Consider the following 72089-nt stretch of genomic DNA (forward strand, 5'->3'; position numbering starts at 1 on the left):
AATTTAGAATCAATAGTGTACTGTGACACAGCCTGAAGACAATTGATTGGCATATTTTAAAACTCTTGATGCTTTTTTCAATGCAAATAAATAATTTGGTGTTGGTAAAAACCAAGCAATTGAAAAGGCCATTGACTGAAGTCTTCAATTCATCTTTGGACCCTGTTGCAGACTGGACTTGTACTCAATGCTCTATCAATAAACCTGAAGTCCACAGAAATAGGTCACTCTTTAATGTGATTAGACATCTAATTCTTTATGATTTTGTTTATTTTACAGAGCTAACGCAAGTGGGGAAAAGACCTCCAGCAGTGCAGAACTAGGCAAACATGTAACGGTTTTATGATGGTCATTCACAAGAAACTGAACCCACTCTAGAACACCTGGCCCCATCCCTCTGAATGCTGGAAGAGGTACTGATGGTAGATGGAGGTTTGTGATGGTAGTTCACAAGAAACTGAAACCATTCAACTTCCCCATCCCTTTATTTTTCTCAGCATTATTATAAGTATTCTCATTACTAACATAAGTCATATCCTTACACTTTATAAATAAAAACATAAGCATATTTCTTACCTTATAAAATATTATGTCTAAGTTTCCCTTGCATGATTCTAAGCTTGTCCACTTTTGTTGTTCTGTGGAAACCTTAGAGGTTGTCTGAAAAAAGAAAGTTGCAATATTGTGGGGTTCTGAGCAATTTGAAGATTTCTTTTCCCTTCTTTTTCTTGACTTTCCAAGAACTACTAAAATAAAATTGGATGTTCTCTTTGATAAAGCATAACATAATCAAGATGTTGTCTACAATTAGAAAAAATGATCAAATATGACCTAATTCCATAAAATTATTTAACCCCATTTAAAACATTTTTGAATTTTTTAAAGTCTGTTAAAACAACTGACCTGTTATTTGTGAAACTGATACTTTACTTAACCACATCATGTCGCGTCTGTTGCTTGTGTTCCTCATTTGATTTTAAGTATAGTATTTTAATGTGTATACTTCATATTTCTGTGATATATGTGTCAGAAAAAGACAAATAAATCCTTGTAGACCATTTCAGCTTTCTGGTCACTGATCTATCATGTACAATCCCTGGCTATCAAATGCTTCCTTTTGTTCTCTTTCTGGCAGGCTTTTGTAAAATTGGAGAGTTCCCATTCTCATCTACTCATTTCTTTAGTGTCATAACAATCCCATTTTATATTGAAAATTGGTCTTCTCTGAGGCTTAAATATTGTTTTATACTCTTTATGGTTCCTATATTCCAAATGAAAACTAAGATTTATGATGCCCTAGAGGGATCACTTGGTTTCAGTCCTTCCAAGAGCAATGTTACATTTAAAGACAGTGGTGGTATCCCTGCAGTGTATCAAGAATTTATTATGAAATATAAACTGCACAAGGAAAGAGAGATAACAGTGAACATGGGTGAGGAACTGACACGGTGTATTTATTTCTTGTTTTAATGTGGTCATGAATATTTACTGCATTTTTGAAAAATTCAATTTGTTGGTGTAAGACTGTGTTCAACGGTTGAGCTACTTTAGGCAAAGACTAACTCTCCCATTCATGTCAAAGCACTTGTGGTATATCACTGAACAGAAAGTTGTTAAACATCCTCCAGAGTGCTCATATGCTGCCTTGTAAAAGAAAGATTTGTTTTTTTATTTTTAAAACTATAAAGCCTTAATAAATTCCACTTTAAAAATACTGTACAATTTTAGCACTATTCTAAGACTCTGAATATTTTCCGTGGGCTGATACTGTGCAATTTATCCTTCACCATTAATGACAGCTGCTCACAAAGCATTCTTTGGTTTACATTGGAAACCTCTGATAGAACTGTCTGCTCTGGTATCCAGATCTATGTAGCTGGAATTTTGTCTCATTGTTTGAGGCTCAAATCTGGGCTTTCTGCACTGCAGCTGATGGGAGTCAACAGGTGCACAAATGAAAAACGTCAACATAGCAATTAGGCAAGATCAAGTTATCAAGAGCAGTTGAAAAATAACATGTTAAACTTTAGTGAACAAGACTGTTAGGCATCCATACAATGGCAATACAGTGAAGAACTGGACACCACAGCACAACATTTTGGAAAGATTCAGTATGTCATGATTCTGGCACAGCTCCCTGGCAGCTGATGAATGCTGGGAAACATAGTCCAAAAAAACACCTGACTCACAAGAAAGGGCCAATCTCTTTCACTTGTAATGCTGAGAGATAAACAGGTATATAACTAGGAAGATAACTTTCACCAGATTAATAAATGTAATTTTAATAGTAGAGGAATAGCTCATGAAGAATTTGGAATTGAGGTGCTATCTGCTGATGGCCAATATTACACTTGATAAAAAAAAATGCATAGCTGAAAAGCTCTCTTCAAAATAATACTGTTAATTTCCTGTGTTCCCTTTGCCAGCTACAAAGTGGTGGATTGACTCTAATTTGGCGCTGTCTGGTTTTTAAAACTCCCTTAATGGTGCTAGCCCTGGTTTTTCTAAATTGCTGTATTTGAAGCTCAAACCAAGGGATATCTGCACTGACACACCATCTGCACTTTCCGGAACCCCACCACTACATCCTAAGTCATCAGACAATTTCATTGTCATTGTGGCGAGCCCTTGGATGTACACATCACCTCCCTGCTCACTACTGCTGAAGGGTTAATATATATATTTGGCAGGAATTTGCTACACCACAGAGATATGCATAAGGATTAATTGAGGTTAAATGGTGACTTTGATGTAACAAAGCATGAATAACACAATCTGACATAACATGTCTAAACGTTTCTGTCTGTTTCAGGTTTTTAATTTTTCTACCCTGAATTGTGGCTTCTCTGTAGAATTGTAACATAACATTAACTATTAGCAAGAAATTATTTTGGGTACTAGACTTCTGCAGGTAATTTGGAATAAAATGATATATCTGACAATTCTCTCAGTCATTATGATATGGAGATAAAATGATAATGATGAATTAGGACCTGATTCTGGAATTGTTGCCATATTCAGCAGACTCTTGGGTCTGCATGGAGCCTCACTGAAGTCAGAGGACCTCTTGGTTGGTGGACTTCACTGGGGCTTTGTGTGGAGGCAGTGGCCACTTTGTGCTATGTGAATTGTAGGATCGGGGCCTGGTGAAGTAGGGAATTCTAGGCAAATGGTTAATCATACTACAGGATCTTGTTCTTCTCTAAAGAGAATAACACTTTTTTTTTTTCTGAATGGGGCTCTTCTGATGGTGACTTTGGAAATGCTTACCATAAATTGTGTGGTTCCACTGCTTTTAGTTAGAGTTTAAAAGTGCCTTAGATGAAAAATTCACATAAAGTCTTTAGTGAAACAATGCCAAGCTAACAGAAAAATATCTTTATGAGGTCCATTACTGTAAAGGACTTGGAACAGTTTATTTCTACCATGCTGCCAAGGTCTATGATATTTCACTCCTTGGTCTCACATTGACTTTCATAGCAAACTTTCATAGAGTCCTATTTTCTGTTACTATACAAATCTAAACAATTATTCTCATTGTGTCAGCAGGAGTTCTGAGCCTAGAGAGCCTGCAGGGGCAGACCCAGTGTTAGAATTTGTACAGCTATTTGTTTAATATTAGACAACATGCAATACCTCAAAGGCTTGGATTGTCCTTTTCCCTCACCACCAGATTAGTCACACAGAGGGGTCCCTGGACTTGATATGGTGGGGTGGCCAGCCAACTTTACTGCACTGTTCTCCCTGCATATTTTATGGTCTGTAGCATCCAAGTGCCTACCCACTTAGGGATTATGTGGGGGGTAAGGAGGGGGCGGGGGTGTGGATCATGCACATTGTCCTCCCTCCAAGCCCTGCAGGAAATCCAGCAACAATAGAATGTATCCCAAGGTTCTGTGTGGCCTGTTCCACCGTCTGGAACCTCCTTTCATGTGAATTCTGAGGACGGGTACTTGCAGATCCTAATAATGCATCTCCATTAGAGTTGTGCTGTCAAATAGCTGAAGGGCACAGGACCTACAGAGCTGATTAGGACAGAAGCACCAACTATAGGGACAAAACCTTTTGCTTATTTAGTAGGGATAAGAGGATAATAGAATGGGTTTGAAATAACTCTAAGCAGAGAAACTCATGGAGCTTTCTCTCAACTGGACCTCTGTATCATGCTTTTTCCCCCCAAAGGAGGAATTAAACCACTCCCCATTTCATATATGCCATATCACTGTATTCTTAGTGCCAGGGCCTGATTCTCCATTGCCCTCTACCTTTATACTCATTTGAACCAGTGCAAAATGAGTGTAAATGGGGTGGAAAATGCTAACATTCTTAACTGTCATTGTTTCACCCCCACTTGGTGCTGGTGTAAGGGCTACACAACACAGAATCAGGCTCCGAATCTTTTGTATGTGTATGTTACTGCCATTAAAAAAATAATTTGAAGGGTAAATAATGGCAACAGTACTGTACAATGAGAAGTGCGGTTCCACAAGGGAAGGACTGAGAAATAGGAGACTGGGAAACTCTTCACCATCAGTGCCCTGCAGCAGCACAGCGGGCTGCTCAAGAAACTACCAGGCACAAGGCCCTCTGTCACTGTGCACAGTGCATACCATCCAAAAGGCAGAGGGCAGCAGTCTGCCAGGTTGCAGTCTCTCCCACTGGATGTATCAACTAGTGTCAGAGGCACACCACTGACCTACACAATAGTAGTTGACTAGGTACTAGTGAGAATCATATGGTTATATTTACTGTGTGCAAAAATTATGGCATCAACCACTAACATGTCAATTTGGAACACTGAAAGGGTCAGTTGTCTACAGGTGAAAGCAGTTCTCGGCATAATTTACTGCAAACATAAATTTAAAGGAGGTGAGAACCTCGGAATTGTTCAAAGATCCCCAAGACATCATGAGTGCACAATCATCCAGAGAAGTTATGCTAGAAAAAAAAACATCCTGGTTAAAAGGAGATGTGAAAGTGGAGATAAAACGTCGAAAAAAATAAATATATAAAATTAATATATAAAAAATGGGGGGGGGAAATGGAAGTAAATGACAATAAATATAAGTTACACATTTAAAAACAATAAGTAACTGACTCATTTGGCTTTCCTTGTCAATGAAATATCAAATGGCTAACAGAGTTAAAGAAAATAAGAAGGCATTTTGAAACATACTAAAAACAAAACAAAAACAAACAATCAATCAAAAACCCAAAATGGGGACTAGGTCCACTGGCCATGGTGATACTTTCTGACCTTGTAGTCCATGAATCTCCAGTCCTTCCCTTCATGGGCCCTGGAGAGAATAGGAAGCTCTTTTTTGGCTCAACATGCTCATAACACTTGCAACTCTTCATTAAAACAATGAATATAATCCAATGTCTTGCTTCAGAGCTTCAGTGAATCACCTGCAAGGGTCAGGAAGGATTTTTCCCCCAATGGCCAGATGTATTTTGAGGGTTTTATTTCACTTTCCTATGAAACATTAGTGATTGGCCACAGATGGAGACAGGACATTAAATTGGGTGGACTGGTGCTCTGAGATGGTACAGAGAATCCTCTGTCTTAGGTTCTTATAGATTCATAAAAAGAAAAGGAGTACTTGTGGTACCTTAGAGACTAACCAATTTATTTGAGCATAAGCTTTCGTGAGCTACAGCTCACTTCATCAGATGCATAAAGTGAGCTGTAGCTCATGAAAGCTTATGCTCAAATAAATTGGTTAGTCTCTAAGGTGCCACAAGTACTCCTTTTCTTGTTGTGAATACAGACTAACACGGCTGCTACTCTGAAACCTGTCATATAGATTAATAGATATTAAGGTCAGAAGGGACCATTATGATCATCTAGTCTGACATCCTGTACAACACAGGCTACGGAAACTCACCCACCCACTCCTGCAATAAAACTCTCACCTATGTCTGAGCTACTGAAGTCCTCAAATCGTGGTTTAAAGACTTCTTGACTGGTGTGTCTCACTCACATGCTCAGGGACATAATAATTGCCAGATATGGAGTCAGAAAGCAGATCTGGGGACAGGCTAGTTTAGCATAGACTTTGGTTTGTTTTTGTTTTGCCTTCCTCTGCAGCGTGGGGTGTGGATCACTTTCCAAGATCCTCTGGGCATATCACTTCTAATCAATTCCCTGCTATAGCTGCTGCCTTGGGCACTGATGGCACCTATGTCTCTCCTGTTCTATGAGACTACAGTTTAATCTTCTTGTGACTGAAATGCTTTAGCTATTGGGCTCAATTCAGTAATGATGATTCAGTAATGTGATGATCTGTTGTACACAGGAGGTCAGATTAGATGATCTAATAGTCCCTTCTGGCCTTAAACTGTGTGAAACTTTTCTTTCCTGCCTTGAGCAATCCTTAACTGAGCTGACAGGATGGCTACTGCATCTCATTACTATGAGAGTGCTACTACCAGTAGAATTAGAGTGGTTTCCCCTCTGCTTCCACCCAATTACAGTTTAGACTTTCACCCCAAATCAGAATGAAATAGCTACACTATTCACTATAGTCAATACGTACCATATTATTTTCTATTTTATTTTGAATGTCTATCATATTTATATTGAATATCTTCATTTTGAATAATTTCACTATATGTTTAAATTCAGATACTATGGCGAAAATGCCATTTGACCATTATAGGTTACTCATATAGCCATTCAAACGTTTTAGATGATGCTATCATATAAGACTTGATAGCATCATCACATGACTCAATGCTGTCTTAAAAGCAGTTACAGGAATTTTCTTTTGATGAAGAAACACAGGCTATATTTCTTTTATTTGACTAAATTGTTGCCTATTACTTGTTGTGCTCTCTTGGCGGTAATAAATTTCATCATGGTTCCTAGCTTTCAGATCAACTGTTACACTATCTAGACGTAACACTGAATCAATAATGGATGATATGTATGTCAGCTCTAATAGCAGGAATGCAGTTTTGCCTTTAGGTGTCTCATTCAATAATCATTGTAATATTTATTGAAAAAGGAGTGAAATGCTACGATTTCAATAATAAATTGGTATGAATATATGAGGACATTTTCATAAATGCACAAAATAGACCTGTGAGGAGAACAGGTACAGTTAGTTTCGTATTTGGATAAAGGTTCTTAATCTTTGAAAAATTGCCTAATTAAGATACCATATCACATATTTTGCATTCACAGCTTTCTTGAGACACTTTAATTTTTCAAATTATCATACACAACTGGAGTACAGTCTAGTGAAATATTTCATAACTATAAGTCTATGCATTTCTCTTTTCAGTAGATTTAGATTGTTCACAGTTTGCTTTAGAAAATTCGTTACTATGATAGAATTATATAAATGTAGAGCTGGAAGGAACCTTGAGAGGTCATCTAGACCAAGTATACCTAGACAATCCCTGACAGGTGTTTGTCTAACCCAGTGGTCTCCAACCTTTTAATGCACGAGATCATTTTTTGAATTTAAGGACAACCCAGGATCTACCCCACCCCTTCCCTGAAGCCCTGCCCCTTCCCCAAAGCCCCGCCCTGCTCACTCCATCCCACCTCTCTCCATCGCTCACTGTCCCCCACCCTCACTCACTTTCACCGGGCTGGGGTAGGGGGTTGGGGTTCAGGAGGGGTGCAGGCTCTGGGCTGGGGCTGAGGGGTTTGCAGTGTGGGAGGGGGCTCTGGACTGAGCCTAGGGCAGGGGTTGGGGTGCAGGAGGGGGTGAGGGGTGCAAGCTCTGGGAGGGAGTTTGGGTGCAGGAGAAGGCTCCGGGCTGGGCCAGAGTGTTGAGGTGCAGAAGGAGGTATGGGATGCAGGCTCTAGGAGGGGGGTCAGGGCTGGGGTTTGGGGTGCAGGAAGGGGTATGGGATGCTGGCTCCGGGAGGGGACCCAGGGCTGGGGGTTGGATGTAGGAGGGGGGATGGGCTGCTGGCTTTGGGAGGGGGCTCAGGGCTGGGGGTTGGGGCGAGGCCTCCCACCAGGCAGCACTTACCTCCAGCAGCTCTGGGTTGGTGGTGCAGCATGGCTGCCTCTAAGGAAGGCTCCCTGCCTACCCCGGCCCCACGCCATTTCCGGAAGGGGCCACCGTATCCCTGCGGCCCCTGGTTGGGACAAGGGGCATGTGGATCCATGCGCTGCCCTTCTCTGCGAGCACCACCCCTGCAGCTCCCATTGGTCACAGCTCCCCGTTCCCAGCCAATGGAAGCTGCAGGGGTGTTGCCTGCATGCAGGAGCAGCACGTGGAGGGAGAATCCTCCTCCCCCACCCCCGGGGCCACACTGGCCACTTCCGGGAGTGGCGTGGGCCAGGGCAGGCAGGGAGCCTGTCTTAGCAGCAGCCACACTACACCACCAGAGATTGCAATCAACTGGGAGATCCTCTAGGATCGACCATCAATTGCGATCGACTGGTTGGTGACCATTGGTCTAACCTGTTCTTAGAAACCTCCACTGATGGGATTTCCTGGAAAGTCTGTTTCCATGCTTAATTATCTTTAGAGTTAGAATTATTTTCTGAATAGCTAAACTAAATCTTTACAACAGATTTAGCCAGTTACTTCTTGTCCTACCTTCAGTGGACGTAGAGAAAAATTGATCAATTTCCTCTTTATAAACAGCCCTTTACATATTTGAAGATTGTTAGCAGGTCCCTCCTGAGTCTTCTTTTCTCAAGACTAAACATGCCCAGTTTTTTTCTACCTTTCCTCATAGGTCACCTTTTATCTTTTTCTTTGTTGTCCTCTGTATCTTACCAGTTTTTCCACATCTTTCCTAGAATGTGGCACCCAGATCTGGACACAAAACTCCAGCTGAGGCCCCACCAATGCCAAGTAAGATGCATTTCATCAGGCCCTGCAGAATTATCTAACTTAGCTAATATTCTTTAACCTCTTCTTTCCCCACTTTGACATCTGTTCCTTCCTCCTTGTTGTTAACATTAACGGTGTAAAGTATCTGGCTACAATTTACCTTTTTAGTGAAGACTGAAGCCAAATAGACTTTAAACACCTCAGGCTTCTTGATGTCATCTTCTATTAGCTTTCCTTTCTGCAAAATAGAAGACTTACCCTTTCTTTTGTCTTTCCCTTGTTCCTAATGTATTTATAGACCCTCTTCTTATTTTCTTTTAAGTGCTTTGCTCGGTGTAATCCATGTTGTGCCTTAGCTTTTCTGATTTTGTCCCTACATATTTGTGGTATTCTTTTGTATTCATCCTTTGTAATCTGTCCAGGTTTACACTTTCTATGGGATTCCTTTTTGATTTTCAGGTCATTAAAGAGTTCCTAATTGAATAATATTGGCCTTTTCCTATTTTTCTTCCCCTTCCATTGGGATAGATTTGCCTTTAATATTGTCTTCTTGAGAAACTGACTGCTTTTCCGAACTTCTTTATCCCTTAGATTTTCTTCCAATGGGAACCTAGTTACCAGTTCTGAGTTTGTTAAAGACTGCTTTTTTTAGTTCCATTGTCTTTATGCTGCTTCTCTCAGTCCCTCCTTTCTGCTACAACCAAATCTATTATTTCAGGATAACTTTCACCCAAATTGCCTTCAACCTTTAGATTCACAGCCAGTTGGTCCCTGTTAATCAGAATCAAGACTAAAAATGGGTATCTTCCTGGTTACTTCTTCCAGTTTCTGAAACAAAATATTGTCCCCTACACATTCCAAGAATTTATTGGACATTTTGTGTTTTGCAATATTACTCTTCCAACAGATGTCTGTGCAGTCAAATTCCCCCATTACTAAAGTCCCCACGTCTTTTGTTTTGGATATTTCTGTTATTTGTACCAGCAATGCCTCATCCACTTCCTCCTTGGTGGTCTATAGTAGACCATTACCATAACATCACCCGTGTTTTTCCCCTTTTTTCACTACCCAGAGAGTTTCAACTGGTCTGCCTCTCACCTCCTTCTGGACCTCAGAACAAGTGTATGCATTCTTGATGTAATACCACCTCCCTTTTTTCCCCTGCCTTTCCTTCCTAAACAAACTATACCCATCTATATATGAGAGTTTCTTAGTTATTAATTTTGAGAGTCTTTTCATAGGGAAACATAACCATTGAACCATAAACCTTGACATTATGGCCAGCATGGCAACACTAAAACCAAATATTGGTAGTGATGGAGTAAAATTAATAGTGCTTACCTGATCCTGTGATCCATGCACACCTCATATTAATAATTAGGTAACTGGGAGGATGAGGTTTACAAGGAATGCAGGATTGTAGCTTAGATAATTTATTTGAGGAAAATAACTATTAATAACAATTATTAACAATTGAGTATATAATACCCAACTCTTATACAGCAAATTCATCCTCAATTTAAAGTGGCCTTTTCAACTGATCCATATTATTGCACTTTCCATTCCATAAATTTTGCTGTAATAGCTAAACGTCCAACCTAAGAGACTTGATCTGAGAAGGTTCTTTTGCTAGAGATTTGATACTCAAATAGGCTTCTTTTTTCTTAATTAAGAAAAACCCACTAGATTGAAAAGAAAAGCTTTATTGCTTCAGTCGTTCTGCACTTGCTCACATTGTTAGGTGAGATCCAGATTTGGCAGCAAATTTGAAATCGGAAACTGTTTTTGTAAGCTGAATCCTTGCAGCAAGAAATGGGTTTAGAAACTCAAGGAATGAATTGTCACAATTTCCTGCCCTTTCTTTGCTTCCAGGGGAAAATAATTGTGTTACACCCCCTGACCAAATGCAGAACTTTTCCCCAGGGCTAGCTCAGCTGCCAAGGCTGATATGTTCTCCTCTCTTTTTCTGCCTACTCCCCACAACTCTCTAAGGAGACAAATGAAAGTACCATACTCACAGTCCCTGCTGTCCCATCATACCAGAGGCCAGGTCAGAGCCTACTGAAGTCAATGGAAATTGTTGATTGACCTCAATGGACTTTGGATCAGGATACCAGCACCTAGATACTGGGAGGCTGCAGGGACAGGGAAAAGATGTCACCACTCCTTCTGTCCCCAGTTGGGTCACAATCTGACCCTTATGAATGAAACCATGAAATTGAAACAAAGGACTTATTTTGGCTAAAGATACTTCAGAATATCCGGTGTAGTCTATAAATGAAACATTTTGTGGCTATGGAAGAATGGGAACAAATAAAAGAATCTGAGTTAGAATTCTCTTGGGAGATACTGAGAGAGATTTCTATAGCCAATATTCTTGGGGATATATTTCTATTTATTGTCTTTCCATTACTTTCTGAGGAGCAGTGCAGTTCACAGAAAGGAGGGATTGTTCTTGGTTGGGAGGTAAAAAATGGCCTTTGTTAGCACACTTCAACAGTAAGCAACAGTACCAGCTTTTGTCTGAAGTGAAGGTCTTGAAGCAATAATAGTTATCAAACGCTGGAATATAATATAGCAGAAAGTAAAATAGCATCTGTAATGAAAAGATGGTAGAAGAAAACTCCTGTTTAGAAAGAAGCTGATTATAATATAACTCAATTTATTTAAATGTGTCTGTTTAGAAATGTCTAATTTCACTAAGCTATATTAGAAACACAACATAGGTAAGATAATATTTTTATTGGACCAACTATATTGTGACAAGCTATATTATTTTATTTGGCAAGCTATATTAGTTCATTTTAACTTTGTTTTTTAATACTAACTTTTATATGCCACATTTATGGTTAAGATTATTCAGATTATTCCTTATATAGGTCCGGAATATTAAAATATGCAATTCAGAGAGACTGCTTGTAACTCACAAATTGTCAATTGATGACTGCATTCAAAATATTACACCCTCCAAAAAAGGTGTTATAAAGGTTTTATTTTATACCACAGTCTACTGGGATAACATGTCAGGATTTCCTTTTTTAATAAATAAGCTTCTTTCAACCATTACATTGAATGCTATATATCTTAACTGGGCAATGCAAGCCTGGAACGCCTATTCATACATGTCTGTCTTGCAAACAGTCTGAAAAGAATCTGGTTTTTGCAAGTCGTTTGGTTCATGATACAATGAACCAAATGGCTTGCTGGAAAATTGGATAAATTCCAGTTGAACAGCCACTATTCAAATTGATACTGACAGCTCATTCTGAAAAAAAATGTTATTTTCAAATGATTGATATGCACTCAAAAGGGTGTGAAGAACTATAGCATTCATATTGCTCAGGAGCTGTTGACAGTTTGGCACATCTCTAATGCTGATTAGAAACAAGCCAGGGCCCTGCAGTTTGCATTCACATTAAGCTCACAGACCACATTAAATGATTTGATTCACGTGAACATTCAATCTACAAAAGTGTGCCAAAATTTTCAAAACTGAATGTCTGTTTGCATTACCTCAGTACACATTGGAATGGTTCTGAACAATGAATAAACAAGACGGAAAATGTCGCAGGCATTAGGACCATTTAAGATGTAGTAGATACAGTGCTGAACTGGCTATTGCCCAACAGGGCTTAAAGAAGGCACTTAATCCTTTAATGGGGGAGACAGCTGCAGGTGAATGTTGGCAAATGCCTGCAGGCACTGCAGCGAGTAAGAAGGTTCCTGAGTCAGCAGGGGAATGACACCAGAGGGAAAAGCCAAATTCCAGGCGAGAAAGGCTATGGGGGCAGGAAGACAACTCTCAGAGAGGAGGGGCTGGACTTAAATTAAACTGGGATGAAGACTTCGTAAGATTGAATTTTCTTTTGAAAGACTCTGTATGGGACTTCCCAGAAGGGGGAATATTTTGACTATCTGGCTTGTGTGGAGAAACTGAGACAGGGTGCTGCTCCACTATGCTTGGCCAAAAGGATGTTGTAACCTTTGATTTATGTGTCTGCAATTAGTAATTTAAAAATAAGGAATAAAACCAAGCTGAATTATTTAAAGTCGGTTCCCCCAGGCAGTTACAGATTATTTAATTTAGTGGAGGACTGTGAATGACCCAATGAGTGATAACATTAAAAACTTTATTTAATATAAAATAGTTAAGCAAACAGGCATTAAAATATAACCATACACTGCATTCTAAGATGAAATGATGCATTTAGGGGTGATTAGTCCCTGCACGAGGAGAATGGTTATAATCCTTTTTCTAACAATATCTTAATCGTGGATGGCCATGTCTACCTAAAATTAGCATGCTACCCTTTTCATAATCAGTTATAATAATGTCCCTTAATTAATTAACATTAAATCCACCTTTTTAACCATATTTACATATTTTTTATTTTCTCATTGACTATTTAACATGAAGCTTTTCTTTAAAATACATTTGTGTAAATGCCAAACCAATAACTACCAATATAGATAGCGTTTTTCAAAACGTCAACTTTTTAATCTAAAACACTTGTAACAAACAGTTAGGACCAAAACCTGTTCACAATATGACCTGGGATTACACCCTAATTTACCTCTAACCTGCCCTGAATTATCTCATTTCACTTTACTCACATTTTACCAGGCCTTACTTGACTATTGTCAAACCTATTTTTAGGAAATAGTTTTCTGGGCCTACTCACATTTCTATATAAACATAAGCAAACATCATTTCTATAGGCTACAGGATGCTACAGGGCAGGCATGCCCTTTGACAGATATTAATTAAAACTGAAAAACAATTTAGAATGTTCTGTCCTCCAATGAACTGCAGAACTTTTTTAGAAACAAAAGTAGAGCCTCAAAAAAATTGTATGAGTATTGTGTGCTTGACCATTTAAATAAAAGGGTCTTAACTCTTTGGTGTAAACTTGGGATATATGCAAATCAATCATGCCGCTTTTCTATTATGTCACACTTTCCCTCATTTCCTTACTGTTTTCAAACTTTTGCTAGAAAACAGTTAAACAATGAAAAAAAAGTAGGTTCTCCCTCTCACTTTTTCATATTTTCTAACTGTTCCCTAATGCGGGGCGGGGATGGATGGTTGAGGAGGCCAAGTGTTATTTTATCTCTTTCTCTTATTTTCAAGAGTAAAGGTTTAAAAAGTGACAGAAAGGGTGTTACTTTTAAAAGTGAAAGTGTTACTTTATTTATTAAAAAGAAAAGGAGGACTTGTGGCACCTTAGTCTCTAAGATGCCACAAGTCCTCTTTTTCTTTTTGCGGATACAGACTAACACGGCTGTTACTCCGAAACCTTTATTTATTAAATGTTTTGTTTTACTTTTTTCACTTTTCTAATGAGGAAAGGGGGGAAAATGAGACGATGGGCACTTTTATCCAATCTCAAAATGAAAAAATCAAAAATACTCATTTTTCCCTTGAGTTTTTCACTTTTTTATTTTTCAATTTAAAATTAGATATTTCTGCAAAAATCATTTGTTTTTGACAATCTTATTTTTCTTGAAAAATAATTTTCTTTACAGAAATTTAAGGTATCTGTAACTTAGTGAATTTTGTCTTAAATTAGGTGTTAAGTTTTTCAGGGCATGAGCTATCTCTAACTTTGTGTTTGCACAGCACATAGCACCACGGGGCCCAAAATTTGATTAGATCAAATTATGATAAAGTGAGGATGAAGTTTGCACACATTTCAGTTCCTATTGCTGCGTATGAAATTAGCACAATTACAAATGCAAGATTTATTCATGTGTGTGGAGCTCAGACCAAGAAACATGAACAAACTTAGGCAGACTTAGGGCACTATTTTTGAAAATCTAGCTCATTTTCAGAATGATAAGGTGATAGATAATTTGTTTATGGAATATCTCTTGAGATAGATAGAAACACATAGAAAATGACTACATACAGCTGAAGGAAAGAGATGTTTACAACTTAGGGTTACTTTGTTTTTGGTGTGAGAGCTATGACTCCATTGTCAGAAATTTCTGCAATGTTTTTTTCAACCAGAAACTCAAGACTGAACATTTAGTTTTTAGTACAAGCCATAAATATTCTAGAAATACCCAGAACTTTCTGGAAAACACTATCTTTTAGCATTATAAGAGTGAACCTTTTAAGTCAATGTACTAAAACAAGTTCTTCTGTACTCATTGTACTTCCACAGATTTCGCTCCACTTTTCATGATTCACACATGATGGATCAGTGTGAGAACCATGTTTGGAGGACTTGGGCAACATGGAGGATATACTAGGGGTATTGTTATGGAGTTAGTTTCAGCTGCTACATGGTAGCATTTGTTGCTCACTTTGTCTTGATCTTGTGATGTGTTTTTAAATAACAGAAGGTACGTCTACACCTTTGGAACTTGAGCCTGCAGGCTTGTTGTTTGTAAGCCAGGCCTTGAGCATTCACACTGAATAATGGCCCCAGGTTTAGAATTTCTGGACCTGAGTCTCATACCCTCACTGAAGCATCTATACCACCCAGGTGTAGCCATTCTAGCCCTTTGTTCTTGGAGAACCGTGGGAAAACTAGACGGTCCATCCCACAGTGCTTTGCAGGAAGTTTTCACAACCTGCCAAAACATCCAGCCAAGCCATTTTCTGAGTCTGCACACTCCTGGCAACAGGAGCCCACAACATGGAGGAGTCACCATTAGAAGAACTTGCCTTACTTTTGCTCCTATTTCAGAAAATGGGCTGGGTATCCATGAGATGGTGGCCATTTTGGCTGTGATTCCTGACCTACCAAAGGCACCTGTCAAAGGAGGATACAGACATGGCAAACTCAGACTGGCTGATGCTGCTGTTAGAATAGATGCTGATGCCTCCAATGTAGACTTGTGCTTCTGGTGCACCTATATTACGGATTTACATGGACCAATGACTAGTATGTTTATGGATGTATTTGTACAGCAATTTTTATAGGAAATGGATTACTGTTGTATGCTATGAATGGCAGATGTTATTATCATGGATTTTTTAATTGTGGATGAGATGACTGCTCATACAATGTTGGGGGATGGTAGTTTGTATGACATTAATTCTGGATTTTCATTATGAGCTGATCTGAATAGATATATTGAGAAATTGTGTTTGGATACAACTTCCCAGTTATGCCTTATCTTGTCTTTGTATTTATTCCTTGAAATACTCATATTATTGTGATGCAGTGATGGTAATAAGCATTGCCGGGCAGGCCAGATGTTCCAAAACACCTGTAATAAAATAAAGTGCAAAACACAAACAATGAACAGTGCAAAACAGTGAAAAATCACTGCAAACAAATAAATTCCCTACTTGGACATGCACCTTCTCCCCCCATTTCCCCACCCCTAATTCTTCCTTCCCTTTCTAACAAGTTTTAGCACATACTTGACGCTGTTGTGGGAGACTGGAGGACTGCTGGAAGTACACTTGCCCTGTCCAATTAGTATTCAGTCCCAGTTGCATGGGCCACCCAAATATAGTATTGCCAATGCATTCCTGGTCTGAAGGACATGGTACCAGTGAGGGGACTTAGGACATGGGGTGAGTAGAGCAGGAGGCTGAATCTTGTGACCATTAGAACAAATAGCCTCTCAAGCAGACCTTTCCACTGCACTTCTGCCTTTTCTTCCCTCAAATGATGCTCCTGCTCTAAAATGTGCCGCAAGTCTTTCGTCACATACTGCAATTCTCTCCTTATGCTCTGCTGCCTGTTTGTGCCTATCCACTTGCCATTAATCCTGTCACCTGCTTTTTGGCCACCATAAAGTTAATCTCTGAAACACTTCCTCTTTGACCACTCTGAGACAGTTTGAAATCCCAGGCTCTTGCTGGAATGTAGCTCGGCTGGAAGGTCCTGAAAATGGACATCAAACAGAATATTGTCTTAAAAAGTACTTTACTAAATTACTTTAAAAAAAGGTTCAGTGCATCCTCAGCAAAAAGTGTCTGTGGAATCATAAGGCCAAAAAGCGATACATTGGAAAACTTAATTTCAGTATATTCTCATAGGAATACTGTGGTTCCCAGATGTTCTGTGGACACATCTGAGTTAAGCAGAGTGAAAAGTGTACATACAATGGTAAGGTGACACAAATGCTATATGTTTAAAAATTGCAGACCACTGTAGCCTGGGGCCAGAGAGTGCCATGGTTTACTAGCTAAAGTTTGTCAATTATTTCAAATATTCCACCTTTTGGAGGACATAACAATCCTGGAGATTTCTGAATGGCAAAGGGACATTTTATTCCAAGCAATTAATGTCAAGCCAACTTTGTGTATGCCACAGAGGTTTTGAAGATTATGGTGACTGAGCAACAGGAGCACCCACAGAAAAAAAATGGCAGAATGCGGGCTGGAGACATACAATTCTCCCCCAGGGAGTTCAGTCACAAATTTAATTAACACATTTTTTTTTTAACGAGCATTATCAGCATGGAAGCATGTCCTCTGGAATGGTGACTGAAGCATGAAGGGGCATATGAATGTTCAGCACATCTGGCACGTAAATACCATGCAATGCTGGCCTCAAAAGTCCCATGTGAACACCTGTTCTCACTTTCAGGTGACATTATAAATAAGAAGCAGGCAGCATTATCTCCCATAAATGAAAACAAACTTGTTTCTCTTAGCGATTAGCTGAACGAGAAGTAGAACTGAGTGGACTTGAAGGCTCTAAATTTTGCATTGTTTTGTTTTTGAGTGAAGTTATGTCACAAATAAAATTATATTTGTAAGTTGCATGTTCATGATAAAGAGATTGCACTACAGTACTTGTATGAGGTGAATTGAAAAATACTTTCTTTTGTTTATTATTTTTACAGTGCAAATATTTGTAATAAAAATAATAATATATAGTGAGCACTGTACATGTTGTATTTTGTGTTGTAATTGAAATCAATATATTTGAAAATGTAGAAAAACATCCAAAATATGTAACAAATTTCAGTTGGTATTCTATTATTTAACAATGTGATTAAAACTGCGATTCATCATGATTAATTTTTTTAATCACAATTTTTTTAGTTAATTCCGTGAGTTAACTGTGATTAATCGACAGCCCAAATTACAAACAATGAGCTTGTTATAACCTGTACTGTGTCACTATATTTTATGTACAGCAAAAACTTATTTTAAATATACTTTTATTAATGTAGTACTGCCCAGCATCTTGTCTAGTAACAAAAGGTAAAAAAAAGTACCAGTGGAATCTCAGTTTCCTCTGGCATTATAACACCAGAATCAAATTAGAAGCGGGAGGAGAATAAATCTTTGATTTAATAATTTAGGTGCTATACTTTCAAATGAAAATGTGAATTTGGTCACAGAATATGGTGCACCTTATGTTAAATTATTAGAACATTACAAGAGAAGAATCTGTAATAGAAGCACACTGTACAGAAAGAGAAATACAAGCAATTGCTTGAAATCCTATTGTGCATCAGTCTCTGAACATCAATTGCCATCAAGTAATTAATTATTGGAAGGAGGGGTTCCTACATATTCCACATATTTGAAAAGTATTTTGTCTTACTGGTAGAAAATATCACACCTTAATATTCATAAGTAAAAAAGTAAAAATGCCAATAAATAGATCTATGAAAAAGAGGAAAAGAAAATAGAGCAATAGAGTACAGATGAGTGCTTTGCTAAGTAAATTCAGCAATTCCATATTCTTATTATTCACAACAAGTAATTCCATTTAAAAAGTCAGTTTTGGTCAACAGCTACCACAGTGGGCCCTGTGAGACACCACTAATCTGAGTACAAGGAAATCATGTAGTACCATGATGTGGTAAAAGTTGATGTTTTAATCCTATACCTAAAACAAGATTTTAAAAATGAAAGAAAAAGATAAGATAATGTTGCTCAGATCCCATGGTTATGACTATGGTACAGACAGGAAAGTGAGACAGCTGTATTTCATTACTAAGTACAACCTAGTGCTGTTTGATGGCAAATTTTAAAGCATCTGTAACAAGCTCATTCGTGCATACATGCACCAAATGCTGTGGGTTTTTTGTGATTCAGTAAGAGCAGAAATGGATTAGTGCCCAAGTCTTGTAGGCACTGCCAGAACAACGAATTTTGGTGGTATAATGTGAGAATCCTTTAGGGAAAAATCTATTCCACTGAAAACATAATGGTATAACAATTTGGTATTATAACACATGACAATATAATGAGTGTTTAGTGAGTGTTTTTTAATGGATTTTTATCTAGCTCAATATTTACTTTTATAGCAGTATTTGTGTATTCCATATATTTAGAATGGGAATAACTCAAGCTGCAATAAATTTAACAACTGTTAGTAGTGAATGTTCAATTTTAATGGTCCTTATTGTGTACAATGACCCACACTTTCATGCATTGTTATTTATAACAGTATAGTGCCATAACAATACACAGTTTTTACACCCTGTAAAATATACTAAAAGCAAAACATAAACTTTGCCCTGAAGAACATGTCTGACTGCTCAGGATTTCACATGCATGAAAACTTGGTCAAAGAGACAAGTCTTGCATGTCTTTCTAATGTGGTCAAGTGGAAGCAACCCTGAAGTTCTCTCTCTCTTAAGAGAGTTGACTCTCTACCACATTTATTCTTCACCCTTGAGACAGTCATTTCTTTCATTCTGGATGAACATAGATCATATGATATGTCAGATTTGGATGGTGGTCTTGTAATTAGGTTGGAAGTCTAAGCTGTAAATGAAGGGGCTTTGTAGCTAGCAATGAGCATCTTTAAATTTAGCTCTCATGCTCAAATAAATTGGTTAGTCTCTAAGGTGCCACAAGTACTCCTTTTCTTTCTCCATCCATACAGGCTCTATTATGATGCCTTACTATGAGACCTGATCCACTACGCCATCAATTGACAACTAATGCCCAGAACATAAGACAGGTATAATATGTCCTTGCCAGCCTACTCCACTTGGAGGAGCAGCCAGCTACCATCAGCTCTGGCTGGAATCTCCCATTGCTTTGCAGAGGTAAACCAAAATGGAGTTAATATGCAAAACTAAAGATAACATGAGCCTGGCTGACTAAAGTAAGTTCTGCATCTGAAGATAGGGGACATGATGGTCTGGTATTTCTAGCCTTCGATAGAATCTTTGCCTCAGGGAGCACAATGATTAATAATCTGAGAAGATCACCAAACTGAAGACCACTTTGGTGCTGACTGAAAGACACAGTGAGTTGTTGGAATGATTATTCACTAAAGTAATGTAAGGCCATTACAATGCATTTGATATTTAGTATTTACAGTGTGTGGGGAAAACTAATTATGTAACTGGTAGAAATAGATTCAGATAAGATATGTAAAATGTTAAAAATTAAATTAAGCAAAATTTGAAACTAGTTATTTAGAACATCTTCCCTGAATTTTGGGTGTTAGATAAACCCATCCTGGCATCTAAAAGACCATTGTTTGGTTACAATTTTGAAAAACCAAAACCAGTTTTGATTCTCTTCACTCAAAGTACAAATAAGTAAGAATCAGAACCATTTGTCATCATCCTCCCAATGAAAAATTTTGCGTTTGTATCTTTGGATCTGGATAGAAAAAAAATGCAACTCTAAAGGAGGAGGGACTCCAAAATTAAAATCCCAAATGCTATCATCTCTCTGCCCTTTCAATACATTTCACGCTAGAAGCCCTCAAACACAAAGCCTCAGCAGCTGGAGGACACTCTCTTGCTGCTCTGAAAATATAAATAAATATTTAAGTATGCAGTGTCTTGTCTACACTGGACATTTCAAAATACATCAGAATATGTTAGTTAATGTGTTCTAACATCACACCTTTAATTCATAGTCTAGTCAAGGCCAGAGACAGATTCTCTCTCTCTCTGCCTCTCCTACTTTCCCCATTCTGGTATCTTCCCCTGTCCTGAAATCCTTTTCCTTCTCCTTTCAAAGATATAGATACTGTCATGGCAGAGCTAGCATTCACAAAGCAAAGGAAAATGAGAACTAAATAAAGATAGACATGTTTTAAAGATATGGGGTAGAAATTTTCAGATATACCAGAGGAGATTTTTATTTATTGTTAAATTTGTTAATAATAACAAATAACCATGTCTGTGTTATTATTTCTAACCAACCAAAAAAGGAAAATGTATTAATTTATTATGAACTGCTTAGTGACTTTAATAGCAAACATTTTAAAAAATAAATATAGGTTTACCCAAATAGTTGAACATATGGGTGATACTTCTTCAGACTCCATCAGAGTGCTCATGTTTTAGGATGACATTTGATTCAACTTTTACAAACTATTTACAAATAGTAAAAGACAATTACATTAACTAAAGTTCTTTGACAGCTATCCACATCAGCCTATACTCTTAGTTCACAATTTAAAAAGAAGAAAACATGTAAAAATACTCCAAAATTTTTCCTTTCTTTCAACGATTTCCATCAGGGGATCATAGGCAAAAAAATAAAAAGCTAAGAGTTACTGGGAATGTTATGGGGACAATAAATACAAGGAATATAAGAAGAGTGGTGATACAGTAGTTAGGAGCGCAGAGATTCTGTGAGCTCTGCTATGATGGATCGACTTTCTGAAAGGCTTTTTCCATTTGAAAAAACAAGGATGCTTTTTAGTTGAGACAGGCCAGATGGTTTAGCAGAACATCCATTAGTCAGCCTGATAGTAGACTGTGTAATTTACTGTCTGTAATGCAAACTAAGGTACTTGCATTTCAAAAATAAATGTGAATGATTGTTACACAAGTACTTGGCAGGTGCTGAATCCCAACAAGAGAGGAGGAGTAATTAGTCTTGAAAGTGCTAGTGTGTATCACCATATTCTAGTAGGCAATATCGGATTATGTCATGATGACATAGCTATGTGTCATATTTTTTTTTATCGTAGCAAACTTAACAGCAAGTTATAAATTAACAAACTACAACTTGAAAAAGCACATATTAAAATATGCTCTAAGAATAATTTGGGGGAAATTCTGTGTTACATATGGAGTAAGACCTGTGTTACACAGGAGTTTAGACAAGAAGATCACAATGGTCCTTTCTCATTTAGAAGCCCTTTTAGAACCAGTTGTTCCACGAGGGACAACCGTTTCTAAAAGGGCTTCTAAATTTAACTGGCCAAAAGTGGCACCGACTCCATGGGAGTTCCAGCCCTGGAGCACCCAAGGGGAAAATTTGGTGGGTGCAGAGCATCCACCGGCAGCTCCCACCCCACCCCCAGCTCACCTCCACTCCACCTCCTCCCCTGAACGCTCCGCCCCACCCTGCTTCTCTGCCCCTCCAGGCTTCCCGCGAATCAGCTGTTCACGTGGGAAGCCAGGGCAGGCTGAGAAGCAGGCCGCGGCTTCCCACTCAGGCCCAGGGAGACAGAGGTGAGCTGGGGGTGGGGGGCGAGGAGGGCGCCCACGCTGCAGCAGGTAACCGGGGTGGGGGGCGCGTAAGGGAACCACTCCTTGCCCCAGCTCACCTCCGCCACCCTCGGCCTGAGTGTGAAGCCGCCCCCTGCTTCTCAGTCCTCCCAGGCTTCCTGCCGAACAGCTGATTCGCGGGAAGTGGGGGAGTGGGGGTGTGGAGAAGCAGAGCGGGGCAGTGTGTTCAGTGGAGGAGGCGGAGCAGAGGTGAGGTGAGCTGGGGCCGGGCGTGGGGTGGGGAGCTGCCAGTGGCTGCTCTGCACCCACCAAATTTTCCCTGTGGGTGCTCCAGCCCCGGAGCAGCCAGGGAGTTGGCTCCTAAGGTGCCACTTTTGATGTGATCAGTGGGGGAGCGGCTGCTCCCCCTGCTCCCCCCCCAGCTACACTCCCCTGCCCCTAGGAGCCAGAGGGACCTCCCGGATGCTTCCTGGGAGCTTCCCCAGGTAAGCACAGCTGGCACTCCCCACCTTGCCCCCCGGCAGGTCCCTCTGGCTCTTAGGGGTGGGCACCCACTACGGTGGCCCATGAGACCCTCCTGCCCTGTTCTGGGGGCAGTCAGGGGACAGGGGAGGGGGGAGTTGATAGGGCAGGAGTCCCGGGGGGAGGGGTTGGGCAACGACCCCCTCATGGGGTGAGGAGGGAACCCGTTGTTAAGATTTTGGCAGCTCATCACTGACTGGAACACATGACTTATGAGGAGAGGCTGAGGGAAAGCAGCTGATAGCTGCTTTCAACTACCTGAAAGGGGGTTCCAAAGAGGATGGCTCTAGATTGTTCTCAGTGGTAGCAGATGACAGAACGAGGTGTAATGGTCTCAAGTTGCAGTGGGGGATGTTTAGGTTGGATATTAGGAAAAACTTTTTCACTAGCAAGGTGGTGAAACACTGGAATGCGTTACCTTGGGAGGTGGTGAAATCTCCTTCCATAGAAGTTTTTAAGGTCAGGCTTGACAAAGCACTGGCTAGGATGATTTAGTTGGGAATTGGTCCTGCTTTGAGCAGGAGGTTGGACTAGACGGCCTCCTGAGGTCCCTTCCAATCCTGATATTCTATGATTCTATGAATAAAGTAAGAAGAGAATGTTGGCATGATGAGTCATGTAAGTGGCATTCAAAAAGCAAATAAACATCCTCTAGATTTTGCATAAATTGAATGGAGGCTTATTAGTGTTTGTCAGTTTTTTCCTGTTCTAAGTTTTGGCTACACATTTGCACTCCAAATAGTTTCCATGACACAAATGGAAGGAGAATATGTCACTTTGCTGCTGATTTCTGTTTTTCATTCATAGCATGTGTTTTATTTATATTTTACTCTAGATGTTTCTGGTAGCACTTGCAATACTGTTAAAAGTTGTCTAAGAAAAAATAACAGCACATAAAGTACTTGGGAAGTGGGAAGAAGAATCCTCTGTGAGAGTGCTCATCCTTTGGTGAATCTGCAGGAAGGTCACAGAATTTCTCATATATCTGTATTATCTACCCGGCAGTTCTGAGGTAAATCCCATAGGACAACACATTCAAGAGATCTCCATTTTAGGGTGTCCTAAACAGAGTTAATTCTTGATTCAGTTTAGCTTTAATAGAATGTTTGTTTGATCTAAAATCTAAAGACATGCAAGCCCCTCACTGCCACAGAAGAAACTTTACAATGGCCCCACCAATCCTATAAATGCATTTCTAAAATCCAAATATATTACTTACTTGGTGTTCTCCCCATATCTCCTAATTTTATAACATGTGAAAAAAGCAATCAGGTTTGCCTGGGAATCTGTATGCTCTATTACTCAATGCTATTTATTGAACATACTTTTATTATTCTCTAGGATTCAGATTAATTTTCTATGGCCTTCAAGCTAACCAGTAGAGCCCACAAAGTGAGAGAAGAGTCACCCAGGTAAGCAAGCACATTAGAGCTGAAACTCTCCCTTCTCCCCACCCCAGCCCTCCTTTCCTCCCAAAGAAAAGGATTCAGGTCAGAGGGTGCATGATTGCTTCTCCACTACTAAGCCTCCCAGACCCTCCATGCACTGGAGGCCGGTTAGTCATCAGTTCCCAAACCCCTCTTTCTCCCTCATGGCTGCACCATGTTGCTACTGCAGTGCAAGAAAGAGAAAAGGGGCAAGATTCACTGAGTTTCCCTTGGAGGTTGGGCCCTTGTTTGCAGGAGCTTTCTTGTTTCCTCAGCTCCATGAAGCTTCCGTAGAGCTCCTCATTACCCCTTGCCCCACTGGGCCCACAATGTGAAGACATTTGGGCAGTTATGTGGTCCTGTGTTGTTTGAGCCCAGGCTGGTTTGTTGAATTTCCAGCTGGAGGATGAGAATTAGGTAATAACAGAGAGAATCTGTGCTGCTTGGTGTTACAAATAATAACAATCGAAGAGGAATTACGGTGTGTATATGTTTTGAAATATTCTACATCTTTGTAAAATTGGCAAATCATTGCAAAACACACAGCAAGTATATTTTACTAGTCATTGATATTAAAAGAGCACACAAAAGAAAAACTCCTTTTTATCCAGAGTTGACACAACTATTTTAAAAGAAAAAAGTCCTTGCAGTGAAAACTACTTATTATCCCACCTTTTTTATGTGGATTACTCCCATTGAAGTGAATGGGAGTCACACCCATGCAATTGATGGGGGTAATTAAGGTTCTGTATTTTCTTTCCTTGATCTTCTGATTAATCCTAAATTGAGTGTTCCATTAAATGTTGAGCCTCACACAATGTTTCAAAATCATACTGCAGTGAAATTTTTGGAGTCTTGAACATGAAATCGATAGGTCTGCTATCTTGTTCAAAGAATCAAGTTTCCCTTAGGCAAGACCTACACTGATCCCCAAAGTGAAGCTCATTATATTTCTGGTGGACTAAGACTTGACATGTTTTCTAATAAATTATTAATGTAACATGGTTACAAACACAAAAGAGTTTACTTAATAAAAGGAGAGTTCTTTGCCAGACTAGAATGCAGCTCCTAGGTAAATGTTAACATAGGACAATACAAGCCTTTTCTATTTAAAAATATTAGAAAGAACAGATTTCATAGTAGAAAATGACTTACAAGGAATATATTTAAAATCTTAAATGTGAACATGGTGGTATCAGATATGGAGGAAAAATATGAACAATTACAAGAAAGGCAAGAAAAATATAGACAGGGGGAATGATTCTTTTACTACATAATAGCCTAGTCCTAGAAACACTTACTCTTGAGTGTGGTGCTATGATCAGTAATATTTGAAGGATTGGGTCCTAAAACAGCAGATAATTAGTTCAAATTATGATTAAAACAGTATTATTGAAAGTCTATCTACTACTTTAAGTTTGAATTCAATTAAATTCCTGATTTTGACTGCCTTGCCCCCTCTCAACTTCACCGCAGTTTAAGTCCACCTGAAAATTTACTTATGAAAAGAGAGAATTTTTCTGGAAACTTATTTGAAGTAAATAAGAAAAGGCATTTGGGAGATATGTTGGAACTGGAGAGAGACAACCACACTGGCAGATGGGAAGATGGTCTGAGGAGAATGGGAAAAAAGGGGGTTGGGGACCAGGAGGAAAAGACCCAAAGAGGAAAAATGTCTCTTTGAAGGAAAGAGAAAAGAGACAGAGAAACATTGTGCATAGCGGGAACTGCTCTGGTGAGGAAATGGGTCTCATTTAGCAGCCTAAAGATGGATCCTCCTATAAATCTGCTAAATCGAGTTCTTATCTTCGCCTCTCCATGTAGGCCTTCATGATGGGGAAAGTGGAAAGCAGGGAGACACATAGCCACAGTGCACAAAGGTGGCTGAGGACCAGAAGGAAAGAAGAGAGATGGGGCAGTGCTGGGTGCTCTGGAGAACAACAGAATTTTATTTGTTACTACACAGCTACCAAGCACCACCAGAGTCACTGTGCAACCTGCAAGCAGTGTGGGATTTCCTGTCAGTGAACAGTTCTTAAACATATATTAAGTCAAGGAATTCTGAGGTAACATTTAGGGTAAATATTTTTATCATTTACTTAAGTGAAAAAAACTAATAAAAGAAGAGTGGTTTACTGAAAAAATGCACGTTAAAATGTCTGGAAACGTAAAATGAGGGTTACACTAAACAAGAAAGTCAATATGAGAGTATAAAAGGATCACTTCTTGTCACCCTACCAGCCTTAACTCTGCCCCTCAGTCTCCACTAATAGAACTACCATAAACCATGAGTCAGTTCTGTCCGGAAGCAGTGCAGTTCTTCATGGCATCAGTGACTTCAAAAACGAATAAGTAGTCACAGACTGACTGCATTTCAACAAAACTATTCCTGCTACTTTTGCAAACATAAGTAATTCTCAAAGAACAGAGGCTTTTAGATCCCACCACGTAAGGAAATCAGATTGAAGATAATTGCTCAGTACAATTCCTTTTTGATAGGGGATCTGTATCTCCCAAATGTAACAATGAATTGGAGTTTAGCAAGTCACACGTCTACCTAACCAAGCCTCAGCTAGTCAGCTGTGACCAGATTTCTGATAAAATAAGCCAGGATTATTTGGGCTACATAGAAACGAAACATCAAGTATGGGCCACTGTTGTGGGTAGGACACTGGATAAGCAGAAACAATGGTCTCTTGTGGTTTTGTGACCACTCCTCCCATCTTCGTCCAGTTGTCTATCTTTGTGCCTTGCTCTTTGGGCTAGTGATCATGCCTTCCAATATGTTGTATAACATGTGGCACTTTATGTGTCCTATAACTGTGCAAATAATAATTGAACCTCATCTTGAAAATATATATGCACATACCTAACTTCAATTACCTAAGTAATCTTATTTACTTTAGTGGGGCTATTTATGCTTAAAGTTAAGCACATGTGTGAATAGTCTGATTTAAGTAAATAGGATTACTTTTGTGCTTAAAATTAAGCACAGTCAAAATGATAACCATCTTTTGCAACTTTTGAGAAAGTTCATTGTACAATGTTCTCATAAATATTTTTCCCTGCGCAGAACACTGTCATCTTAAAACTCAACTTTGTAATAAATATTCCTGTATGTTACAAATAATACCTTTGAAAGCTCACAGTGAAATTAGTTTTCAAATTGGATTTTTCTTTCTACGGTGTTCTTTTCATATGCTATTTCTGTACAGATTAAGGGAGCTTGTGGGTATATCCTGGTACTTGCTGCTTATGTGCATTAGTATGGTAACATCACACCTCTGTGGAACCCACATGCAGTCTCTCCCCTAGGAAAAGACTGCAACTATAGCTATTGATCAAATGCATGAATATCAGCAAATCTTTAAGATTATTTCAATTGCAATAAAACAGTTGAAACAGGGAATGTGGGTTGTCAGCACCTTTGTGCCACTCAGGTATCATTAAAAAGCCATCATACAGACACAAATCACCAGCACAGAACTCCTTTGGCAAAGATGAACTCTCTGCTGGGGCATCTGTGCTCTTGCTGGTTCCTACATCACCTGGTGGGAGGGAGTGTGGTGAAGCTAAGCACGATAGTCCAGTGGTGCAATTTAGAGTTTCCCTTCAACTGCTTTATGTTGTTTGGGGGCTATCCTCAGAATCAGTAACCAGCTCCCCCCCTTCCCTTGATATGAGCACAGCTTCGGCAGAGGAGAAAATCTGAGATCTCTTGTTTTCTTTATTTTAATGGGTTCTAGTGTCACTGCTTAGATACCAAGATGATATATGCCTTTAAAATACCTCAGAAAGATATCCCCTACCAACCAGCAACACCATCTGCCTTTAATATCCTATGGGGAGTTCCCAGCATGGGTGCTAATATTCCTTCTTCCTGGTGAGGCGTATCTCATCTTTCTCCTCCTCCATCCAGCAGAGAGGATGTAGGGGGTTGCTTCCTAGTCTTATGGGCTCCTGCCCACCATTGGCAGCCCAATGGAACCAGGCAAGAGAGTCCTGAATTGTGCTTAGAGCTGCTGTTTATCTTTCCCAAGGAAAACATTTCTGCAACAGATTATGCCCATCATCATAACCCACTGGTGTGAAGCACCCTGATGTAGTGGGGAAGGGAACTCTGTCACTGGCCGACCTGTGCATTCTAGTGCGGACTCATCCTTCAGGCACACATTCCTCTTCAATATTTGTGTTTTGGTTACATACACTACAAAGGGAGGATTTGGGGAGGGGGTGAGAAAAAAAGTAATGTTTTCACTGGGATTTATTTAAAATAAATACATGGAAACTTTTATTTTATTAAAAAGTTTTAGGAGGGCAAGTCTTTCCAAAGGCTGATTTGGGGGCTTTTTTCAAGTTGGCAATATCCCTTTATACATTTGACAGCTGTTTACAGCCTTTACTTTGACTTAACAATGTGATTTGCCTGGGATTGTACCTAGACTCTGATTAGGATTCTACAGGGTCAATAGTACCATGTTACTAACTAAACGATATTTCATAATCTCAGCCAACAATCCAACAAAAGACTTCAGACAGAATTGAGCTGTTCCATTTGATCTTTATTTTTTAATTTTTTTAGTCAATACATTAATTTAGTCTTCTCAAAAAAGGCATCTTCTAATATTGTGTCATCTTTAATTAGCTTTGAAAGCATATTTTAATGGAATTTGCTCAGATAACCTTTACCAGTTTAAACAGGTTAATTTTTAATGTCATTTATGTTGGAAAGGTGCTCAAAATATTATACTATTAAATATTTAATAACATCATTACATAAAAATTAGGCATTTCATCCTCAGACTCTCGAGGAAAGGAGTATTGTTGTACAGTAGTGCTTGAAACATGAAACTGATCCATTGAGACGTGCTTTTTTCATAATTTAATAATGTGGTTTAAGTTGTTGCTAACTTTGCAAAATATAGCATTTTTGCACAGATGTGACTGTTAATTAAAAAGTCTCTTGTGAGAGCAAATGGATTTCAAGGTCATGTTTCTGTTCACGTTATCATTTGGGAAATTCAAAGTATACAAGTGTATGTGAACTAGTAAACCTAACGTACATAAGACTGCAGTCATTCCTAAATATTTCACAGAACTACAAGAAAATCACATTTAAGTTTAAATGCCTTCATTGGCTTATATCTACCATATTGCTGTAAGGATTTATCTTTGATTTTTCACAATCAAGTTATGGAGTAAAAACATTTGTACTATAAATCCACTGGAGCGCTTATTCTTGTGAGATGTCTGCAGACTGTGATTATCAAGTGTTCTGCAGGAACGGAATCACAGAAGAAATTTTATTTTAGAAGTAATTTGAAAATGCTTCAAGGAAATCTTTGTTTCAGTGGGAAGATATTGGCAGGCCATTATCAGAAATCCGAAGAAATACACAAATACATTGCAGTAACAGCTTCCTTCATTTCCATATGGGGTAAAGAAATGCTCCAGTGCTGATTTCATAAATTAAATTCTCCTATGAGCATAAGGAAACACGTTCAAAGTTATTTTTCACTCAAGTAACAGTGAATATACTTGAATAAAAAATACAAGTTAGATATTATTACAATAGAGGTGAAAGGAGGTGGCCTAAGTTTCTTCCCGGAGCACAATACATCTTTCTAAAATTTTCTAAATTTCTTTATACTTCAAACAAAGAACAATCCATTCTCTAGTTCTCATGCAAATGTGTTAAAAAATAAATCAAAAGTAACAGTTTTAATGGCTTAGGCACATTGCTGTTAACTCCTTTTAGACTGCTCCCTTTTAAATTTACATGGGAAAGGACCATAGTGATGATGTACTGTATGGTTTTATCTAGGTAGGTTCCACTATTTATTGTTTTTTTTAGGTGGTGATATACATGATTCTTTTTCCATAATTATAAACCACATCAAACCCATACATAGTATCTCACCACTAGTCAGGGGAAGTATTAAAATAACATAGTGAAAGCTACTTAAAAGAGAAATAAATAAGGTATGGGACTAGTAAGCTCATAGTTGATTTGCAAGCATGGTCCCCTGGAGCTTCCCCCGCCTCTCCCCATACAGGTGAACCTGGGATTTTTTAGCACACTAAATATCTTGTATTTGTTTCTTTTGATTCTGATAGAAAATGTGCATGTCTGGGATTGGTATACTAGGATTTGGCAAATGTAAGACAGGAGCTTAAACATTCTCTGAAAAGTGAATATATACTTGAGAAACTGTCGAAGACAGAAACATTGTCTGAAATAGCATCCCAAATATGGATGCAATGAATGAACAGAAAGAAATGTAGAGCTATGTAGCCTTTCTTCCGGCAACTCACAGAAGTTACTAGATCGCATGCCCTGGTTCCCATGGGAGACTTCAATCACCCTGATATCTGCTGGGAGAGCAATACAGCGGTGCACAGACAATCCAGGAAGTTTTTGGAAAATGTAGGGGACAATTTCCTGGTGCAAGTGCTGGAGAAACCAACTAGGGGCAGAGCTCTTCTTGACCTGCTGCTCACAAACCGGGAAGAATTAGTAGGGGAAGCAAAAGTGGATGGGAACCTGGGAGGCAGTGACCATGAGATGGTCGAGTTCAGGATCCTGACACAAGGAAGAAAGGAAAGCAGCAGAATACAGACCCTGGACTTCAGAAAAGCAGACTTTGACTCCCTCAGGGAACTGATGTGTAAGATCCCCTGGGAGAATATCATGAGGGGGAAAGGAGTCCACGAGAGTCCGCCAACTCCTTTAGCACTCTCGGATGCAGCGCATCCCGCCCCATGGACTTGTGCTCATCCAGATTTTCTAAATAGTCCTGAACTACTTCTTTCTTCACAGAGTGCTGGTCACCTTCTCCCCAGGCTGTGCTGCCCCGTGCAGCAGTCTGGGAGCTGACCTTGTTCTTGAAGACAGAGGCAAAAAAAGCATTGAGTACATTAGCTTTTTCCACATCCTCTGTCACTAGGTTGCCTCCCTCATTCAGTAAGGGGCCCACACTTTCCTTGACTTTCTTCTTGTTGCTAACATACCTGAAGAAACCCTTCTTGTTATTCTTAACATCTCTTGCTAGCTGCACCTCCAGGTGTGATTTGGCCTTCCTGATTTGACTCCTGCATGCCCGAGCAATATTTTTATATTCTTCCCTGGTCATTTGTCCAATCTTCCACTTCTTGTAAGCTTCTTTTTTGTTTTTAAGATCATCAAGGATTTTACTGTTAAGCCAAGCTGGTCGCCTGCCATATTTACTATTCTTTCTACACATCGGGATGGTTTGTCCCTGTAACCTCTGTAACCCTTCTGCCCGTCAGAGCTGGCAGCAACAAGGGCCGGGTTCAATATCTAGGGGATCCATTCCAATAACACAATGCAAACCAGCTCGAGCCCCCACCCAGTGACCTGGGACAAATATATACCACCCCCGCTGGGCGCCTCCAGGAGTCAATACTTCCCCTCTCGCAAGCACATAGTCTGAGTGTAGCAAAAAGCCTTTTAATAACAGAGAGAAACAATGTGGCATTATGTTGGGGAAACACCACCAACAGGATTCATAACACAACCCATGAGCAAAAAAAACCCACCCCAAGCAAATTGGGGCACGGCCCTTTCCCTTTGGTTCTTGAGTCCAGCAACCCCAAATTACTCAAAGTCCCAAAAGTCCAATGACCCAAAAGTCTCTGTCCCTGGTCAGGGCAGCCCCAGAGTTCGAAAGTTTATCTGCGGAGCTTCACCTCCCAACCTGGGTGGAGATGGGACGGGGGTAAGAGGCACCTTACATGATCTGAAGCTGACCGCGCCACAGCTCCATAGGCCTTTGCTCCACTCTGCCAGCCGCCCCACGAACTCCTTCGCTCAGCTCTGCGGCCCACAAGCAGCTCCCACCGTCCCACAAACTGCTCCGCGTCCTACCAGCAGCTCCCGCCATCCTACAAACTGCTCCACCAGCCTGTCCACAAGCACTCCAGCCATCCCACAAACTGCTCCACAATATATCTTCAGGCTCCCCCACTACTTAACACAACGCTCAGTGATTTCAGCTCTTAGTCAGTTCAGCTCTTTGGTGAATTCAGCTTGTAGTAGGGGAGCCCCAGTGCTGGTGCACTGTCAGCCCAAAGTGAGCTCAGCAGCCTGTAACTAGATTTCTAATGAAATCAAAATTAGCTCTGATATTCCACAGTGGAGAGAGGAGGCAGTGTAATTAGCATGTAAGGCACTCACCAAGGGGCCCATGCCACCAAGTATTAATACTTGTCCCCAGCCTCTCTCAATTCACAGAGTTTTGGAACCTATGACCCTTGCCTAGCGAGTGCCACTTAGTTGACTGTGAGTCCCTCCATCATAACAAAAGGCCAAGTACAGTTCCAAGCACAGTTCCCATAATCAGGGTAATAACAATTTATTCTTCCTGCCCCAATAACAGAGACACTGGGGATCCCACAGCAGCCAAAGTGACCATTTGGGCAGCTATGGCCTCATTCTAGGCGGGGTGGGTGTGCCTATGCAAATGAGATCGGCCCCTGAAGTTCTTTTCCACAACTTGCCACACCTCACCACCAGATGTCAGGGTGGAGCTCATCCTGACACTGCTTACACCTCAATAAGGATTCTTTAAAATACAGCCAGCTCTCCTGGACTCCTTTCCCCCTCATGTTATTCTCATTAACAATATAATAAGTAAAGCTGAGTTACATTTTAACCATTATTTCAACAGTTTTATGCAACTCTCCATTTACCATAATTATTTCTCCAAAATAATGCAAGTTTGGTTTTCTGGCCTATTCAAATTAACATTTGCAATTTCATAGATACTTTGAAGTAAAATTTAAGTGCACTATGCTGAAATCAGATAGGTAATTTTCAGTACAAAATGTTTCTGAAACTAATTTGGTGAACACTATTTAAATCAAATCTAGTAATCCTCACTAATGGTTTTTAGTATTTTATTTATAATTGCTTTTCAAATTGAAAGGTATTGTAATTCACATGCAGGCAATTCTTTTTAAAATTTTAGGTTCCAAGTTTCTTGGGGTAGTATTTGAGAGGTTTACTGGAGGCTGAAAGGACAGTTCTCTGGGCCTACAGCTTCACCATAGAGGAATTCTTTGTTTCACCTTGTCTGTATAAGCATTCATTTTCCCCCATCTTGAATCTAACTTTTGCCTGCCCTCCTCCAGCAGACAGGTAGTCAAGCAGGCTTTTTGCATTTAAAGGTGCAGTATACAGAAAACACAACTGTGGCTACATATAGCACTGTCATTTCCTGATCTGCAGTATCACCATCTGTAATTGGTCACTAATTATAGATTACACAGTGGATCTCTTATGGCCAGGTGCTAGCCTGTGATCCTGTTCTTCTGCTATAAGATAAGACTGACTCTTTGCACTTTGAATTATCTTTTCAGGAGCAGGGACACCCAATAATGAGCCAGGAAGCTTAATGTTTTTGTATGCATTCAAACATTACTGTGAGATGCTTCTACTAGTTACTATGGTAATGAATGGGGTGAAGGGAGAAAGAGAGAAAGAATGTGGTTAGCAAAAACTGAAGCCATTTGAAGATATATCTCAAATATGAGATTTTTTGAAAGTTAAAACATATGGTTATGCACTGCTTTAGCTCCCTTGTTTGAATTTCAAGTTCATAAAATGTATGCACTGTTGCTGTAGCTGTGTCATTCCCAGGATATTAGAGAGTAAAGGTGGGTAAGAGAGACAAGCTTTTGAGCTACGCAGAGCTCTTACTTGGGTCTGGGAAAGGTACTCGGAGTGTCACTGTTAAATTCATGGAACAAGCCACTCAAATACCCTGAGACAACCTTGTTCAATATAGAAATAAACCCCCTCTGACAGCACACCCCTAACAGTCACCTACCACTCTAAGCTGGAAACCATAGAGGGTAACATCAGACTGGAACCCATACTTGATGAGGAACCAAACCTGAAAGAAATCTTTCCTGACCTCCTCTTCTGGCCTTCAAACAACCCCATAACCTCTCCAACCTCATCATCAGAAACATTTTTCCCCACAGACCAGGACACATCAACTAAAGCAGCACCAGACCCTGCTAAAATAACAGATGCAAGACCTGCAGACATATCTCCATACCACAATGATCCATACCCACCATAACACACATTTCAAAATCCATGGATCCTTCACAAACCTATCACAACATGTGGTGTACCTCATCCAGTGCACTAAATGCCCCAATTACAACTATGTGACTGAAACCAGACAATCATTATAATCTTGAGTGAACTCACACAGGAAAATGATAAAAGACAAAAACTCCCCAACATTTTTCACAAAGCAATCACTTATATCTGACCTATCAGTCCTCATCCTTACAGAAAACCTGCAAAACACTTTCAGAAGATGAGCCTAGGAGCTTACATTTGCTAGACACTAAAAATCATGGTCTTAATAAAGACACTGGATTTACGGCTTATTAAAACAATCTGCAACCCACTAACCCCCTTTTTTGTCCAATATCTACATGGGTGTTAATGGGTACTTCACCTTGAATGGTCTCTTAGAGTATGTACTAACTACTTATGCTAAACAACACTTTTTGTACCTTTTCCATACTTGAAGAAGAGCTCTGTGTAGCTCTAAACTTGTCTCTCTCTCCAATAAAAGATATTACCTCACTCATCTTGTCTCTAAATTCATAATAGTTCACCTAGAGAAGACTTTATTTGCAGTTTTCAGAAGCAAAAATACTAATTGTCTAATACACAATATATAGACCAAAACTCAGTTTAAGGGAGGTTAGCATATAATGCATTTGTCTCAGATCCTGTTACAAAATTGGTCTAAGGTGACATCTTGATGCACTGTTAATGATAATGTTTTATGTAAGGCTATCTAGTAATAAAATCATCTCTAATAAGATTATTCTCAAATAATCTCATTAAAGATTAATTTAATGACCAATATTCTTGCTTCAAGAATGCAAAACTAAAAGACAGTTAACTTGGAGAAGCAAATAATAGCAACTGTCTTTGTGAGAATGAAGGATGAGAATGAACTAAAATGACATATTGGTAATGTTCTTGTACAGCTGCTGCCTGCCTGGTAATAAAGGAGGGTAATGGAAATATGTTTTTTGAAGATGATGGAAATAATTCCTTTCAAACAGTACACCCTAAATGTAAGGGTTTTTTTATCTGTTTCTTTGGTATGGGAATGGTATATGTTACAACAAAGCAACAACTCAATCAAAACTATTGGCTGCATCTGTAATTATGATTCCGTGATACATAGTTATCTCACATTAGAAATTTATTCAGAATTTAATCATGTATAATTTCTTTTTTGTGAATATTTTTTTCATTTAAATGTTTAATAGTGGCTACAAGAGCCCATGAACTATGTCTCTACACATGGGGTCTGTGGGAAATGGATTTGGTAGTTTGTAGATCCCCTGGTTATATCCACATTTAGTCATGGAAAATAGGCTACCAAAGAACTCAGACTCTCTACCATGGAGTGGGAATCTGTGTGTACCCTCTTCATGTGCAGCCCTCAACTTATGTACTGGAACCACAGCAAATGGGAGATGGAGCAGGAGTTCACCTATTTGGAACAATACATCCTGCCATCCACTAAAATAGTAGCCAGCTTTAGTTTAGTTGTTTCCATCCCTTTGTAAAAAATATACATTTAATATAATATAAAATGTTAATGATTAATTAACACTACTGTAAAACAATAAAATATGCAAAAACTATAAACAATTAAGAATTATGTTGCCATTAACCTGAAAAAGGCTTCCAATTCAGATTACTTGGGTCCACTCCTTACCTTGCTCAAAAAGTTGCCTGTGTTTTTTGTCTTCTTAGGAACTGAATTATGAGCTAAAGGATCATCTGCAGCCATGTATTACAGTACATTACAGAGAAGTACCACTGTTATCAAATGAGGTGATGTGAACCTGGTCAGACAGTATGCTTCTTATAGCTAACCTAGTGAAGCTGCTCCTTTAGAACATTAGTTAGATCCTTACATTTGCAATTGGAATACTCTGAGCGCGTCTACACAGAACAGCAATGTGCGCTTCTCTAGTGTTTTACAGTAAAGCACATTAGGAACCTTTAGTGCACACCAGCAGAATCTATGTGACCCAATTAGTGCACAAAAGTTAGTGCACTTTAGAAATGATACCCCTGCAGTGTGCATTGTTGCATTGTGTGGACAAGCTCTACAACGCTACTACTGTGTGAGTCCAAAGTGTAAGTCTGTTTACTAAAAAGTCCTAAATCCAGAACAAAATATCATTAGGGGTGCATATAATGTAGAAACTACATATGAATTTTTCTTGCAAAAGGAAGAAAACAGTATTTACTGCTGTGTTTTGATAACCTGTAGTAATGGAGATGATGTAAAGGTCTTAAAGCTTTTTTTTCCCAAGGAACTAGTTTACATTGTTTCAGAAAGAACAGCTTATTGAACAAATAGTACAATCTTCCCACTCAGAGAAATGATTTTATTTACAAGATCTGAATGCTCAATAATTTCCCCACTTTTGTATAAATGTAGTAAAATATATAAATGCAAGGTCCAATTGCCTCTACACTCAAACCTTCATTGATGTGTTTGGACCTGATCCAAAGATTATTTATATCAGTCAGACTCTTTGCACTGACTTTAATGGGCTTTGATTCAGGCCTTGTTGGGGAGATCAAGGTGAACAAAGAATGGAAGATCAGGATCATAAAATTTCTATTAATTCAGTTGTCTCAAGCCTGTCCTGCTGCAACAAGAACGTAGTGCTGGTGTCTTGTCTCATCATGGGGGTTATCACACTCTAGGTGATGTTTCTACTGGATACATTTGAATAAAATCTTATCTGTAGAGCACTCCCACAATCTTTTAAATACTGTATTTGATCGAAAGAATTGTCCCTTCTGGTATCTCTTTCCTCAAAATTTCTCAGCATAGACAACACTGCTAAAAAATGTTTAATCTTCATATATGATCACTGTTTAAAGTTAAAGAAAGAAAAGCTTTATAGAAACATGCAGTAGTATATCTTTCAGCTACGTGAGAATGATATTGTTACAAGCCTAAAATTGTATTCTAATGCATAGGTTGTCTCAGGCTAATTTAAAGTACTCATTTTATCTATAAACATTTGCATCTTTTACTATATATACACTTTCATTGTGTTAAAATAAGTTATTTATAAAACATCAGCTTAGACCAGATTAATGATTCCACCAAAATATATCTGCAAAACCTACTGAATGCAGATCACAATTTATGAAAGTTGCATTGATTTGTCTAAAGTGTTAAATGACATAATGGCCATAAACTAAAGTATTGAATAATTTAAGTAAATCAATGTTTTCTGAATTTTGTAGGAGGACAAACTGTCTTGGGTGCTAAGGTAAATCAATATAATAAAATAAAAATGAAGTGGTTTATAATGATGAATGTATGGGCTGATAATATCCAGAGGTAAAATCTCATTTTACCATTTTAACAAACAACTTCAAGTCATCTTTTCCTATATTATTCCCTTCAGAAAACATGGTATTATATAGCCAATTGATTTTAGCTCTTAAATAGCTTTTCATTTGCAAGACACCTAGCCGAAGTAAAAACTCAACCTTTCTCAGACTGTCATAATTTATGGTTTAATTTGGAGGGATAATACATATTTACTGATGCTAAGGTTATTTCATATGTTTATGTGGTTTCTAAATACTATTATACAATATTTTATAGGGAGTATCACTTTTGATAGCCTTAGAGTGAAGACCAGACTATCTCTTAGGCTAAGCCATGACATTTCTGCCCCTAGTCTTAGGCATTTAAAAAAAACCAAAAAACAAAACAAAACGAAACAATTCAGAGGTCAAAAGAAACAAATTGTTAAGGGTAGTAATCCTATTTTAAAATGATTTTTTTTTCATTTTCAACAACTGATTGATGCATATCGCATCTAAACATCATGTCCTTCCAAAAACGTTTGAATTTTGCAAAGAGTAATAAAAAAAAGGAATATATGTCTTTTAAAGTTGCCCATAGCATTTAATCTAAAAAAAAAAATCCTCTAATTCATTTCAGAAGTTGCCCAAGATTGTAAATCCTTTTAAAAATGGCTGACAATGCTTCTTAAAGCAGTATTTATGAAAGCTATTAAATTCTTGATCAGTGGTATCCAAAGACATAAAGGGAATTTTCCTATTACAATTACTTAGCACAGTACTTCATTTGGAGATTTGCAGGCTTAGAACTCTTGTAGAAATAATATGATGAATATCAGAGCTAGCTGAATACAGAAGATTATACAAGTACAGTAATAGGAGTATTTTGCCTTTTAGACCTGCCTCAGCAACTGTGGGCAATATTGATCACCTGATGCTTCGACACAGTTACCAGAAGCAACAGGTTTTGAAGGTGAAGGAATCTGAATCAAAATGCATAAGCCCCTAGTGTTCATCCTAGATGAAGGTAAATATAGTATAGAAATATCACTTCTGCGGATGTATAAAAATCTCAATTCTGCTAGTAAACCTTTGACAGTTTTATGTGAGGAACAAATAAATTTCTTAATCAAATTTGGTTTTTACACAGATCCACTAAAAGAGAAGGATTTCAGAATCACTCTGTCAGGGTTTTAAAACATGCTGCTGAGTAGATATATCACTTTCACTCTGTTAAATCCCACAGTTGATTGCTAGCATTCAACAGCAGCCAATCAGACAGGTTTGAGGACAAGGTCTTCCTGTTTCTTTTTAGGGTAAAAGGAGTGAAAGGAAATGCAATTTTGTCTGGAAGTTTCTGTGTATTTCTAACTCTAATTCCAAGTTGGTTATTTCATACAAACTGCTCAGACTGCATTTTTCATAGTACAGACTTAATTTAGGAGAATACAGCTATCATAATTTGAATTTGTATTCCATTTAACAGTTCTTAGTATGTGACCTGATAGTATATAAGTCTATACTGGTGTAAAAAATAATTTATGAAAATATCAGAGAATGTTCTAATTCTACAAGATAAAATGTGTTAAGATACAGTTTTCCCCATACATTATTGTTAAATACTTTTATATACTACTTGTCAAGAAAGTGGTTCTTCCTTCAAATCTATTGCTAAAATACCATTTGTGTATAAAATTTCCACTGCAAAGGATGAACTAAAACATTGCTGGGTTTCTTGCTTTCTGATATGAAAATTGCACAAGCTCAAAATATTAAGCTATCCATAACTTGGAAAGGTACAAGAGTCTCTTTCTATAAATGTATAATTGCAAAGTTCCTGGAGAATGAGCCTATTTTCTTTTTTTTTCTTGAATGTCATGATATTTACTTCTTTATAATAAGTTAAATTTTGAAATGCATTTTATTTTTGTATTCTTGCCAGTGTTCTGCAATTTTTCCATTTCAACCACTTCTTTATCCAGGGTTAATGGAATTATATGGCACACTTCGTGCAGTTATCTTCAAAAAAATTATATATGTATTCAAAAAATTGTTTAAGGTAAAAAGGGTAAAAATATTTATCAATGGAGTTCAGCTAACACCCCAAATCAATATTAATTCCTTTACAGAAATTCAACACCTTTAGCAAAGAAACAAACATTAGACTGCTTGTTTATTTCAATATAGTCAGCCATGTTGAAAAGAGTTAGTGTTAATTGTGTCCTGTCAGGTAATTAGGTAACTGGGCAATTTCCCACAAAGTTAGAACTGTTATATAAGGGTTTATTTCATTCAGCAGAATCATCCAGTCCTAAATTCAGTCCAGTATCCTCTAAACAAAGTTTTCCAAATCCTGCTTTTGTCCAGTATGCACTCCGCCTTTTCAGCAGAACTTCTTTGCTTTTTATAGCCCAAGCATTTTGCAGCTATAGCTAAAATATATATTTTATATGTTTGGCATGTAAGGTATGTGTATGCACTACAGTGAAAGGGAAGATACATCCACCTGTGATGTTTAGCTATAGCAGCAGTGAAAGGCTCTGGCAGGAGGAAATGTTCTATCAGCGGGGAGCTGCCAGAGCCTTTCCCTACCACAGTGAAAGGCTCCAGCGGTGGGGAAAGAGCAGCTGGGAATCAGGGGGACACTACACAGCTAAAAGTACCATTGGAGACATGAGAGGCACTGTAGAATAAATACCATAGGGTTGTGGGGAGTCTCTACTCATCTAAGCAGTGCCTCATTGTCTACACTGCTGCTTATACCCATGTTGCATAACACTATAAATGGAGACATAGCCTAAAGTTCCTCTGGCCACTTTGATTTCTGCCTTTGAACATTAATACAATGCCTCAGTCTAGGTGCCCGGGTGCCTATGTCATGCCAAAGGCCCGGTGGGATCCTCAAACCAAGTGATATTAGGCACTGGCCTACCTAGTTTGCCTGCCAGGTCCAATTCAGTAGCACAAACCTCCACACAAAACAGGGAGGAGGGACTACTGGAGTATGGCATATTCCGATGTGAGTCTCTTCTGTTGAAGTTGTTCCACTGTGTATAAATAACCAAGTATGCACTGGGCCAGTGAGAGAGAATGACTCTTTAGGCTAGCAGTTAGAGAACTCATCTGAGATGTGGAAAACCCATGTTCAAATCTTTTCTCCTCATTAGGCACAGGGGGACATTGAACTGGGATCTCATACATCTTGTCTGAGTCCCCTAAATACTGGAATAAAAGTTTATAAGGGAGTCACTCCCTCCCTTTTTCCCTGCCTCCACTTTGTATGGAGTTAGGCATCATTGCCGTTCTTGCAAGAAACAGCATAGGCACCTGACTGCAGGAGAGGAGTTCCCAGATGTGGAACAGAAATGGAGATAGGCACCTCCATCCAGTCCAGACTTTGATGCCTAACTCCCTGAGATGGGCAGATCTTAGGACACCCCCTTCTCCTTGTCATCTGCTATTGGCTAGATTAGGGAGCTACTCCACCTAACATGCTGGCTTTTGTGGATCACATTCTTAGACACCTAAATCTCCTTATTCTTTGTATAGGGAGTCTAGGCTGTAACTCAGGCTTCCTGAATTCCACTGGGAAGCTAGGCACCTAAAAGTTAGGTGTTACAACTCCTAAATTCCTTTGTGAATTTGATGTTAATTTGTCCTGTGACTATGTTATCAGCAGGTATCAAAGATTAAGCATAAACTTTAAAAATGCTAAGCATGCAGTCACTGAACAGTGAGTGTAAATTAGTATTTACACATTCAAATGTCCAACTCCCATCACTGATAATTTGCAAATGCAAATAAGCTCCCTGTTTGTCCGTTGGCATGATGGTACTTGCAAATTACATCCATGACTTTTGAAAATCAGGCTCTACATTTAAAGAAATAGAAATGGGTTACAAGGCTGTGGGAGAAGAAGAGTTGATAGATATTATTTGACAAATTGGGACATTTTTAATGGGTGTGGTGTTATTTGAATTTGAGAATGTTGGTATTCTGGTGGATTAAAAGAAGAATGAGAAAGGAGAAAGGTGAGTGTGACATCAAACAGGAATGACTATACGATTAAATGAAGGGAGACCTGTAATGAGTCCCCTAGTGAGTATAGAGGAAAATGCATATCTATATTACTATTTTTTCTCAATGAAATATGAGCAGTTTTGCAAGGCAAACTTTGCCCCTCTGCTTCCTCAGAAATTTATTTTAGAAATTACAGGTGGAGCTACTAGTAGGAAACTGAATGTTCCATCTCAAGAAAATGATTCTTTTAACTGGCTTGTCTGGCCTCTCTTTATTTGGGCTTGTGTAGAGTTATTGTAACGTTGTAAAATGTTTAAACCTTTTGTTATAACCCAGAATGTTTATTTTCATTGAGGTATTTTCTGGGGTCAGTCTCCTGCATACATTTTATAATCTCATAATTCTCAATTCCCAAAATAATACACAAAAAAGAAAATAAGACAACTTTTCAGAGTCATTTTCCCCAAGGTTGCTAAAAAGAGATTATTTTTATTGTAATATAAATATGAAATATTTAATCTTTTACATCATTTTCATACAAATTCCTTAATAGCCATGAGAGCCTGTAAAATTGTTATATCAGTTACATTAGTTTTACTACAAATGCATGTCAAACATCTGAATTATCTGAGGCAGGATCAAGAAATTGTGCTTGAGGTGTCTTGTGTATTTCACGCAGGAAGCACTTAGCTGATCATCTCCCCAACTAAAATGTTCCAATCCCAGATGTCTGCCCTAGAACTTGCTAGAAATATTGAGCCAGAGTGTCTACTCTGTTCAGCTTCACCTTTGCACAGTGAGGAAAGAGGAAAGACACTGCCAGGGACTGTTCTAAACTGTTCTAAACTGTGCCACAGCTGTCTGTGGTCCCCAACATACCATTCACCAGCTGGAGTTGCAGGAGCATTATGTACTCCAGCTCCTCCCCCACTCAGACAAGACTTGGCATGCTCCTGTCACGCCCCCTGTGATGGGTTGGATCACAGAAACCCTTTGGATCTGCCACCTGATGTGCCAAGACTACTTCTGCTCCTACTTTCCTGCCCTGTCAGCTTAGGACTTCAGTGCCCTGCCTTGTTTGAGCCGGACCCGCTAGCCTGATGCGAACCCAGACCCAGGTCTGAATCACGTCCCCTAACAGCTGTAGGCTTACTTGAAAGCAGCTTACAGAAGTGTTCCTGTCTTTAATACTCAGATACCCAACACCCAATGGGGTCCAAACTCTTAATAAATCTGTTTTACCCTGTATAAAGCTTATACAGGGTAAACTCATACATCTATGAATCTATGAATCTATTGTTCTCCCTCTATAACACTGATAGAGAGATATGCATAGCTGTTTGACACCCCCACCCCCAGGTATTAATACATACTCTGGGTTAATTAATAAGTAAAATGTTATTTTATTAAATACAGAAAGTAGGATTTAAGTGGTTTCAAGTAGTAACAGACAGAACAAAGTGAATTACCAAGCAAAATAAAATAAAACACGCAAGTCTATGTCTAGTACGGTAATAAAACTGAATACAGATAAAAATCTCACTAGTTCCAGTAAGCTCTCTTTTACAGACTAATCTCCTTCTAGTCTGGGTTCAGCAATCACTCACACCCCCTGTAGTTACTGTCCTTTGTTCCAGTTTCTTTCAGGTATCTTTGGGGGTGAAGAGGCTCTCTCTTTAGCCAGCTGAAGACAAAATGGAGAGGTCTCCCAAGGGTTTAAATAGATTTTATCTTGTGGGTGGAGACCCCCTCCTCTCTCCTATGCAAAGTCCAGCTACAAAATAGAGTTTTGGAGTCACCTGGGGAAGTCACATGTCCATGCACGACTGAGTTCCTTGCCAGCCAAGCCACCTTCCTGGGAAAGCCCAGATATGGATTGGCATCTCCAAGTTCATTGTTGGCTTAAGGGCTTCTTGATTGGGCACTTACTGAGGATAGTCTTTTCTCAGGAAGCTGACTAACTGCTTCACTAAAACCTACTTAGAATCAGACAAGTATAGAGCCAATATTCATAACTCTGAATACAAAAATGATACATGCATGCAAATAGGATTAATGCATTCAGTAGATCATAACCTCTACAGAGATATGTTACATGGCATAAAACATATTCCAGTTATGTCATATATAAGCATATATAAGCATATATAAGAATATAAGCATATTTCCATAAAGCCTTATGGGGGGCACTGTCACCCCCACACACACACTTAAAGCTATAGTGATGGAACCTCCAGGTCCACTGACTTTACACCTGCTGATAACTTTCCTACACTGGTAAGGAAGTGACCAAGCAATCTCTTCTCACTTTGCGCTACCTGAGTGGCACCAAGTTCACTGAGTGGGATTGAATGGCCCAGTATCATCACCTCAGTATCAAAAGTATTGCATCAATCAAAAGCTTCCTTCTGGTGTGTTTAGCAACAACCAGTACTATGAAGATATGAAGCATCTTCCTCTATGACCAGATACAGCCAAATCATCTTAAAATTCTTGCCTTGATTTGATTTTTTTTTCAACTTTCTCCCATTGATGAGTAAATAGTTCACACTGAATAATTTCTGAAAAATGTAGCCTCTCCTTCTACTTGTGGAATATCTGCCAGCGGATTATATTTTCCTTTAATTTATCAGATTTTTCATATTTATGTAGGTGGATTGATCATAAATAACTCTTTGAAACATTCAATACTCAAAATATGAACTCTGTTATCCCATTGTGATTGTTCAGACAAAGCAAATAATATTGTCTCCCCACCCCCGCCGCCCCAAATTAAGTAAGCATGCTATCAGGAATACTAACTTATAGCGAATTCTGTTTCCATACATACTCATACATGTGACTTGGAAACTTGTTTTCAATTAACATTAATGGATCTTAATCTCTTGGAATATGGGATAGATCCTGGAAAGCAAACATAAAAAATATATGAGAAGGACCAAAGCAAATTCATTTACAAATTCAAGCAAATATTTGCAAACCCTTTTTTTTAGCATTCTCTCTGTTCTCTACCTTATAGTCATTTAGTAGTATATTGTCTTTTAGCAAGCTTCCCAGAGATCTGTTTATTTGTTCAAGGCCCCAACCTTTCTTTTTTAAATTTAGGATTGTTCATTCTCTGTTTTGTCTTCCATTTTGTCAAAATGCTTTCTAAATTAATTACTCCTGCAAATATATTATCCTAGTTTGCTTTTAAAGCTGCAGTTGTGGCACAAACACTAAACACTACCTAATGCCTTGCAAATTCAAATAGAATCTCACTAAAACTCTCATTATGTCCTGATGTGCTTGTTCAAAGTGTTTCTCCAGATGAATGTGGTGACTCTAAGGCCCCATGTTTTCTGCATGGAACATCCTTCTGGTTTACCTTCTGTTTGTTCCCTGACATTCCTTCAAGGTTCTGTGTATTAGTTCCCTGCTACAGACAAAAAGATTTGTGCTGCATTTGAAAAAGGATTGTAAATGGTGTCTATTCACTTGATCTCTTCAGAATTTCTGAAAAACACATCCCTTTTCATCAGAAGTTGTACGTCCTCTTTAAAAAACAAAACAAAACAACCCTGCTATTATCTAGAGGCCAAAATATGAAATAATGGAACCTCTTACTAGCTTGGAGTTGTGCTAATGTTGTAAATTGCTACACTGTGCTAATCACATGATCAAGACTATTTCTCTCCTATATTTTTTCTCTCCAGTAATCACTTTGACTTAAGACATGTCTGTGCTGTCCCACAGTTTGGGCTAAGTGGTGAGAATGGGGTATGTTTGTGATTTGCCTGTGTGGATACTGAAGGCACAAACTTAAAGGTCATGAGTATGAAGTACTGTGGCTCTCTTCAAACAGGAATACGTTAGTGTGATCTCATGACCATTATGTTTGCACCCACAGCAAGTTACTACACAGCACTTTGCTATTTGCAACACAGAACTTTGCTATTTGCACCCCATTACTCTGAAATGTGATGCAGTGTAGACATGCCCTTAGGTAACATTCATGGTATTTCATATTGCTAGCTTGAAGTCTGAACCCCAAATTAATACAGCAATGTCTTCCAGCAAACCAAAGCACATTCTGACTCTACATATACAACTGTGATTCAATCATTAACACGGTGAGACTGAAATGTCAGATATATGGGGAAGGAGACATAATATTGCACATATGTGGGTAAAAATTGACACATATGACAGGAATCAGAAACTGCAACATTCCAATTGGAAAATATGCACTACAACAGGGTATAAAACCATTAATATTTCAGAAGTACCATAGACAGGATTAGATGTTTGGATATGTACAGCAATGCTAAACTATGGAAAAAAGTAATACAAGAATGTCACCTGCCTTACATAGGTTAAAAGACAGCAATTACATAAACAGAGAACAGATATCAAAAAAGTACAAATATTGAAAGAACAAAACAATAGCTAAGCCCATGTGTGAGCCTGACAAAACTCTGATTTGGGGAACTGGTTTCCCACTAATTCTTTGGGGAGTTACAAATATAACTCAGTGAATGTTGATGATTGTTATAAACCTCCTTTGCAAGAATAAGCCCCCTTTGCTCACATTTTGGAGAGGAAAACTTGGGTAAAATCAGAGTATGTGCTTTAAGAATTTGTTCTTTAGATCACTTAGTCAATCTTCTTGGACGCTGGCAGCTGTGGAGTGGTTACAACTGATTCTTGTGCATTTCAGCTGTGGCTGCTGGTTGAGACCTGAGATCATGTAGTCAGTTTTTGTGTGCATTATACACCCATCTGTTCCTCCATCTGGCAAAACACACAAGCGCTTTATAAACTCTTACCAATGCACCGATTGTTTGCTTCCTGCTGATAGCCCTGGTGAAGGCTTCATTGGGTAATTATTTCAAGCAGAAAACAACCAACCCACATGTTCAAGAGTAATTACTAGTTCAATTAAGTAACCAGAAGCAAGGGTTTTTTTTAAAGTATCCGGAAGCAAAGCAGCAATATCTCTATATCTTAAATGTAGGTATTTAGATAGCATCTGTTCAATGTTATACTGCTACAGATTTTCGTAAATTAGACAAAAATAGTAACAGAAATTTTAGCAATTAGATAATAAATAAAGAATGGGTGCTTGAACACTTCCCTGGTTATGATAGGTTCAATATTAAATCTAGTCTTATTTAGCATCTACATTAATTATTTAAAATGTAATCAAAGAGCAAAAATTCACAGATGATATTAAATTGGAAAGAACTGTAAACATGAGTGAGTACAATAATAGTAGGCACATGAGAAAGCTAAGAAGCACAAGCAGGAAATAACAGTGAAAAATAAAAATAAATAAATAAATATATGCACTATAGATCCTAGACCTGTCAGTATTTCTGTTTTCAAAGTTTCTATAGTGGAGAGCCAATCAGATACGAAAACAGACCTGTGCCAGTGCAGAGGGGGAGGGGAGATTAAGGGGAGGGGAGATTAAGATGCACCTTATTACCTTATCAATGATTGCAATACATTTACTTTACTTTTCCCTTGGAGCAATTCATTCCCTGACACCTCTAGTTACTTACCTGTCTACTTACTCCAGGGTTTCTTCCACCTTTCTCTATAGCATTTGGTCCAGGCTGCTGTCTGAAACAGAATGTTGGACTAGATAGACCCATGCTCTGATCCACCATGTTCCCAAATGGTGGAAGCTTCATTGTCTGGATATTTTAAAACCAGACAGGACAATTTGCTAAAAAATGTGTTGTGTGGAACAATCCTACATCAATGTGGAAATGGATTGGATGACCTACACAGGCCTTTCCCATCTTTAACTTCTGTGGTTCGTCAAATAATTTTCCATTTCAGAAACTCAAATTTTGTTTGAAAAAAAAAAAGAAAATTTTCCCAAGCTATAAACCAAATCCCAGAGCCTTAAGGCAAGAAACACTGTTACATTGGGACTTAGACACCATAGATCAGTAGTGGCACATGTGCAAAGCCACCAACTGGCAGAAATTTAGGCATCTAGAGCAGTGCTTCTCAAGCTATCTGATGTGGGGGACCGGCAATTTTTTCCCCCAGTGTGTGTGCAGACCGGCAGCCGATGGCTCGAAGACCCGCACCGGTCTGCGGACCACCACTTTGAGTAGCACTGATCTAGAGGACCTTAACCCTGGAAACTTTCATACCTAGGAAATTTAGATGCCTACAGGTTTAGGCAGGCAGCTGAGCAGGGAGTTTGAGGACCTGACTTTTGGACTTTAGACTTTGGCAATTAAAGCCTAATTCCCTATATGGATTTAGTGCTCAGTTACCAATTCTTTGAGATTACCTTCAGAATCTTTAAATCAGCTCCTAGTTACAGTCATCACAGTGTCAGTGTTTCAAAGCATGTTCTCAGCTGTTGGTATCAATATATTTCCGATCATTCAATTTGTGTGTGATTATGTATGACATATTTCACTGCTCTTGCCTACTGAGTAGAACAAATGACAGAAACCAGATGCTCAAATCACTAATGTATTTATTGTGCAACATAGGTGGTTCCAAAGCACAATTGACATAATAATGAAAAAAAAATCAAACAATACTCAGTTTCCATTAAAGATGTGAATTGCCTGTCAAGTAGGTAAATAGATTTGTGAGTGGATGAGTACCATAAGTACTAAGTGAGGATTCCTGGAGAATTATTCCATATATCAAACTATTTATCTGTTTATAGTAAGAAAAATTACTGGCTACAAAGCGTAATTCTGATGTGTCTTGTGCTTGTGCACTGTGGGAAAGAAGCCTGGGTATATGGAACACACTAAGGCTGAGTGCAAGCCTACCTTATGATAGTTAACTATTAAATATTCAAGGCATTGTACAGCCATTAACTTTACAAACACTCTTGGGAGGTAAGAAAGTATTACTAGGCCAGTTTTATGGATACAGTAACTCAGAAAGGCAAAGTAACTTCCCAAATGGCACATAGTCTGTGGTATTAGACTATTAGATTAGAACTCAGGGTCTCCTGATTCCCAACCCCATTCTCATCCGTCACTCCTCCCTGTCTTGCACACATCTGGCAGTGTTACATTTTACAGTGTTACATGTTACAGTGTAGGGGGCATGGCTAAACTGATGGCGACCTGTGTGACTACCAACATCCACCAGCAGGGGCTTGGGAGAAGCATGCTAATTCCTTTAGATGCTGCAGTAAGTAGCTCTGCAGCCTGCAATAACCATGTTGTTCAGGGACTATCTGCTAAGCCACTGCCATGCGATCCCTTACCTAACCCATCCTCATGAGGCTCTGAAAACCAAGAGCAGAATTTCACCTCTAGTATCAGCAGTAGAAAACCATAAGGAAAAGGTGATTATAAAGACTAGTTCTGTTATAAATGAATAAGTGGAAGGTGGAGAAACTCTACACTACTAGCAAGAGAGAGAATCCTATTTAAAGCAAAGATTTTTTTTCTTGACTGAAATACAAAATCTGAAATTGAATTTCTAGGTTAATATGCTTCCTGTAGCAAAAAATCTATATTTTATTGATTTTAATTCACTTGTTTCTTTTTTTTTCTTTGTCATAACTTGGTGTTTTACATGTATTACATTGTCTCTTGTCAGTGTATATGCACTGCATAGATTTGTCTTGTTAGCATCTTCATATGGTCCATAATATCTACATCATTCTATAAAGAGATACCTCATGGTATGGTGCAATATAAGGTTCAATTAGCATACTTTTGAATGGCTTCATTACTTGTGAGGAGAAGCCAGGAGTGAATTATGCAGGTCGTCTATGATGAGTGCTAGTAAAACCTTTCTCAAAAACTGAATACATTTTGGGGTTTTTTTTAGGGGGGGGTGCGGGGAGGGATGGTACACATTTTTCTCCTTCCCTGCCCCATTGGTAAAAGGGGAAAAAAGCGGGAGGGGGTAAATATCCCAAATTTGTTACTTTCTTAACCAAGTGTATGTATGGGGGGAGGGCTAGCTCAGTGGTTTGAGCATTATCCTGCTAAACCCAGGGCTGTGAGTTCAATCCTTGATGGGGCCATTTAGGGATCTGGGGCAAATATTGGGGATTGGTCCTGCTTTGAGCAAGGGGTTGTTTAAGATGATCTCCTGAGGTCCCTTCCAACACTTACATTCTATTTGGCTTTTGCTTTTCTGTTATAAAAAAATTTAAAAAAAACCCTTGAGAATTTGATCAAAACATTTTCTGCAAAAATATTTTAGTTGCTTATTTCAGGAAAAAGTTAAGAGTAAAATAAAGTAATCATCTGTAAATCATCTGTTGAGTTTCTCAACTTCTTAATTTTAGCATTTCAGTGCAGGAAGGGCACTGCTGGACACAAAAAGTCTAGCCATCAACTAAGAGGCAGAGCCACCTGCAACAATATAATGAGAAGGAGCACCCCAGGTTCCAGAGGGGTGATTTCTCTGGTCAAACATTTGATAAGGTAAGATACAACATCACTGTAAAACAGTGGTTTACATAGAACACATTGTGATGTGTGGACGTAACCCATGCACCTCCTGGGTGTGGTGCTCTGTCACATGTAGTGGCACAGAGACTACTTAGAGAGAGATTAACGAGTTTTCTCGACAGCCTTAGCTAATAGCCATATGGCTTTTAGCTGATACAGAAGAGACTCGTGTACTAAGTTTCAGAGGTCCCAGGTTCAGTTCCGCTGACTGGGGTCTATTGGTTTTACATGGACACTTGTTTGAATGACCTGCAAAACTCATTGGTGGGTTATGCCACAGCACACTGTTATGGATTCTCTTTCAAGAAAGAAGTTTCCTGCTCCAAGAATCTATTTCTTCTGGAAATGTGTCAATTCTCAACTATTACATAATATAAGTGGAGTTATAGCTTGCTTTAGAATTATAGCCCTTTTGTTTCAGGATTAAAGTCTCTTTATACTTGCTATATTCTTTACCAATTAAACTAGATGGTTTGTTCTCTTAAAATGTTTTTCTTGCACTTCCATTTGTATGCAAGAACTCATTGTTGGACTGCTCTTTATTGATGCAAAAAAATCCTCCTGTAACCATTTTGTAGTTACCATTAATAGTTCTGCAGGAGACAGTCAACATTCTAATGGTGCTGCATTATTAGCTGATAAAGCCAAATGTGGATCTGAGTTACCCTCTGATGCTTTTCAAAAGTCTTTAACAATCTGTATCTCCAGTTTTTTTTGCCTTGATGTTACAGTGCATCTGGAGACTTGATTACTAATATTTCCAAAGAAGCATAGAAATCTTGTTTCTTTTTGTGTTGTCCTCATAGTTGCTTCTCAGTTTTCTTCAGTAATCCTGATACCATTTAGGACAGGTATTCTTTGACAATACCAGTGCCAGAAAAGAAGTGATGCTACAGCAACCCTTTACAGCAGAGGCGCTGACTTTTGTTTTTGCCAGCAGGTCCTTTGTGCCTTCCAGTTTCATTGTGTGCCATGCATGTGCTCCTGCCACCTACTGCTGAGCATGCCAATTCTTTTTTTTTTTTTGGTGGGCACTTCAGCCCTGGGGTACCCACGGAGTTGTCACCTATGCTTTACAGCAATGTTCTTTGAATGGGAAGACCTTTAACATTGCAAGATGGTGGTTGTACCCTGCTAATTCATTTATCAAGACTGAATTTAAATCATTATAATACAAAGTGTGATCCTAGTTTGTTCCGGTACATTGGAGAAGCAGGTTTCCTGGATACTTCTGGTTCTTTATTTATTTTTGTTTGTTGAGCAGCAACAGTGTTCTCAGAGATGCACTGAACAGAGAAGACATTTGCCCCTCTCTTCATGTCCTGCCAACTTCTTCTTGGTTCAGTGCCTGAGGATATGAGAAAGCAGCTCTGTCTTCTTCGGTCCTGGAGCCAGCTGATAAGAACATAAAAAACAATAAGAACTCTAGTAGATTGGTGAGGCATGATTTCCCTTTACAAAAACCGTGTTGACTCTTCCCCAAAAATTATGTTCATCTATGTGTCTGACAATTCTGTTCTTTAGTATAGTTTCAGCCAGTTTGCCCAGTACTGAAGTCAGGATCACCTCTGGAGCTCTTTTTAAAAATTGGTGTCACATTAGCTATCCTCCAGTCATTTGGAACAGAAGCTGATTTAAATGATAGGTTACAAACCACAGTTAGTAGTTAGTGCTGCAATTTCACATTTGAGTTCCTTCAGAACTCTTGGGTGAATACCAACTGGTCCTGGTGATTTATTACTGTTTAATTTATCAATTTGTTCCAAAACCTCCTCTAATGACACCTCAATCTAGGACAGTTCCTCAGATTTGTCACCTCAAAAGAATGACTCAGATTTGGGAATCTCCCTCACATCCTTAGTTGTTAATACTGATGGGTTCCAGGACCAGCTGCTCCAAGAAGTAGTCATATTAGGTGTCAAGAAACTTTATCTCTACAGCCCATCCTGAGGTGACATACACACAGTCAAAATGGGGATTGTTGAAATCCCCACATCTGATGAAGTGTGTTTTAGCCCATGAAGGCTTATGCCCAAATAAATTTGTTAGTCTCTAAAGTGCCACAAGAACTCCTTGTTGTCTTTGCCGATACAGACTAACGGCTACAACTCGGAAACACATCATTACTATTTTTTTTATTTTTATAGCCTCTCTAATCTCCCTGAACATTTCACAGTCACTATCATCATTCTGGTCAGATGGTTGGTAGTATAACCCTACTGCTATATTCTTGTTATTCAACCATGGCATTACTATCTATGGAGATTCTATGGTACAGTTTGGTTTATTTAAGATTTTTACTTCATTTGATTCTACGCTTTCTTTCACATATAGTGCCACTCCCCCACCAGCATGACCTGTTCTGTCCTTCTGATATATTTTGTACCCTGGTATTACTGTGTCCCATTGATTATCCTCATTCCACCAAGTTTCTGTGATGCCTGTTATATCAGTATCCTCATTTAATATGAGGCACTCTACTTCATCCATCTTATTATTTAGACTTCTAGCATTGATATGAAAGAACTTGAAAAACTTGTCACTTTTTAGCTATCTGTCATTCCATGGTATTGAATGATACCATGATAATATTTAAACACTTGCATTTTAATACAATTACCTCCTCCCCAGCACTACACATAAGTCTGTCTAGATGTCTCAAAAGATCTGCAACCTTTGCACTAGGCAGGCAAGTCATCAAGCAGTTCTCCCAGTCATTGAAAACCCAGCTATCTATGTTTCTAAAGATCGAATCACCCATTAATTATACCTGTCTCTTCCTAATAACTGGAGTTCCCTCCCACAGAGAGGTATCCTCAGTGTGGAAAGATACCACAACATCATCTGGAAGGAGGGTCCCAATGATGGGATAATTTCCCTCTGTTCCAGTTGGATGTTATCCTTCCCTGAGAGAGCACAGAGGCTGTCAGACAGTTCTACTGTGTCCTGGAAAGTCTCATCTATGTACCTCTCTGTCTCCCTTAGCTCCTGCAGTTCAGCCACTTTGGTCTCCAAAGCATGTACACAGTCTCTGAGGGCCAGGAGCTCCTTGCACTGAATGTACACATATTGTGACAGATTTGTTCTGAATGTACACATATTGTGACAGATTTATGTTACCATCCTGCCTGAGGTGTCAGGTGATCAGGCTGAGGCCACAGGATCATTAGGGGAGGAGATGAAGGAGCACACCAAGTGACTAAGTTTTAAAGTTTCATTAATAAAATAACAGTGGTGAGTGCTGGGGCTTCCCACATCACTCAGGGGAAGAAAGAAAGCTTTAGTGCCCCAAGTCCTAACCCACTTTCATACTCACACACGCACAACCCAAGGCTGGCCAAGCCTGGGTGTAATGTCAGAAGAAGAGGGGGGAGGGTGTACGAGAGTTCTGTCCTGTGCACAGGCCATCCAGGGTCCGCTGTTGATCTCCGATTTGTTTCAGCTCTCGGGAGGGTTTTAAGTCCTGGGGTCTTTGGGAGGCATTCCATTTAGGGACCTCTGTCCCCCGTACTCTTTGTACCAGTCAAACCGGCCTTCCATGGCTTCCTCACTTTTCCCAAAACACACCGGCTTCAGGGACACAACACTGTGGTTTTCCCCCTCATTGGCTTTCACTGTCTCACTAGTTTTCACAGCCCCTGCAGTTTTGTTCAGCTGAATCCTCCTTTCCCATGGCTGGTCGGGGTTGGAATCCAGGCCCCCGTCTTTCTTGGCAAGCAGCTGAGAGTTGGTTGTGTGCTGCGGCCTTGGGCTGGAGTCAGCATCTTATCTTCAGACCTAGCTGGAACGTAGAGTTAACCCGTTCCCTTCTCCTTTCCTTCCTTTATGGCCTCTTCTAACCTGCAAAGGAACCTTTCACTCCAGACTTACACCTGCAACCCTTCCCACAATACATTTTACCACATATACAAGAGCTAGCAACATGCAATGCTAAACTGCTTACCCAAGAGTTCCCATTGGAGGGGAGCAGTTATATTGTGACAATATGCCACTTGCCCAGAGGGCAAATAATCTTACATGCTGCATTAAGTGCAATAAACTGGATAGCCCCCACTCTGTTGTTGGACTTCTGCTTGCATTGTCTTTTTACTTCTGCAGCTTGTTCCTTTGTTAAAGTTTTCATTTTCTCAGGGAGTGGTTTTGGCCTTAAGTTAAAAAAGTTTAAAGAATGCTAAGTGTATTAGCACACCACTCTCCATCCAAATTGCCTTGTAAAACTCCCCTGTTAGCTGCTCCTGTTCGCTAGCTCCTCTCGTTGCTTAGGAGCGGGCTTTTTAAAGCTCTGGTCTTCCTAAGTAGCCCCACCCCCTGGTTAAGGGTTGATGGGTCCTAAAGGGCTTAGGGACCAAAGCTTCATTAAGAAGCTCTCAGCCTTGCTTTGCAGGCTGCTAGGCTCAGCACATGATCCCCCAAACACACAGACTACATGGTCTATTTCAGTCAAGCAGCAAGCACACCACAAACACACACACTACAGACAAAAAAGTTACCCCAAGGGTCACGTAATCACTCCTCCTTTACCAGGAGAACTCAATCAATCCAGTTCCGGACATAAGGAAGTCTAATTCACGTCTGGCTGCACTAACCCCAAGGGGTTCTTATGGCAGCTAGGGGTTGCCAGCAGTGCTCTGATCTTTCCCCTTTTAATGACCATGCCCGCAACATGCTCTGGAGGGTACATGATGGGGTTTGGAGTTAACCACACTTGCTCTATGACACCTCAGGATTCCAGCCAAACTGTTAGACCAGTTTTACAAGCCTTTTTGCACTGCTGAAACAGCACAAATGGGACTTCCCCAAGGCCACGATCTGTGCCCCAAGAAATTCACATTCTGAACTAAACACAGGCACACTCCCCACTGATGCCAGACCTGGTACAAAGTATTTTAGTTCTATTGAAACGGGGCTGTCCATTCGTGATCAGATGTGAAATGGATTGAAGTCAAATTCCAGTCCCTTGTCTATAGCTTTCCACAACACAAAAACTCTCCGCATCATAGCAGAATGTGAATGGAACCTTTGTGAGCAGTCAAAAAAGCTCAAAGGTCATGAAAATTAGCCTTTCTCCTTCAGAAAATTTTTCCAGTTCTGGTTTGAGATACATAAGGGAAAAGGGAAAGGGGAGAGATTTGTAAGGGCAGTACTCATGTTGTTTTCTGGATACATGGGGAACTTCACTCTTCTAGGTTGTTCTTACGATTCCAAAAAAATACATATAAATATGCCTGACCAACTTGATTGCCTTCTATGATGAGATAACTGGCTCTGTGGATAGGGGGAAAGTGGTGTATGTGATATATCTTGTCTTTAGCAAAGCTTTTAATACTGTCTCCCACAATATTCTTGCCAGCAAGTTAAAAAAGTATCAGAGTAACAGCCGTGTTAGTCTGTATTCGCAAAAAGAAAAGGAGTGCTTGTGGCACCTTAGAGACCCTCTTAAACTTGGATTTAAACTTGAAGAGTGGTCAGTTTGGATGAGCTTTTGCCAGCAGGAGAGTGAGTTTGTGTGTATGTGTCCCCGGGAAAAAAAAAGGGGGGGGTGAGAAAGCCTGGATTTGTGCTGGACATGGCCCATCTTGATTACCATGCACATTGTAGGGAGAGTGGTCACTTTGGATGAGCTATTACCAGCAGGAGAGTGAGTTTGTGTGTGTATGGGGTGGGGGTGAGAAAACCTGGATTTGTGCTGGAAATGGCCCACCTTGATTATCATGCACATTGTAGGGAGAGTGGTCACTTTGGATGAGCTATTACCAGCAGGATAGTGAGTTTGTGTGTGTGTTTTTTGGAGGGGGTGAGGGGGTGAGAGAACCTGGATTTGTGCAGGAAATGGCCCACCTTGATTATCATGCACATTGTGTAGAGAGCTGTCACTTTGGATGGGCTATTACCAGCAGGAGAGTGAGTTTGTGTGTGTGTGGGGGGGGGGGTGGAGGGTGAGAAAACCTGGATTTGTGCTGGAAATGGCCCAACTTGATGATCACTTTAGATAAGCTATTACCAGCAGGACAGTGGGGTGGGAGGAGGTATTGTTTCATGATCTCTGTGTGTATATAAAGTCTGCTGCAGTTTCCACGGTATGCATCCGATGAAGTGAGCTGTAGCTCACGAAAGCTCATGCTCAAATCAATTGGTTAGTCTCTAAGGTGCCACAAGTACTCCTTTTTTTAAAAAAAACTATGGATTGGAAGAATGGACTGTAAGGTGAATAGAAAGCTGGCTAGAATGTCGGGCTCAACAAGTAGTGATCAATGCCTTGATGTCTAGTTGGCAGCCAGTATCAAGTGGAGTGCCCCAGGGGTCAGTCCTGGGGCAGGTTTTGTTCAACGCCTTTATCAGTGATCTGGATGATGGGATTGATTGCATCATCAGCAAGTTTGCAGATGACACTACGCTGGGGATAGAGGTAGATACGCTGGAGGGTAGGGATAGGGTCCAGAGTGACCTAGACAAATTGGAGGATTGGGCCAAAAGAAATCTAATGAGGTTCAAACATGGACAAGTGCAGTGTCCTGCACTTAGGAAGGAAGAATCCCGTGAACTGCTACAGGCTGGGGACCGACTAGCTAAGCAGCAGTTCTGCAGAAAAAGACCTGGGGATTACAGTGAATGAGAAGCTAGATATGAGTCAGCTTTGTGTCCTTGTTGCCAAGAAGGCCAACCGCATATTGGGCAGTATTAGTAGAAGCATTGACATCAGATCGAGGGAAGTGATTTTTCCCCTCTATTCGGCACTGGTGCGGCCAAACCTGGAGTATTGCATCCAGTTTTGGGCCCCACACTACAGAAGGGATGTGGACAAATTGGAGAGAGTCCAGTGGAGGGCAAAAAATATTATTAGGGGGCTGGGGCACATGACTTACAAGGAGAGGCTGAGGGAACTGGGGTTATTCAGTCTGCAGAAGAGAAGAGTGAGGGTGAATTTGATAACAGCCTTCAACTACCTGAAGGGAGGTTCCAGAGAGGATGGAGCTAGGCTGTTCTCACTTGTGGCAGATGACAGAACAAGAAGCAATGGTCTCAAGTTTCAGTGGGGGATGTCTAGGTTGGATATTAGGAAAAACTATTTCACTAGGAGGGTGGTGAAGCACTGGAATGGGTTCCCTAGGGAGGTGGTACAATCTCCATCCTTAGAGGTTTTTAAGGCCCAGCTTGACAAAGCCCTGGCTGGTATGATTTAGTGAGTGTTGGTCCTGCTTTGAGCAGGAGGTTGGACTAGATGACCTCCTGAGGTCTCTTCCAACCCTAATATTCTATGATTCTATGATTCTACTGTAAATTCCTAGGACTCTTCTGAAGTCTTGCAGAATGAAGGGATTGAAATATATATATAATTTGAGTTTTACCAGGGAAATTTTTGTCTGTTTAATTTCAAATTTGAAATAATGAAATATATTCACAGTAATTAATGTATTTTATTATATGTGTCAGCAGTTTTTTTATGTGCTCCTTTGAGGTGTCAGTCAATCATGTTAAGTACTGCAATTGTCAAAAGTAGGATATTTAAGAAAGTATTTGTGGGAGATTGAAACTGAATTTTTGAATACAAAAATCAAGTTTAGATATTTGTAGAGAAGATGTAGATGGAAACGACATATTTCTCTTAAATTGTACAAAAGCCCTTACAATTGCCCCTTTTAATTGCACTGCTTTGAACTATGACAACTCCTGTGCAGGGAGATTTGGTCATTTGACAGCAAGCTTCCAACTATTGGGTACATTTTTGTGAACTGCAAGGAGAGGGCTTATTGCTGTATAAGATGCAGAAGTACACATGGTTGCTGCCCCAAAGAACTTAAAACCTAAGGGCTCTATAGAGCCTTTCAGATCCCTTCAGCACACAGAATTACCCCTGTCTGTGCAGAAAAATTAATAAGACACCTCTATGCCACCATCCCCCCTCATATCCACATCTTGTGAAGGTAGCTTCACAAGGTCAAAGATCCATGTGCATGAGATCACACATCACATTTTTCCCCCTTCCCACTGCCTACCCTGTGGCAGCAATACTTGGGAAGTTATTACAGCCTGAAAGTCACAACCTCCAGTGCGTTAAGGGTGATGTGGTAGCACAAAACAACCCTAAAACTGACACAAATAGCCACTTGAGGCTGGCTGCAGTTCAAGAGCCTGAGACTCTATTAACTTTCCTGTGGAATCAGCTGCATGCTGTGGAGTAATACATCAGGGTATTTTCTGGGGGCAGCTGCAGGTGCCTGGAGCTGCCTTAGCTGTGCAGCTAAACATTTATTCCCCATAGTGGGTGAAAATCTGCTATCCACTCCACTGCAATGTTTTCTTCAGCCACCAAATATACTTGTGAGCCATTCTTTAAAAAGAAAAACAATCCAAAAAGCTAAATTAAAAGAAACCCACAAGCCAATATAGATATGAAATTAGTTTTATGAGACAAAAAGAAAAGGAGGACTTGTGGCACCTTAGAGACTAACCAATTTATTTGAGCATGAGCTTTCGTGAGCTACAGCTACAGCTCACTTCATCGGATAGCTGTAGCTCATGAAAGCTCATGCTCAAATAAATTGGTTAGTCTCTAAGGTGCCACTAGTATTCCTTTTCTTTTTGTGAATACAGACTAACACGGCTGCTTTTATGAGACAGTTTAAAGTCCATACTGAATTCATTATCTCAAAACCCCAGCACACTTTGGGGCAGATCTTATATGTCTGTCACAGGAACATTATGTTCCAACCTTAAAACTGTTTAGTTAATCTACATTATCATTTTTCTGTCTCCTGGGTACTTTCTGGAAGTGAGGGGTACTTTCACTAGAAGCTTACTGATGGAACTCTCCTCATTTTCAGCCAAGAAAATCCCTTCCTGTCTAGAATGGTACCTTTTGTATAAGAATATCCATGAGCTCCAAAAGTCCAAAATCTGGTCAGCTCAATGATAGAAAATTCTTTTTCTCCTGATGTTGTGTTCATCATGAACTAAGGGGACACATTTGGGCACAGTATGAAGAAGGAATTTACCAGGCAAACAACACAAACCACATAAGATGAAGCTTAAGATACTGTAAATTTTTATGTACTTTACTGTGAGCTTGCTAGCTGGAAGAATACTTTGTTGTACATCTAGCCTACTTTGACCAAATGACAATTTTTGTCCTTTGTATAGCATATTACATTTTTGCATTAATTGACTGGATTTAATATAAAATTTGAACTGCAGTGCTCAGGTAGCATTTAGGTACATGATCTATTGAATTCACCGAGTAACCAATTTTAATTAAAATGCTGTCAAAAATCTTCATAATAACTTGTCAGTTGCTTTTTATTATTCAACAGTAACATGCCAAAGAAACATACTTTCCTTTATAATTCTAATGAGGCAGTATTTTAAATTAGTATATTATTTAAATGTGTAAATTGCACATTGACAACATCTGGTACGTTAATGCAGGATGATATGACATTGATTGTAAGATCAAGGTTATAGAATTTGACACCAGTTCTTTATGCAGAATAAAAATAGCAGTGATTAATCCAAAACTGCAAATTACTATCCTTTGATGCCCTTTGAACTTTGAAATGGGAAGACTCATAGTATACACTTAATTGGTGCCAGCAGTGACTTTGAAATGAATTAAGACAGCAAATATACCAGAAATTGTCACTATATACAGCATTTGATGTTCTACCCATACTACTACACCTTTATATGCAAATTTAGTGTAAACTTTTTAAAAAGAAAATCACAATTTTCCATTTTTCCCCATCATTAGAATTCACAAAAAGTCTTCCTGGTAAATTTAGTTTATTATGAACTAATTATATTAGCATTGGCATAAATTAATGTGCTTTGTAAATAACACTGTGGGACTCAGAAGGGGAAAGATTAGTAATTTATTCTCAGATCCACACAGATTTTTTTAGCTAAGCAAGAGTTCATATTTGATTGATTATGATGAGATTGAAAACCACAGTTTTCTGACTGCTTAAGCTACCATTTTATGAGTGTATCTAGCTGGTGAAATTTTAGCATCAAATGAATGTGGGGCAGGAACAAACATTCCATTTAATTCCACCTGCTGGTGTTGGTATTTACCTAAGGAAAAACATAACCCTTCTAGCTTCCTAGGGCCATTTTATTTGTTAAAGGTTAGTCTACAAGAAAAAAAAGTAGAAATATATATTTTCCTGTACTCATTAGGGTTCCATTATTTGTTGTGCAAAATGCTCAATAGGAAGTTCTTTTTTCCCCCAAAGATCATTATATACATAAGTACATCTTGTTAGCAACTGTTACAAAATACTTATTCTTTTCTAGGTACTTCAAGTAAATGTAAACATTAAAAATGAAGCCAAAGGTTATGACAGAAACAGCAAATCAGTATGCTTAAAGACATACAGTAAGTGATGTCACTCTGAAAACATACTTCAAAACTCTTGAAATCCCATGACTACATGGATTGATTTATAACAATGTACTGCCTTTGAGAACAATAGGGAAGTCTGAGATTAAACAAATAGTAAAAATCCGGAAAGACAGACAAAACAATGGATGCTATTCACAAAAGTTTTAAAAACAGTTGGTTATGGATTCAAAGTCCCAATCTACTCTCATTAAAGAAGGTGGAGAAAGATCATTTGGTACTGTTTTGTCCTTAATTCAAAACATCCCAGACAACCCAGTTGCATCATATCTATCTTTATTGTAGGCTGCTCCAGTGACACCCTGGAAGTCTTATTGCTGTGGACAGGAAGATAATATAAAGGGTATAGGACACTGGGGAAAAGAATGGAAAGGTAAATATAGGGACAGAAAGACAAGGTACTGTGAGAGCAGAAGGATGGAGAATGTATATGAATATGTGTATGGACACTACCATTGTTGTATCTGAAAGACATATGGTGGGCGATGTATGGTATGGCACAAAATAACTGCTACCTCAACATTATAAAATAAAAAGAATGAAATTAAGGAAGTTGCAAGGTTCTGTGAACACAAAACTTAATATGTTCTTTCTATTGCCAAAGTTTGAACTCACCTAGCCAAATTAATCCCTGGCACAACTCCAATATATACAGTTATGCCAGGGATTAATTTTGCATTGTAGTATTTAATAACATTCAAAATTTGGCAAAATGATGTCTCCCAACCCTATTATTAGAAAACAGGGTGGAGAATGGAATAGAAAAATAAAAGACCTTGAGCAAATAAAAGAGCAGCTAAGCAAAGCATTTTGGACTCCACCAAAAGAGAAACCAAAAATAGATTGGGATTCAAAATACTGAAACTATACCAAGAATTTAGCAAATACAAACAACACAGGATCCAGCACAGCCTTATTCCCAATTAGTTTATTTGGAATAAGGCATACTTATTCTAGAATTAATTCTTCCACATGTGGAGTTAATCAGGAATAGCTATTCCACTTTGAAGTTACACCCCGTCTTAATCCATATTAAAGTAACAGTGTAGACAAGCCCTAAGAATAAGATGACACCATAGGTTAGGTACAGTTAACAGATGAAAGTAGCATTGCATTGTTCACTGGAGCTATAACTTGACTTTTGCCGTTAACCTGACTCATATCCATGCACAAAAATTCCTAACTCACTTTAAATGATGCTTGAAACTCAAGACAGCTTCAGTGCAAGCTCAAGTGATGCTGCTGCTGCTCCGGCTAGTAATCTAGTGGGGATGAAGTTTCTCAAGTTACAATAATTGCTCAAATGTTAATGCTATCACTCTTCAGAGTGGTAGTGTTGTTTTGCAGAATGATCACGCTACTTGAGCTAGGCTGCATGAGCTCAAGTGGATTAATTCTAATGTACTAACTGTTGCAGTTAGACCAAGTTCAATGACATCACATTCATCAGTATGGAAAGCAGCAGTCACAACACACAAACTGCCTAACCATAATATAGCTATTTAATACCCAAGCAACCTTCATTCAGCCCCGTGTAACGATGTAATATGATAGCCTTGCCTACATCACAAGGAAATGCTGGGACAGATGCAAGAATAGAATCCAGCTGTCCAGTCGTCCAGTCCAGTGTCTCAAACATAAGTGAACAACCTTTCTCTTCTTGAAATCCTCTATTCATTCACTATTCATTCTGTTCACTGAATGAGGCAGGCGTCTTGTAAAACAAACAATTTGTGATATGTAATTCAAGACTGTACATAACACATACACACATAGGACAAATTGAGGTTTCATGGACAACTTTAATTTTGACATTTCCTAATTTTTGAGTGCTTGACTGTGCAACCTTAAATTTTGTTCCCAAGTTTAGAAAAAATACAAACTGAAAAAATAGATATGCCATCACACAGAACCATATTGGCTTTCTACAGAGGTCACCAGCCAAGCTATAAATTTACAGGACAGATGTCTATCGCTTACCCAAAATAAATAACTGGTAGAAATAGTAGTCTGTTATCCTCTATTATCCATCCAATAAAGAGAAATGTGTCACACGCTTTAGTAGTGACTTACACAACTATTTTGTAGGCAGCAGAGGAATGTTGAATTCTCTTTGGTTCTGTGGGGAAGTGAGTCCAGTGATTAGAGTCAGTATAGCCAAGAGATAGATGTGGAGAGAAAGGTTCATCCAGTGGTTAGGATGCTAATCTATGGCTCAGAAGAAAAAAGTTAAATTCCATCTTCGGACAGAAATATTCTTTGTGACTTCAGCCAAATCTCAATGACTTAGTGTCCTATCCATAAAATTGGGATAATAGTATTTGCCTTTCTCACAGATGTACTACAAAGATAAGTACATTAAAAATTGTGAAGTGCTCAGATGTCATGGTAATGGGGACAAAATTGGTACCTTAAACAGATTTAGCATACTCATTCTCCAAGAAACTGTGGTTAAGTAGGTGAGGCTTTAGTCTGGATATTAGAGACCTGGGGCCAGATTCTAGCCCCCACTCCAGGCAGATCAGCTGCTTATGCAGAAAACTACCTTGTCCCCTTCAGCCTGCATCTGCTTTGCTGAACCTCCTGAGAGACACAGTGTAGAGTCTATCCCCTAGGTTTTATCTCCAATGCTGCCAAAAATGACCTGTGCAAGCTTTCAGTTATCTCATCTGTAAAATGATGTTTGGCTGCCTCTTATTGTTTCTTCAGTGCTAAGGTCTGTGATTTAACACCAGTCAGTGGAAAAGAGAAAACTAGAATGTATGTTCTCCTGCTGGCTACCAGCACATTTTACTTACAACTCCCTGCCAACACTTCCTCTCACCCGTGATTTCTCCTAGGGCAAAGAAGAAGGACCAGCTACTGCTGTGGCTAGTTCAGTGTCCCCCTTGCTGAGTTCTGGCTCTCTTCCTGAGAACCTGCTGTTTGTGGTCACCATGTTATAAGGAGTTCCATGGGGCTGGAATGTACTCAGTGCAGATGGAGTGAGTATGTATAAATGATGATTTTCTGGGGCTGATACTTTGGTCAAATCTGGAGGTATTTAAATGGGGATAGCAAAAGTAATCTTGCTGACCAAGACCACTTCCACATTGAATTTCAAGTTGCTGCACCAAACCTTGCACAATCTGAAGCTCTTCAAAGGAATGATAGGAATTGTTTTTAACATTTCTAAAATCTATTTTTCTCTAATTTCATTCTCAGAAATAACTGAAACATTTTTGCTGAAACTTTACAAAATTATTCAGCCTGAGGCAGAAAGCAAGGGAAGGTATGGGGGAATGTCAGCCCATATGATTAATAACCAACAATGTTATAAGAAATTAAAAGCAGGGATTTATAATGGAAATTGTTCAGCAACTTTAAATATTGACGTCACTACAGGCTCTGCTTATAACAATAATAATGAAAAAGCTAAGGTTGGAGGGTATGGTCTGAGCAGTATTTGGCTAGGACACCTTCAAAACACTCCACAGATGCAACAGGAAGTAGTGCTAGTGAATTAGTATACAACACCAAAGCTTGATTGTGTATCATTGGAAACGCCACCTTTGGATGAGATGTAAAACTGTGGTCCTCACTTGCCATTAAAGATTCTATCCACTTTTCAAAGGAGTGTTAAATCCAGATTCTGGGCCAAATTCCAATGTGAGTAATTACATTCTGCCTGACTAAATTCCCCCTGTAGTTTCAATTAGGAAAGTTGTTATTCACGCCATCTCCAAAAATTGGGTAGTGTTGTTAGTACAGAATATTTACTCTGTTTCTGCCCAGATGTTGACACATTTTGTGGCAGAGCTTACCCCGGTATTCAAATTTTCTAATAGGCTTTAAGTAAAGTATTCAAGTTTGATTATGATTATTTTATTTTGCAGCACAGTTTTTTTAATTGGAATAACTAAAAAATGGCTACAGTTCAAAGCTTGAAACCTTGCTTATAAATAGCCCTCAGTGAGAAGGGCTTGCTTCATTAAGTGTGAAGGAAATTTGGTACCGATTTAACAAAGTTATGACCGTTTGAAATTTGCATATTGAGCACTTAGTGGAAGTTTTTTGTTATAATAAATAGGCTCCAATTCTGCAAACACTTCTGCAAAAACTACTCACATGTTTAAATTTCAGCAAGTGCATAAATATTTGCATGATCAAGGCCTAACATCATGTGCATTTGTAGAGTAACAAGTGTATGTGCTTTGCTGTACACAGTATTTAAAATAGGTGGAAGCAGCAGCTGAGCTTTGTCCAGCTGGTACCTCTTAGGAGACCTTCCTTTCCATAGTTAGCAAGTTACCCTAACTTGTCTCTCCTCCTGCAAAATTTTTTGTTTTGCTTTTTGCACTCACCCAACTCCTACCCATATAGGAATGGAAGGCCATAAACTCAGTGGGAAAATAAGTGTATATTCCTTATGTCCAAGTGCTTTAACGTCCCTTTAAGATCCCTTTCTACGACCAGAAAGTACACAGCATCTCAGCCCACTTGATATAAACTAATTCATAGTAACTTCCAGTTAGACTGAATTCTAGTAAAAAGCATGTGCTGCATAACCGCCTTCACTGTAACACAAAAATGTTGGGATCCAAGCAACCAGTTTACACGAACATCTGTTATTTCTACCATTTGAATCACTCAGTGGAGTATGAAGGAAGCCTGTTTAAATAATAAGTGCTCAATGTCACCAAACTGAAAAGCAACCTCATTTGCACTGATTTCATGAAATATTTTTTTTGTAAAAACCCCTCAGTTTTCCATGCTGTTGACATTTGGGAGCATTAGCAATGTTAATTAAAACAAATCTGCATCTTAAATGAAAATTAAGAAAATGAACAGTATATGCACCAAGCCTTGCGGCAGTCAACCCCAGTGTTCGGGGGAAAGTAAACTGAATGAAATGCTGTGTTCTGGACTCAGGAATAGTATCTCCATCACTTTGGTTGCAGGTAAGCAATACCAACTCAATGTTAAGATGCAAAAGCAAAAAGGGGTTTATTAACAGAAAACTAGTAAAACAGCTGGTAGGTTTGTTCTCACAGGCAAAGAAGACAAGATTCCACTGTAAACCCTTAAGAAACTATGGGCTTACTGACAGAACTTTACTTATAGGTAGATGATTTCTGGTGCACAGATGGAGATGAACAGACAGCTGGACGTGTCTTAGATCTGTCATGGCTACCAGTCAAATCCAGACCTTGAACTGCGCTCTTGTGGGACACAGGAGGAACATGGATCTGGATATAGGAGACGGTCTTCCAGGTAAGTAACAGCGATGGATCTTGACTCACGATGCGTGCGCAAATAAATGGGACACAGACTACCTCTCAGACAGACAGCAGCCTGTGCTGGGCACACTGACTATTTATACAGTCTAGTCATGTGCCCTTTTCCTATCCTTTCTTCCCGCTGTTTGGGGAAAAAGGTGCAAATATTTCAAGAAGAAGGACACTCAAAATGGAGTCTACATAACAACTTGTATGAATCCAAGATGGTGATTTAACAAAATGTCAATCATAAACAAATAAACCTTATACCGGGGCTCAAAAATATATTTTCCATAGCAACCTCAATCAATTATGTGGAATTTCTCATTAAAAAAACCAACAACAAACCAACCTACAACACAAAACTAAAGTTCCTTGTTGGAATATTCATGTAAGATTAAAATAAAAGCAAACAAAAAAAAACATGCCTACACCAAACCCCTACTAAGATGAAAATAGAAAATGACTGGGAAGAAAGTATACAGACTGTTTAGGTTAGTTAAATTACTTAGGAAAACCATTTACTCCTCTCAGCTTCCTTAACTTCATCCTCACCTTCCATGCCCTGTGAAGCTACAAGTTTAAGAGGCTTACAAGCTTCATCAGAGGAACCTGTCAGTGTCTTGAAGTACAGGTCTTGAGTTCACTGTGTCTGGAAGCCCCACAATTTGCTCTTGCTGTGATTTATAAACATTTCAGGGAAAGGAACCAGCCTATTGAGGTTAGAATCATAGAAATTTCAAAACAGAGTAAGTTTCTGCACTGAAATATGTCAACACTGAAAACTTTCTCCGTGGTTGCTAGTTGTGGTACTTAAATTAGGATCCACAGCTGATTCCATTGACCTTAGACTGACCAGGGTCAAACTCTTTGCACTGTAGTTAAATTCCAACACTAACAAATGTTACCACAGCACATCAGCAAATTCATACATTTTTAACACACTAGTTGTTTTTGTAGTTAAAAAAAAAATAAAAGCAACCAGAAGGTCCTAGGGGCTGACCTGCAAACCCTTAGTCTCATGAATAGTCCTAACTCATTTAGGTAGTCTTTGAGTTCAGTGAGGCTACTTATGTGAGCAATAATTGATTGCTCTTGTCAGTAAGGATTGTTAAATCATACCCCTGGACTTTTGACTATTTCTGCCATTTCAGAGAGATGTGTAATCAAAAATCACCTTAAAACATACTTTTAAATTAGTTAAGTATTTTGCATTCCTTAAAAAGTGGGGAGAGGGCAGGGGGCGATTCTGCTGAAACTTTCCAAACACTCCTCCAACCTAGTCTTCCCCACAGAAGAAAGTTAGCTCTGGCCTGAGAACAAGCATGGAGAGTTTCATCTGGAAGCAATGTTCCCTCCAATTTCCAGTTGTTTTTAAAGGTTTAATGTGTCAGCAAATATAAGAGAACTTTATACCAGTGTTTCAGTGCTAGTAGTTGATGGCAAAATAAATCATAATTAGCTTGTAATACTGTTTCTCTATCTAAGGTTTTAGATGTGTGGGGGTGATAGGGCTTTATCCAGTTCAGTGTCAGACCCTGCTGCTGCCTCAGCTTTCCCTTCTTGGGCTTGCCAATAATTGCACCCAGGCTCTCATGTCAACTGACACCCTTCTTGGAGTCTAGTTTATTAATACAATATCACAGCTTAAAGGTCAACATAAACCAGCAGAAGTTTCTCCCCAGCTCCCTGTGTCTTCAGGCCAGGCCAGCCAGGGCATAACAGTTCCTTCCCAAAAACCCAGGCCCTGCTGCTTCATATTTCCTCCAGCCTCTTTAGGCTTCTTTTCCTGCCTTTCACTGCAGGTTGCTCCATCTGGCTGGAGTAGAGAGTCTTTTCCCCTGTCCTCTCTGACCCTGAGTGCCATCTCTCTCAACTGTAGAAGTCTCCCTACAGCTTTCTCTCCTTCTCCTTGCAGAAGGAACAGGCTCCCTCTTATCAGCACCCCTTGCCTGTGCCCACTACTATCAGGTAATCCTGGTGATTTGACCTATCTACCTGCCCAAATTCAAATCCATCACCTGGGGTCAGATAATAAGTGGGGCTTGGACCAATTCCCTTACAAAAGCCAGCCCACTCTGTAACATGTGGTCTCTATTTTGAAGGGCCAAAGTCTGGGTCCACTGAAATCAATGGCAAAATTCCCATTGACTTAACTCTGATCATGTATATATCCTGGTAAGAGTCTTGCCAACAAATAAGTGGCCTTTACTGGTAACTAAAAGTGCCACCACTGATCTAGTACTCTTCTGGAGTAATTCTTAAATCCTAGCAGTATCTCTCAATACTAATTTGGGGTGTGATGGAGGGGCATTCATCTATCTCCACTGCAAGACAGCCTCATTTTTCCTGCACTGTCACCAGATGGAGTGGACTTCTAGATTTCTAGCTCCATTAAAGAGACCACAGCCTGCTAAGATTATAGAATGATTACAAACTCATACTGAAAAGCTGGCTGGGGCAATATTTTTCTACAATTTTACCATGTAACTTTTAGTAATGCAAATAGGAATTATGTATACAAGTCTAGAGCACAATGCCACTTAAAATTTAATAAATAATTTCCAAGAGTGCCAGTCTCCCCAGTACATCTGTACAGATAAGATAAGCCATGTGAAAATACAAATATTTTCTGTTGCTCTTCTGTTGTTTTATATGAATATGAAGATTCTGTATGCATTCACAAAGGTCAATTAAGTGCAAACTATGGCACAGACCATGCTGGAAACAGAAAATGATTTTATAGTCCAAAGGCTTTGCTCCACAGTCTCTGCAGAAGGAAGTTTTCAGCCTAAACATTAACTATTTATCTGTGTTTCCTACTTTCCAATTGTTTATGATACAATTAAAAGTAACAGTAATTATGAATATTTTGTGCTAGGGTTCTTTCCTTCTGGGTTTCTCTCCAGCCATAGCATAGAAACGGTTCTATCACATGTAATTAGTGGCATCTCTTTTCTGATAATGAGTAGGGAGAAGAGGCAACTTCATTCTCTTTGAAGTCCTGGACCCCACCATAGCTATTCAAGCAACTGTTTCCTACTGTTCTACATCTCAAACTGATTTTTCTCTGTTTGTGATGCTGATGTTTCTTTCGAACCACACTGCATATCTGTGAAATCTCAAAAGATTCTATTCTGGGCCCTTTCCTCTTTTGCATCTACTTTTTCCATTGAGTCATTTTATCACTACCTTTACCCTAGCTACCACTTTTCAGTAGAAGTACATATTGAGTAATTTCTATAAGTGAAAGTATCTGCCAATAAAAATCAAAATTTCTTCACTAATAGGTATAATCAAGCAAGTAATATCAATAATTGTTAATTTCAAAATGCATTCACAGTGTACTTTCAATATATAATTTCCTTTCGTCAAGACCCAGGCATGGATTAAGCAGAGAATAGCTTGTGGACAGGAAACTAATATGTATATCATGGGAATCTGAAACTAAATATGTGCTAATAGTGAGTCTTATATTATGTATAGCTTTACAGATAAATAAAAATTACCATTCTTGTCATTCATTTCTTATGCTCTAAATTAGAAACAGCAAGGACTTATAATAAATGTGAATTAAAAGAGTGGGGAGGGGTAAGGGAAGATGAGCTTTAAAACAGTAGAAATTGAGAGATGAAGTTCTGATTATTACGCATGCATCTTGTTATATTAATTCCTCTAAAAGTTCAATATATTAAAATGTTGAGATAAATTCCTAAAATAAAGGACAGAGGTGAAGAGTATTCTATTTTGGAAGGCCTAGTCTAATGCAGAAAAGGGGGAAAAATCACACTCCATTAAAATGGCAAAAGTAGTATAAAAGTTATTTAGAAGTAAAGAAGATGTGTGGTACTGAGGGATACAATGTTGCACATATTAAGATAGTATCGTTCCATTTAAAATATTAGCTCTAATTCTGCCACAATTACTCAAGTTACGTATACGTTAGGTCAGTGGTTCTCAACCAGGGGTATGTGTACCCCTGGGGGTACAAAAAGGTCTTCCGGGGTGCATCAACTCATCTAGATATTTGCCTCGTTTTACAACAAGCTACATAAAAAGCACTAGCGAAGTCAGTACAAACTAAAATTTGATAAAGGCAATGACTTATTTATACTGTGCTAGATACTATACTCTGAAATGTAAGTACAATATTTATATTCCAATTGATTTATTTTATAATTATATGGTAAAAATCAGAAAGTAAGCAATTTTTTAGTAATAGTGTGCTGTGACACTTCTGTATTTTTATACTTGTAAGCAAGTAATTTTTAAGTGAAGTGAAACTTGGGGGTACACAAGACAAATCAGACTCCTGAAAGGGGTACAGTAGTCTGGAAAGGTTGAGAGCCACTGCCGTAGTCCACAAGCAGTCTCAGTGGTTTCATTTGGGATCACTGTAGAGTGAGGTACAATGCAGGCTGAAATAGGCTCACTTGAAAATAATTAGCCCAATCTTAAACGTATTAAATGCCTCAAGGTCCAGTGACTTTCATTGTTGAACGTGTGGCTGTTATAAAGAATGTTTCAGAACACTGGTATATAGAATGAAATGGAGCAGCCAGCCTAGAAATTGATAACATATCAATTAAAAAGAGGCTATTAAACAGTATAAAATGGTATCTGAGACATTTGGAGTGTCTTTTTGGAAGTCTACAATTGATTAATAAGATTTGGTTTAATTAATATAATTCAATGTTAGCAATTTATGCTTTTGCATTAAGGAATGATCCCATTGATAATGGGCCAAATTCTGTTCTCATTACTGCTTTCATTTAGATTGGTGTAGATCTGGAGAAACTCCATTGACTTGTCATTTTAATAGGAGTACTTATTGTAGCGTATGATGTGTAGTTATTGCTTTTGTTAATAATGCATATCTGTCAGTGCACAGCATTCTATACTCATCCAGTCAGTTTTCTCACTCAAAATCACAAGAATTGGTTGGCAACACTGGTGACCAAAGTGCTGGATATGCAGTGAGCCTTGATATGGATGATGAATGGAGGAGGAGAAAAAGGAGGAGTAGGACATATCTTCTTCAAGCAACACTATCCACAGTTTCATTTCTTCCAGATTCCAAAAATTCATAATGCTTAATGAAGCTTTGTCTCCTAGTCTTCCTGCAGCCTTTTCTTTTTCTTAGCTCTTTGCAAATTCTGCACAAATGCTTCCTTAGCTGAAAGGGTATTGCCTAAAAAGTTCTTAGGTGAACTCCTGTTAATTTCTCTGCATGATTCTTATTTACACCAAGGCCCCTTTAAATTGCTCCAGCCTTACTGAAAATGAGAATTAAGCCATTTGTCTCTGGTGGGCCAAGAGGCTTCGCCCAGCACTTTGTTTCTTCAACATGCAAATATGAAATCCCTCAGTCTCATTTTTTAATAACCTTAGCAAGCTCCACACAAACCCTCCCTCAGCTGTATTGACTGTAAACCAAACAAGTTTATTAACCAAATATAACACAACAGAATTTTTAAAAGGCATTAGCTCCCTAGCACTATCTGGAGCCCAATTGAGAAGTAGCTCTATAAACAAGACCCTCAGCTGTAGTGATTTTAAAGTAAACAAGAATGTGGAATAGGGAGGTGAGCCAAGCTAAGGTGTGTAGGAGAGACGACTACTGGGTCCTGTTACCCGAACTCTCTATGGTGCTGTTTTCCCTCCCCTCCACCTGCTCACATGGGAGTGGAATGAGGGACATGTAAGGCTGCTCCTGCAGCATTGAGAGAAACTCACTCTCTTGGTCCTCCTGCCAAGACCATCCATGGTGCCACTGCCTCCCTCCGCGACCCCGTTTTCGAGGGAAAAGTTGAGAGACACATGCAGCTGCTGATGGTGGTGAGGCAGGGGGGCATTTCAAACAACCACTCCTGGAGCTGTTCAGCTGGGACACAGCTAGATTCTGGGTTCTCTCCCCACCAGCCCTTGGCTCATGGGGGAGAGTGCAGGGCCCAACGAGTTGGTGGAGGCACTGTGGGGACAGCATCAGATCGTGTTCTTCCTCCCTTGCTTGGAAGTAATGCATCTGGGAATTGGGGCAGCTGGTTCACAACTTTCCCTGGCAAAGAGTTCCACAGGTTGACTGTGCATTGGGTGAACAAGTACTTCCTTATGTTTGTTCTAAACCTGCTGCCTATTAATTTCATTGGGTGACCCCTGATTGTTATGCTCTGTGAAGGAGTAAACAATACTTCTTTATTCACTTTCTCCACACTATTCAAGATTTTAGAGATCTGTATTGTATCCCCCCTCCCCCTTAGTCGTCTCTTTTCCAAGATGAACAGTCCCAGTCTTTTTAATCTTTCCTCATATGGAAGCTGTTCCATACCATAAGTCATTTTTGTTGCCCTTCTCTGTACATTTTCCAGTTCTAATATATCTTTTTTGAGATGGGGTGATCAGAACTGCACACAGTATTCAAGGTGTGGGCGTACCATGGATT

This window comes from Lepidochelys kempii, chromosome 4 (genome assembly GCF_965140285.1).
Source record: "Lepidochelys kempii isolate rLepKem1 chromosome 4, rLepKem1.hap1, whole genome shotgun sequence".
In the NCBI taxonomy this organism is placed as follows: domain Eukaryota; kingdom Metazoa; phylum Chordata; order Testudines; family Cheloniidae; genus Lepidochelys; species Lepidochelys kempii.